We start from the raw sequence: 56,071 nt of genomic DNA, 5'->3' as shown, positions 1-56,071 counted from the left end.
TAAGCACCCTGGAAGTGCTGGTATTCTTTTATTTATTGGGGGCCCAGGGTGGACAGTGGGCTTAAGTGTAGGTGGAGAGTGGGCTTAAGAGAGGGGGGCCCAGGACAGGTGTGGTAACCAGCATGCTGTGGTGGGGAGCAGGTCTGAGCTTGATGGAAAGTCCTGGGTCCCAGTGGACATGTGGGGGATGCTGGGTGTGTGACCCTAAAGGCCTTGCAGATTCCAGGGACCAAGCCAGGGCCAGATGGAGCTCAGGAAGCAGAAAGTAGGATTTGGCCTGTGTGCTCTGACCCTCCCACCCTGTCCTCCAAAGAGAGGGGAGGGTCTGGCTGTGCCTCAGTTTCCCTGTCTGTAAAATGGAGGGAAATTCTCTAGTTGGGAGAGGTCTGGGGGAACCTTCAGTTCAGAGCAAGTGCACGATTAACACTGTCTATATGAAGGGTGATTACACTAGGCCCTGCACCAAATGGGGGCATTTCACACACACTCTGCTGCCTCCAACAGCTAGGACTTTGGAACCAGTGGAGGCAGGGCCCATGCCTTGCAGGCCTTCAGCTCCTCAGCTGCAAGTTCTTAGTCCACATTCGCCCAATGAGCCCTGCGCTTCCCCGAGCTCATAGGCCCCGTAAAGAAGCTAGAATCAAACGTCTGAGCCTGTGGGATTACCCCCTCCACCCACGTCTGTGCAGATGTGCCTGTGTGAGTGCGCGCATGCGCAGTGGCTTTGAGCCTTCCAAGACGCTCCCTTTGCTGGTCCCGTGTGGCTGAGGGGCTAGGGTTCATAGTCCATGCTGTGGGCTACAGTGTGGGGAAACATTGTTTGCCACGGCTCCGAGCATTATCTGGGGTTGAGTTCTGGCCCGTCTGATAAGAGACAGGAAAACGGCACCTCCCAGTGCCTTTCATTTGCCTTTTTTTTTTTTAATGTTTATTTATTCGGTTCCATTTCCTCTCTTTCGGTCACAAGTGAGGCTGGGCAACCTTTAAAACACAGACAGTATTTCTGGGTGCAGCCTCTTAAGTGCCCGGACATCCAGAGCTGGTGTCATGTGTGCCCACCTGGGAGGGTGAGTCCTGGGAGGGTGAGTCCCGAGAGGGACGTGGGATCCCCGTTTAACTGGCCAACCCCAGGCAGGTGGGCTGTCATTTGGCGGTTTACAATGCGCTGGTCTCCTACACCTGGGAGGCCCCAAAACCTCAGTTTGGGGCACAAAGCAATCAGGTGACCAGCCAGGGGCACCCCCCCAGTCGGTGAATGGCCTGAGAATTTTTTAATTGAGGTGACATTCACATAACAGAACATTAATGATGTGAAGTAAACAACTCAGCGGCATCTATAGCACAATCCCAATGTTGTCAACCGTCCCCTCTGTCTAGTTCCAGAACATTCCCATCACCCCACAAGGAAACCCATCCCCATTAGCTGTCACTCACCATCCCCTAGCTCCCTCCAGCCGCTGGTACCCACTCATCTGCTTTCCGTCTCTAGGGATTTGCCTGTTCTGGTCATTTCATAGAAATGGGATCATACACAATGTGGTCTTTCTAGTCTGGCTTCTCTCAGCATATTGTTGAGGTTCCTTCTCGTTGGGGCGTGTGTCAGTGCTTCATTCCTTGCTATGGTTCAGTGATATCCCACGTTTTGTTCTCCACTCATCTATTGATAGACACCTGGGTTATTTCCATCTTTGGGTGATTGCGACTAGCGTTGCTATAAACATGGTATACACCCATTTGAACACCTGTTTGATTCTTTGGGGTGGATACCTAGGAGTGGAATTCCTGGGTCATATGATAATTCTAGTGTGTATTTGAACCCAGGCCCTCCAGCACCAGACTCTGTCCTGAACGCTTTTGAAGCTACCCTGGTGGTATAGGACAGCTGTCCCCAACCTTTTGGGCACCAGGGACCGCTTTAGTGGAAGTCAATTTTTCCACGGATGGGGGAGGGGACGATTTCAAGATGATTCAAGCGCATTACATTTACTGTGCATTTTATTTCTATTATTATTACATTGTGATATATAATGACATAATTATACAACTCCCCATAACGCTGACCGGAGGCTGAGCTCAGACGGTAATGCGAGCAACGGAGGGTGGCTTCCGCTCGCTCACCCGCTGCTCACCTCCTGCTGAGCGGCCGGTTCCTAAGAGGCCACGGCCTGGTACCCGGTATGGGTCAGTGGCCCCAGGATTGGGGATCCCTGGTATAGGAGACTTGAACTTCTGAGCGGGCAGACCTCAGTTTCCACGTGGCCAGCAGGGCTGGGTGTGACCCAGCTGCTTTCTCCACGAATGGTCAGCTCCAGGGGTTTCCGGGGGAGATGACACAGGAAGTAGCGCTTGACTGATGTGGAGGGGGATGGGAGGAGCCACGCCCACCAGATCGGGCTTCTGAGCTGGGGCTCATGAACGCAGGAAACCCAAGGCGGCCGCATAGGATAGGAGAGGAACTGAGCCCAGGAAACCTCAATGGTTTGCTACCGCAAGAAAAAGTATGTAAGCCGGAGCCTCTGAGGCCTGAAGTGCCCCGAGTTTATGCAGACGTTTACTATAACCGCCCTTCAACACCCGTAGGTGTAGATTATGCAGTGGCTCTGGGCTAACCTTGTTCCCCAGACCAGCTAGAGGAGCGGGGGTTTAGTTCCTCCACTTTACAGACGAGGAAACTGAGGCACAGGCAGGACCTGTCCCTTTTCCTCCTCGGGAAGAAATCGCGATGGGGGAGGAAGCAGGGGATAACTTGAACCATCACCTGGCTCACACCTGTGGACCTGAATCTCCCCCGACCCCAGAGCTCCCGACTCTAACGTGTCAACACCAGAAACTTCTAGAGACTCAGACGCTTGCCCAGGCAGGATTCGAATATTCGCCAGCCCCAATTCCAAGAATCTTCCAATCTGACTTCTGAAAATGCCAGCCCACGGCATCCGGACGTCTGGCAGCTCAGGATAGGTTATCGGGTTCTGAAATATTCTAACCCCTTGAAGAGCCACTGGGCTCACCTTGCCTCCCCGCCCCTCTTAATCATTCATTGAACACACCTTGGACCGACCCTGCGCGAGGACCCCGTGCCACCGATAAGAAGACGCTGCTTGCACACCTCCAGCCGCAGGGAGCTGACTCCCTGACTGTGGGCGGGACCCAAGTGGGGTCGTGAGCCGGGATACGGGTGCGGGATGCTAGAAGCAGCCGATGGCGCGATCTGGCCGGTGAAGGGAAAGGGGCGGGGCCAGGGAAGGAAAAGGGAGGGGCCGGCGGGAGAATTAAGACTGGGCGCTCCAGAAACTCGGCCCAGCTGGGAGTGGGGGTGGTCTGGAGGGAGGCGGGCAGGAAGGAGAGAAGCCGGGAAAGGCGGGGGTTCGCGCTCAGGCGAAACTCTTCCTCCTGATCGCGAGCCAAGAGGAGCAGGGATAAGGGGTCCGAGGCTGGACGGTTGTCTGGGGGTGAGTATTTGGGGCCCCTGAGGATCTAGCGGGACCCTGGTGGGGGCGGAGTCGGGGCTTTAGGGAAGCCTGGCAGGTCCCTGGGGTCGGGCGTCTGCCGCGTTTACCCTGAAGAGGCAGGGAGATCCTGGAGCCCCGGGTCTCAATAACCCCGTTGCCCTCACCCATCGGTAATAGTAGTCGCCAGCGTCCCAAGGCCGGCTCAGTCCTGACCGGGAAGGAAGCTTCACCTACGCCTGCGGAATCGGGGGACACCAAGGCCACGTGGAGCTGTGGCATCCCCAGTCCTGGGCAGTGTCCCGTGGCAGTCGTGGACACAGTGAAGCGACCCTGGGCCCCCACCTCCCACCTTCCTCCTAGGATTGGGCGAGGAGTGGGGGGCGCTTTGTAAGCGCTGGCCATTCCTGTTACTGCCTTCGTTGTTGTTGAGAGTGTTAGCATGCTGATTGGGAGGGTCTGGGCAGGAACAGCACCCGGGTTCCCAGGTTGGGTTTATTATTGTTTCTTGAGGGAACCACCGCTGACCCCCAGCCCTGCCAGGCGCTGGACCAGGCTCCAGGGACCCCCAGCTTACAGATTCCTCTGGGGTTCCCTCAGGTCCCCGCTCAGCCAGTGCCTGGCTGTGTGGCTTCCTTCTAGTTGCTCCTGGTCTCTGAATGCACCTCAGTGTCCCTCTGTGCAGTAGCAAAATGACCCCTCTTCCATGAGGATGCCTGAGGTGTTAGGCCGTGGAAGCTTTGCGATGGGGGCGCTGAAAGACGTCAAGCAGTGATTGTAGGTCTCTGAGCCTCGGTTTCATTATGTGTCAAGCGGCGCTTATGATACGGAACTCTGGTGAAGGTGAAATGTCAGTAAGCGCAGCGGCCACTCAGTGGGGTCTGCAGAATGTCAGCCATCACCATAAGTATGTTAATAACTATTATTATTACTAATAATAAATATGATTACAGTTACATCATTAGTCACCTTTCCAGGTTCTCAACCAACTTTCCCTCTGGGTCAGATTTTTTTTTTCAGATGGGGAAGCAGACGACCTGTCCCCCTCCCCCCAAACCCTCTACCCCTACCCTCCCTTCCCCCTCTCCCTCCCCATACCCTCACCTCCCAGCCCCTGGGGCCAGGGCCTCCTTGTTGTCCAGATCTGAAATTCAGGGCCCAGGGGAAGGTCACTGGATTTGGGGCCGGGCCTGGGGTTTATCCCACTGGCCTTTCGGTTCCCACGGTGGCCACCACGCCAGACGGAACTGAAGAGTCCAGAGGAAGAGGTATGGCCCCTGTGTCAGACCAGTGGGCCCCCACCTCTTAGCTGCCTAGGGGAGCAGCTCATGTTTGCCCAGCCCAACGTAGCCTCCCTCCCTTCCCCTCTCCCGCATCCCAGGGTGTGGAGGTTGATTCCTGCCAGGTACTCTAGGTGTGGGTGAACTGAGAAGGGGCCTTGGAGCTTCCCTGCTCCAGGCCAGAGCTTGGGGAATCCAGATTAGCCGGCTTGGCCCAGGGACCCTGGGGCTGGGCTGGGTTAGCCCAGGAGGAGGAGATAAGGCGTCACTGAGCTGCTTCTCTTCCTGCCAATGACCTCTTGAGGCCCAGAGTGGGGAAATAACTTGCCCCCCCACCCCGCATGAGCCAGGGAGAATGCCTATTGTGGTCCCTCCGCTTGATGGGAGTCTGGCTCAGCTTGATTGCCCCCCATGATAGGGGAACTCACTACCAAGATAGCAAACTAAAGGAGGTCCCAGCAGATGGTGGTTAAGGCAGGGATCGGGCTACCACATGACCTCCCTTGACTGGGTTCCTTGACCTCTCTGTGTCAGGGTTTCCTTATCGATAAAAACGAGGCTAACAGAGGCCTCCCTCCCAGTGCGAGTGTGGAGTATAGACAAGCTGATAGCGGAAAGGCTGCGTGCAGGATCCAGCGTGTTAACTCTAATCCCAATCATGTGGGTCAGTGGTGATATTTATATTTGCATGAAAAGAATTATGTCAGACAAAGCCTGGATGAGGGCCCTGACCAGGTGTGGGGCTCCTCCAGAAGGTTCCCAGAGGTTCAATTTGCACATCAGCCCTGGATCATGGAAAGAGTCTGAGGTTAAACTGCAGTGCACCGCCTGCCGCCCCCAGCTTCCATTTCTCCATCTAGGAAATGAGCCTGGAGATGCCCTTTGAGGCTTGGCTAAGGGCAGGGCTGGCATTTAATCAGGGGCCTGTGTTCAGCCCCAGAATCCTTCCTGGACCCATCCTCTGCAGTGGGGGAGGGCCAGCTCATCCAATGAGTCATCCATTAGGAGCCCTAGGACCTGGAAACAGAGGACTAGGGGTCTAAAGGGCATGTGTCACCCTGCCCCCTCCCACACTTTCTTCCATGCCCAGGGGTTCACTAGAGTAAATGTTGGGCGTATAATTTGCATAAAACCCACCTGCACACTTGGTAAGCAGAGTCGGCCCTTAATGAGCCTCTCTTAGAAATTATCCTTACTGGGCTTTCTCTTTCTTTTCCTTCCCCCTCCCCTCCCTGGTTATAAAATCAACTCATGGTCCTTGTAAAAAGGGACCAGCCCATCGTTACTGCAAGGTCACGCTGGTATGAACCGGTGAGGGATCACACACCAGTCTAGCTGCTCAGTGTTCAAATTCCAGCAACCTGGCCTTGGGTAGGTGGGTGCCCTCTCTGTGCTCCCCTTGCCGCCTCTCCCCTCCCCCACCCCCACTGGGAGCTGGAACCGAGGACCTCCTTGGGAGGCTCAGTGAGAGCCGCACAGGCCAATGGTTCACACCCTCTCCTCCCGCCTCCCAGTCTTGTGTCGTCATCCCTGGAACTTGCCCTTTTCTGGAAAATTGTCTCATTTGCAGCCTCCATTCCCCATTAGCCCATCGGCTCCCCGAATACCGTGGTTTGTCTCCGGCAACTTTGCTGGCTGCCCAGAACCTAGACCAGGGCATGGTAGCCACTGGGTGTTCAGCTCAGAGCAGTGACCAGTGTGCAAGTGATGGAGATGCTGTTACTGATACACTAATATCGTCATTGTTGGCGCTTCGTAAATGTGTGACTTGGAGAAAATGTCACTGCTTGGTCCCCTAGGCTTTCCCAGAGCTCAGGGGGTTATACACACAAATGGGGTTCTCCTGTCACCCCCCCACACACCCCTCACCTCACCTTTTGGCAGCCCCAGAATGTTCCAGGCCCCCAGCCCCGTCCAGATCCCAGCTGAGGGTTGGTGGGGAGTGGACGAGCAATGAGGAGCACAGTGGAGCTGATGTGTAGCACCTGCGGGGGGAGAACCGTGAGTGGGCCGCTGGCACCAGGCAGCTTTGCAGGTGAGGATGCGGAGACCCAGAGCGGGGAGGGGCAGCTACTTGCCCCAAGCCCGCAGATGGCCAGGAGCGGGGTCAGGCTTTCCTTCCTCGGGGGCCACGGTGGCGGCCCCAGGAACATCAGCTGTCTGGGTCCTCATGGCTGCTGGGTGAGGGGGAAACAAGCCCTCACGTTCCTGATTCAAAAACTGAGCCCCAGCGGATGGGCTGTTTGGGAGCACCCAGACCCATGGGTCCCCAGAGCTGGGTAAGGAGAGGGTCGGGTGGGTGTGTCTGACAGGCCTGAAGAGGGATGCAGGAGTCACCCTCTCTAAGCCTCAGTTTCCTCATCTGGAAATTGGGAGCGTCGTGTGGGAATCACCTTGATGTAATGGAGGCCCCCACCATCTGTGAAATAGTACAAGGTGGGAATGGGGGGCTGGTCCAGGCCCCCCAAAGATGCTAATGGGTAGGGCCTTGCCACCCAATTGTGTGACATTCTCATTCCTCCTGTGTGTTTGCCTGCCTTCCTGGCCTCCCAAGGGACAGTGACAAGGACAAGGTAAGGAGGACAGAGGTGCCTGGAGCCACACATGCCTGGGGCCTTGCCAGACCCTGGCTGTCACTTGGGGATGTGGGCAGAGGATGGGGGACTAGAGCACTGTCATCAGCGGGGGTCCCTAATTAATTCTGCCGAGTGCTCAGCCCCTTCTATACAACTGGTGTCTCATTAATATTCAATGAGTTGTTAATATTTAGTGCTGTGTGTATATATGCAATGAATTATGCCTTGCAACTATTCATCGTTGCCTTAGAACCATTTCATATATTATATATACTGGGTGTCTCCTGCATATTCAGCGGGTCATTAATATTCAGCACCTCTTCCTCGTTAAATACATCATGAATATTTCAGTGCCATGAATATTTGTCCCTTTAGCACATTAGGAATGTTTGGAGTCAGGACCACTCGGCGCCTCTTGGTCCTGCCCCCTTGGCTCCACTTATCAGGATTGAATCACCTTGCTGACTTATCAGGACAGAATCACCTGCATCCTCTAAGGTCCTGGGTAGGGGACAGTGACAGCTGTCGCCTGCGATGGGGCTGGGCTGAAATGAGGCAAAAGGAAATCACCAATACGTGACTCTTTGTTAGTATTTTCCTCGTGCAACAAACAGCATCACCTGGGAACACAGCTGTGAGGGCCAAAATACTGGGTCCCACTTCTGGGGCTCCAGGCTGGCTGGGGAGGTGGGCAGGAGAGAAAGTGAATAGATTTGTCCAGTGGTGGTGAGAGCAACAAAGGAAAGCAGAGCCAGGGTGGGGCATTTTAGCTGGGAGGTTGGGGCCTCGATAAAGGAGACAAGGTTTTTTGGGCGGAAGTCTAAAGAGCAAGGAGAACCAGGGGGAAGAGCAGGAGGGAGGGGCGTCTGAGGTGGAAGGAATGGCAGGTGCAAATGTCCTGTGGCAGGGCTGAGCCCGGAAGTTTGAAGGAGCTGTGAAGAGGCTGGTGTGGCTGGAATGGAGGAATGGGGCAGAGGTCATGGGGTGAGAGGAGAAAGGGCTTGAGAGCACCCCAGGGTGAGGCTTCTGGGTCTCAGCCAGCTAAAGCAAGCAGCTTTTCTGTGTAAGCTGGAGGAAGCAGGCTGTGGGTGATGGTGAAGTTACAACAGTGCATGGAGGGCAAACAGCCTCCTGGAGCAGGATTGGCTGGTATTGCAGTGGGGGGCTGGGCGACCGCCCTGAGAGTCAGCTGACACATCACTGCTGTGACTCTGTACACAGTAGCCCTATCATCTGTAGGGAGCAGCACGGAGGAGGCCTTCCACACGCAAGCAATATACGGATGCGTTCATCGATCAAATGCCTGATGGACCTTCCTGGTTGCTGTGCCATCGTGTCCCAAGGGCTGCCGCCCAGACACCACATCCGGGTCACCTGCTGCCCCATCACGTCCCCCCGTGAAAGGCTCAGAGACCTCTCCCATCTTGTTCTCCCGGATCCATCCTTCCCTGTCCCCCACATCCAGGCACTCAATTTTTTTTCTTTTTTTTTTCTTTCTTTTTGGCCATGCCACGCTGCATGAGGGATCTTAGTTCCCCATCCGGGGATCGAACCCTCACCCCCCTGCAGTGGCAGCACGGAGTCTTAACCACTGGATCACCAGGGAAGCCCCAGGCTCTAAACATTGATGACTCCCTTCATTCTACTTGCTGAACTCGCCCGCGTTCCTGTACCCCGCCTGTACGCTGCTAGCCAGCCCCTATCCAAGTCCCCAGGTTCTTCTTCCTGGTTGCTGCCTTGGCCTCTAACTCCTGCCCTGATTGCCTTTTTCCCCTCAGTGGCCACAGGGGTCTTCCCTGCTCACACACCCTCCATGGCTCCCCGTTGCTCTTTACCTGCAACATAAGAGCTGCTTCGTGGTCGGCCCCAGTTCCCACTCCTCCTCCCCCTGCCATCATCGGGCAACCCTGCCTTAATCTCCCTCCTCCTCCTCTGCTCCAGCCACAGCGCCCCCTCTCTTCCCTTCGGTAACCTAAATTTGTCCCCACCTCAGGGCCTTTGCACTTGCTGTGCCCTCTGCCTAGAATGCCCTGCCCCCAGGGCTCTGCCTAGGTGATTTCCCTTCCTCCTTCAGGATGTCCCCAGGCTGGTCAGGTCCCTCTCCCTCCAGGGATCCCTCCTTCTTCAACAGCCGTTTATCCCAGTTGCGACTAAACAAATCACTTCCTCATGTATGGATATCATAAAGAAGGGACTGGCTTAACCATGGCTGCGTTCCCAGCACCCTGCATACAGTAGGTGCTCAGTAAATACTCTATGGCCCACAAGCCAGTGCAACAAGTAAAACAGTTGGATTCGTGCATGTTCATAGATTCACCCACCAGTCTGCACCCCCCCACCCCCCAGCCAGGGATGAACGAGCACTGCAGCGTCGGCCACCCTGGGCCCCAGGTTCTCTGTCCTTCATCAGACATTTAGTATACAGTTCCTTGTGACAGATTCCGGAAGGATGTCCCGGTGGGAACTATGGGGTTTCCACCCATCGGGATTCTGGGTTCCAATCCTGCTTTATGCTAAGCCTCAATATCCCCATCTGTAAGTGGGGGCACTAAAGGATCTGGGACAATGTCAACTTACAAAAAATGCACAACGTGAGAGTTGCGAGTTGAGTGTATCTGGGGCAAAATTTGGACTGCGGCCCCAGAGAGAGCACCCCAGATATCTCTGAGAAACTGTTCCAAAGAGGCAGGGGGGAAGATTAGTATATATGTGTTCTTGGTAAAGAAGGAGTACATGCAATCAAACACTTTTTTGTAGGGGTTTTCTGCTAGTCACGAGGAGCAGACGTCACCAGGTAGGCATTTAGTGCTTTTCTAGATATGAGGAGATGCAAGGGTTGGGCTCATCACATCAGCTCCTGAAAACATCCAACTGTCTGAAGACCTGTTCCGCCCATCCTCCAAAGCACAGAGTGCCTCATCGCTGGTCTGCACCTGGAATTCCCCTCAGGGGATGTGGCAGGTCAACAGCAGTAGCAGCACAATGTGATTTAGTCCTTGTACAGGCAGATGGCAAGTTCCAATGTACAGCTGACAGGGCCCCCTCATGGTCATAAATTCGACCATGCTTTGGGAGACATTTCGTGACCACTTTATCCCACGGTGCTAGGAAGGCTCATTCCTCGGTCTGACGAAGATTCCGCCGATAGGCCCCTCAGTGTGCCAGTACTGGGCTAGGTCTTTGTAACAAAAGTCAGAGCTCTCTGGACCACCTGTATTCCTAACCTGTTATGGTCCAGGAAAAAGTCCCTCTTGTTGTATCTTCCCATATCCACATTTACACTATTACAATTGTTGATCGCATACAGAACTATACATTCAATCAACTGCTTCAAGTTGCCTAGTCATCGGTATTTTTGTTGGTGGTTCAGTCACAATAATCTTGTGAAACAGGCAGAATACAATATAGCTAATAACCTTAATAGAGTTATAAGTAAATATTTAAGCCAAGAGCTTCGCACGCCAAACCAGTTTTTGAAGGGGTCAAGACTGGGGAACGGGTGGCTTAAGGCAGAAACCTGGTTTTTCATATGCTTCATTAAATGTGTTACATTAGAGGATTCATCAAGTGTGAAAACACAGCATTCAGTTTGAATTACGGCACAGGTGCCTCCCTAAGATGCTGTAAGGATGTCAGGGGCCATGCGGTTTCATAGCACCACTTTCCTCTTCATAGCTCAGAATTCAACAGGCTGATAGCCTGGTTATTATCATTTAAGGCCTGTTGAGTGAATTTTGTTAAGGTTTGGATATGGCTAGATATAGCAAAAATAGCTGCTAATGGTCATACCGGCAGAATACAGATCTCTTGACCCATCAGCTCGTGCCAATGGTCTCTAATTTGTTACATATGTGACCATGAGAGTCCATAGGACTCCTAGGGTACATCTTCCTACCCATCCCAGTGGAAGCCAAGGCCATAAATTAGTACCACAAATCCAACGAGTTCCGTTAGGTGCAACCCAGTGAACCTCTGGTCATCTGACTCAGTCCCACACCAATCACTGTCTCTAAGGGTAATATCCTGTAGGCATTGTTCATAAGGCACCCAGCCCAATTTCCTGATGTTACCAGGCTGATCATCCTTAGTATGTTTTAATCGTTCCCAACATAGAGGTGTTTTTAAACTTAAATGATCAGAGCCTGGTGTTAACCACATAAATCCATCCCATGATTGTGGGAAGTTTCCCTTTAATAGACGAGAGGTAATAGTTTTTGTTTGAGACTTGGCTGCCATTCTGATTGAGCCTGAATGTCCTTTAAAAAAATTTGAATTTATGGCCAGGGTCAGAGCAGGTATTATTAATTGGCCAGGTGAAAAGGACTATAATTTTTTTTTCCTCTTTCTCTAGAGTAAATTTCCTAAGGGCCATCCAGTTAGAGCCTTGGAGGGGAGAAATCCACCAAGGCAACCCCAAAGTACTTGTCATTGGTAATTGGCCACAAACCCAACTATTGGATTGATTTTTTTAATTAGCATAGGATTGTGCCCACGATAGAAAAACATTTGATTTATCTGTAAAGGTCCAAGGACTCAAGAAAACATTTGTAAATCCTCATACGAGTCAGGTCCAGCATCTTGGGCTAGCTGTCTACTTCTGATGTCGGCTTCTTCTCGTCCTGGTGAGAGTGTAGTTTCTCCTCTGATAAGTGTCCTTCCACCTAGGTTGGAGATTGTCCTTTAAATTATGTCCTTTTTAGGATGCGTAATCCCCTGGTTGCAGGTTGTGGGGCATCTGATTTTCTTTTTTTTTTTGGCGCACGGGCTTAGTTGCTCCGCAGCATGTGGCATCTTCCTGGAGCTGGGATCGAACCCGTGACCTCTGCATTGGCAGGCGGATTCTTAACCACTGCGCCACCTAGGAAGCCCCATCTGATTTTCATCCAAAAATAGATTACTGAGATAAGCTTCAGAAACAAACTTAGAGTGTCCTTTTAAAAACTCAGTTGAACTTTATATTAGTATAGCATAACAGCAAGGGACTATCCAGGGAGTGAATCTTAGTAAATACAGACCTCCATCAGCAAATCTGGCACTTAATATTCATTGAAACAATCTTTTTCTTTCTAAAATTACCCTCATTTTTACCAAATATAACCAAATTGAGACTAATATGTTTGCAAAATAAGTCTGGTCCCAAAAGAAACTTGGCCTGATAATTTATGTAACTATAATTGATCTTACAGGCTTTTGCTTTGCTGAAATTTTTATAAGGAGTCTCAGACTGGACTTTTTTGAAAGATCTCTCAGGGCTAGGAAAGCCACGTCAAGGGCTTTTCCCTAACAGATGTAGGTGAATTCTTCCCTTTTCAAGGTTCCCAAAATACCTTGAGTTTTCTATACCTGCTAGTGAGGTAGCCTTTCTAATTTATCTGATAAAGCTGCTGGGAAACTCTGATAAAGAGTTTCCAGTGTCTGGAGGGAACAGATAGAGAGAAAAATGTTTCAATCCTGCTTTACAAAAGTATAATTTACCAAGTTATTGTAAATCATAATTAGTTTGAGGGGAAGGTTTTCCTTACACCTGGAAAACACAGATTTCAACCAGTAATTTTTCAGATAGAAACCATAAAATGTATAACCATATTCACCAGTTTACTCAGTCCTATGTTACTTATCCTTTTTCTTAGCAGCTTATGGAGCCATCTGGTTTCTCACTAGGATTCTTCAGTTTCTTACCCTGTTCAGCATTATGGTCTGAAAGTCAGAAACTTGTATTTATCCAAAAGTCCTTTTCATAAATCTTCTTGAAGAGGAAGCATTTTTGCAGAGGCATCAGAATAAAGCCAGAACCGTCTATAATGACATAGGCTTAAGAAGGCGTGTTTGAAATCTGATTGCAATGTCAATGGAAAAATTTGGTTACTGTTGTGACATACAACACTTTAAGATAATAACTAGAATTGTGACTGATAACATTTTACCAGGACATATCAGAATTTTAGGAACTCCATATAATTTCTAGAATATCTATATTAATAACAATTACCATACACTAAAATCCAAGATTTATTATTCATTTGACAATACTTCCCATGTAACTTAATGTACCAAATGAACCTAGTTTATATCTCTCTTTGGGATGTTTCAGGGGCCCTTTGAAGCATCCCAAAGTTAGCTAGAGGTCAAAAGGACTTCATCAGAATTGGTTTTAGGAAGTTTTGTCAAAAATACCAAAAAGGGTTTAGAACACTCAGTCAGATAGGTTCACAGGTCACTGTGAAACAATAGTTATTCACTTAGCCAAAGTAACAAGAACAGATCACTTAAAAGATAAGGAAACTTAAAATCTGTTATCAAAAGGCAGTTCAAAAAGAAAAAAAAAAGGCAGTTCAACATTTTAAGAAAACTTGTCCGCTTAACAGAAAAGCCAAATTCAAGTTTTGTACCAGCTGACTTTTAAAATTAACTTACTTGACTAAGTTTCAATCCTGATCATGCATCAAACTCTTTCTTCTCAGGGTCCACTTTCCACAAACCTTGTTACCACTTTCTGTAACATTACTTTATTTCCCATTCAGAAAGTCACCAGTAAGTCAGACCTTCTTTCTTTTCCCTTAATAAAATGTAATTGCATTCTTCAGGCCTTCCTTACTGAAAACACACATCCTACTTTCCTTAAGCAACCACCAACTGTCCTTTATTATAGCATTCTGTAGATTGGTGAACATACACACCAGGGATATTTTCTAAAAACATTTGCTTTCTTTACAGAACGTGGCAACAAACATATTCCTCAATAGTCCTAAATACCCTTTTGTTTCTCTGTAAAAGGAAGCCAATGTTCAGTAATTAATGTTTCAGTATCTTATTTGGGAATGATCTAGCTAATCAGTAAGCTTTCATCACTTAATTTAGGGCAACTCCAGAATTTCAAGTTACCAGGATCTGGAGAGACTTATTTTAGGTAGATATTCCTAAAGCATAATTCTTCTTGACAGAGTTTATCTAAAAGCTCTTCTCATTTACATTTTCTTTTCTTAGAAGTTTCTTCACATCAAGTTACTTTCCCTGCTGACAAATCTGTAACAGATATGGCAAAATTTTATTTAGCTTATATTACACCCAGGCACAATAGAAATTTATATAAAAATTATGCTTAATGTTGATGACTCTAAAACATGTCTATATTAATCAAAACAAGCTTAAGCCATCTTCAATACCAGATGTCAGTTTAGTACTGAATTTTCCAGATGTCATGAACGTGAAATTCATTCTGGCCAGATTATTTTCTGAGTATTTGTATAAGCACTTGATTTTTTTAAGCCCTCTTTTATGAATTTGTTTTTGGCAATACCATACACCTACAACGAACATATAAATACATATGAACACACAAACAAACACAGAGGCCTCATAATTCTAATTCCAAAATTTCAGCACTGAGTCAGGTACGACACAAAACCCATCAGTCACAACAGGTTGGATTCAGATTGGCTTCTAGCAGATGGGACAAATCGAGGTCACCTATCTAGAGGTCACCTATCTAGATGGCTAAACCCTTTTACTGTTTACAGAAAAGACACTTAGGAGTTCTATTTGTCCTTGACAAGTCAAGTTTTAAATTACCTCTTTTTTTTTCAAATTTGCATTTAAAAGGATAGCAGAAATAATGGTTCCTTAAATGACCAGATAAGACATTTACCTCTCAAAGGTACAACCAAGTTCCTCCCAAGATGACTTTGTTTCCCCTTTAATACTTAACAAGCCTCTTAAGATAAATAGGGAAGGTTTGGGGAGTGATAAAATTGGTGGACTTTGGATTATTTTTGGAGCCACAATTAGGTCAACAAACATGAATACTAGTTATTAATTTGATACTAAATATTTCCCCTTTGGGGCTTCCTAGGTGGCACAGTGGTTAAGAATCCGCCTGCCAATGCAGAGGTCACAGGTTCGATCCCAGCTCCAGGAAGATCCCACATGCTGCAGAGCATCTAAGCCCGTGTGCCAAAAAAAATATATATATATTTCCCCTTTCACATGAACCTGAAATTTATTTAGCTTAATTTCTCTTGTACTTAGAATTGTTCGATTTGTAAGCATCTATTTTTCCTTAAGCCAATCAAATAGAGTTCATTTGCAAATTAACCTCAACAATTAATATCCAAAGACAAAGGCACACTAAGACACATATATCCAGACACAAGGAGAGACCTCAAAGCTTTATTTCCCAAACTTAGTCATGAATTAGATATCACAATATAAAAACTTACTAGTTTATAAACAGAAAAAGAAAAATTATGAAGTGCTTCTTCTAGTTTTTTTTTTTTTTTCCTTTTCAATCTCAAGAATTAGAGATAGTTTAGATAAGATATTTGTTCCTGAGAGCTCTGGTCTCAAGGCAGAGGGAGAAAAGTCAGGCTCTCCTCAGTAGGGCTTATATTCCCTTAGGGTCAGAATTCTGCAGAGATTTTTTTTTTTCTTCAAGCTAGCTTTTTCTACTGGTTGGGAATTAAATGGGGGTCAATTAAACCTTCTACTGGCATTGTGTACTTAACTGACACAATTGAAGTTTCATAATTTTCATGGATACGCCCCCTTTTTTTAATGGTTTGAAAAGCTGGTCGGATATAGTTTCAAGTAATTAATTGTTGGCTTTCCTGCAAAGAAGTTACTCTATGGTTTCCTCTTTTAGAAGCTTCCAGGTAATAAACAATCAAAGTAAGCATTCCATTCAGTCTGTTCTTATGCCAGCTTTTTCTTTTTTTTTTTCCTTTCTAACTGTGCACGCAAAAATCTTTTTTTGGAATATCAAAAGAACCCCAATTTGGTCATTTTAGGTTGAGATCTCCCTTAGCATTAACTTTCCCAATTAAGTAGGTACTTGCAAGTATAAGTTTTTGTACGTACATAAACCTGGCTGGGGTGTTAGAAAGAGGTTGGCCTTTTGCCCATGTTTCTGTGAGAGGCTCTATTTCCCATTTTAAAGTCGAATTTGTCTGGGATAAAAAACACTAGTGAAATTGCGTGGTGGGCCAGTGTGATGCTTGTGAGCTTAGCTCCTCTAGGCATCACTCCAGAGTCGTTTCAGCTCTTATGTGCCTCAGTCCTCCCTTCGGTAGTCTAAGACCACCGCAGGTGCTCAGATTGCTGAATGGCCAATTCTTATTTTGTGACCCCCGGAGAGCAAGTGTTTTAATTAATGAGTGGGTTTCCCTAGAGGACCACTGCACAGTAGGAGGACTGTGCCTCCACCACTCCTGTAAATCACGCAGTCGCCTGAGAGAGCCGTACTGGCAGGGAGGAGTCTTGTCCCTTATCGTCGGAGCAAAGCTCTCACGTAATATCTTCACTTTTATCCCAACAAATTCAATTAAGGCAGCAGAACTGAGGAAAGGCATCAGATCAGCCTCTTATCTAACCACTCAGTCAAGACCACTCAGTCTCCTACAACTGAGCAAACCCTGGCTTCTTTCAACCAGGCCCCCCCACCAGGATCTTTCACCTGAGTTCAAGGGGTCTCTGCTGGTACCAAGGCTCTGGCTCTTCATAGAGTTCAGGTGAAGCAGAGAAGTCCACTCTGGGTCCCTTATTCGTGGTCGCCAGAACTGTCAACGTACAAAAAATGCACAGCGTGAGAGTTGCGAGCTGAGTTTATTTGGGGCAAAATTTGAACTGCAGCCCCAGAGACAGCACCTCAGCTAGCTCCAAGAAACTGTTCCAAAGAGACAGGGGGGAAGGTTAGTATATATATATTCTTGGTAAAGAAGGAGTACATGCAATCAAACACATTTTTTGTAGGGGGTTTCTGCTGGTCACAAAGCGCAGATGTCACCTTGTAGGGATTTAGTGCTTTTCTAGATATGAGGGGATGCAAGGGTTGGGCTCATCAAATCAGCTCCTGAAAACATCTAACTATCTAGAGACATGTTCCACCCATCCTCCAAAGCACAGAGTGCCTCATTGCTGGTCTCCACCCAGAATTCCCTTCGGGGATGTGGAAGGTCAGCAGCACCATGTGATTTACTCCTTGTACAGGCAGATGGCAAGTTCCAATTTATAGTTGACAACAGGGAGCCAAGGTCATTGAGGTTGTCACGTAGTCAGAGTAGGCCAAGTCATTTGATAATGGAAAGTGACCCATTGTGTGTTTTTGTAGGGCGTGTTGTCAGCACTTCTATGTGCTAATGAGGAAATAGACTCCCAAGGGGAAGTTAGTCGCCAAGGTCAACTCAGGGACCCTTCGACAAGGAATCAGACCTCTTTGCTCTCCATGGCTCCCCCATGGCCCCAGGAAACAGTCCCACTACTCAGCCTGGCATTCAAGGTCTTTACAGGGTCTGGCCCCACCTCTTAGCCTCAGAAATCACCCCCTCTCCAAATTCTACTTTTTAGCAAAGTAAACTACACATGATTCCTTGAATAGGCTTTGTTTTCTTTCCCTTTTTTGCTTTTGCATTTGCTCACTTGGCTACCTGAACTCCCCCTTGGTGAACTTGTACGCATCCTTCAAAACCTCAGCATCAATATCCTGATCCATTCTTCTGGCTCAGGAGGTGTCTGAATTTGTATCCCCCAGACTGTGGGCTCCTGGGGGTCCAGACCCAGGGTTGTGGCTTCTCAGTTCCTCCAGAACCTATTTGTTGAATGAATGAATGAATGGTTTTCATATATGTGTTTTGAGATAAGAGCCACTGAGGCTTTTCTCAGGACTGAAGGACTTGGAGACAATGTGGATTTCTGTGGTAATGCGAGTCACCCACTGGGCCACCTTGCGATAACTCTCTTGAGCTTCACTACCCCAGCTATGACGTGGGGGTGGGGATTCCCCCAGAGTTACTCAGCCACCACAAACTTCAGAGTGAGCAGCTGTTTGGGTTTCCACAAGCCCAGCCCTTCTGGAACTGGAGAGGGGAGACAGCAGAATCTTGTATGGGGGTTAGGGAATTGAAAGCAGGCCTAAGAGGAACTTCTCACCGACTACACAGAACCACCAGTAAAGGCCACAGGGTTGCTTCACAGTTGCTCCGAGGAAGTAAAACCAACAGGCTTCCTGTCCTTGGCGAAATGGAAGCCCTGAGCCCCAGCCTTTCCCACAGTAGGCCTGAGGTCCCGGCCCCTTTAGAAAGTGAGGCCTATAAGGAGAGGTTGGGGACTACCTGGGGTACAGCCCCCTGAGACACCCAGCAAGGTATCCTGGACCAGGAAATCCCCAGCACTCTTAGCCTGGCTGAAAGGCAGGGCCTGGAGGTTCTTGTTTATGCCAGTCCGGATGTGGGATGTGGTGACTTTGGAAACACTTGCTACTTGAAGTTTTAAGGGGCCATTAGTTAGGGGTGGGAGTGGCCTTGGTGGATGGAAAAGGAAAGGGGATCTGGGATGCATTAATAGAGGTCTGGGGGTGGGGGGGGCACATGAGCTCTCAGACCCCAATCAAGAGCCTCATGGGGGCTGGGAGGGTGGAGTCCCTGTAAAATCCCTCCACTTAAAGAAACCAGAGACCTGGAAAGAAAAAATTGCGAATGAAGGTAGCCAACAAAGAGTAAGTGTTTCATACGCAAAGAGCTCTTACAAATAAACAGGAAAGCAAATGCAAGGAAAAGAACAAGCCCTAATGGAATTAATTAAAACCAAATGGCCACCCGCAAGAGGTTCTGTTTTGCCCAAATACCCTGATCCCAGTAATATGACCCATTTTGTCTTTTTACCTCTTCTCACGCGTTCCCTTCCCCGATGCCCAGGTTTGGCTGACTTGTAAATATTCCTATGTGTTTAGGTATCTTTCTTCGTTTTGGAGCTCTTGTTTGGAACTAAACACATTCCCACCTAAGGAGTCCTTGGCCAGTTAGGTTTGTTTTCTATTTAAATAGAAATCAACAATAGTAACTCACACAAATACTCCATCTAATGAATTTTTTTTTTTTCCCTGTGCGCGGGCTTTCCTTTTAGTTGTGATGAGTGGGGGCTACTCTTCATTGTGGTGCGCAGGCTCCTCATTGCGGTGCCTTCTCTTGTTGCTGAGCATGGGCTCTAGGCATGTGGGCTTCAGTAGTTGCAGCACATGGGCTCAGTAGTTGTGGCTCACGGGCTCTAAAGCGCAGGCTCAATAGTTGTGGCACATGGGCTTAGTTGCTCCATAGCATGTGGGATCTTCCTGGAGCAGGGCTCGAACCCATGTCCCCTGCATTGGCAGGGGGATTCTCAACCACTGCACCACCTAGGAAGCCCTCCATCTGGTGAATTTATCTAAACCTATGTCAAGGTTCTTCGTTCAGTCCCTCATTCTCCTCTTTGGATGCTTCCTCCTTTTGAGTTCTCTCTTCCGGTTTCTGTGTTTATTTAGAGCAGGATTTCTCAACCTTGACAATGTTGACATTCGGGGATGGATCACCTTCTGTCCTCCTGTGCCCTGGACAATGTCAATTTAAACAGTGTCTCTGTCCTCTACCCACTTAATACCATTATCAGTCCCATATCTCCACCCTGCCCCAATCATGACAACCAGAAATGTCTCCAGACATTGCCCAGTAAGGTCCCCTGGGAGCAGAATAACCCCTGGTTGAAAACTGATTTAGACTCTAAACTGCAGATGGGGAAGGGGATGAATCACCCTCTAAATTTTCATAGGATTTTTTTTTAAGAGGTAAATTATTTATGTATTTATTTATTTATTTATCGGCTGCGTTGGGTCTTCATTGCTGCACGTGGGCTTTCTCTAGTTGTGGTGAGCGGGGGCTACTCTTTGTTGCAGTGCGCGGGCTTCTCGTTGTGGTGGCTTCCTTTACTGCAGAGCACAGGCCCCAGGCATGCGGGCTTCAGTAGTTGTGGCATGTGGGCTCAGTAGTTGTGGCTCACGGGCTCTAGAACGCAGGCTCGGTAGTTGTGGGACACGGGCTTAGTTGCTCCGAGGCATGTGGGATCTTCCTGGAGCAGAGATTGAACCTGTATCCCTGCATTGGCAGGCGGATTTCCAACCACTGCGCCACCAGGGAAGTCCCTTCATGGGATTCTGAATGAGGGTGTCTCTTGGCTAGAAGTTTGGGTCCCAGGCATACCCTTGTCTTCCAGCATCTGTGGGTCTCTGGCCACCTGTGTTGCCAAAGAGGACGTGGTGACACCTCTGGTCTGATTTTTGGTGACTTGGGCCTTCTACTGCAGCTCATGAGTTTTTTCCCATCCTCAGAGCTCAGGGACTTGCCAGGTTCACCTGGGAACGCTCCTTTCTTGTGGTCCACTCTGGACTTGGGCCCCTCTTCAGCTCAAGAAAATGTCCTTCTAGGATTCTGTTCATTCTTGCATCATTTGTCAGTTCACAGTCTCCTCTCAGGATTTTGTGATTTGCTTTCTTTTTAAATAAATTTATTTATTTATTTATTGGCTGTGTTGGGTCTTCGTTGCTGCACGCAGGCTTTCTCTACTTGCAGCGAGCAGGGGCTACTCTTTGTTGTGGTGCGCGGGCTCCTCATTGCTGTGGCTTCTCTTGTTGTGGAGCACTGGCTCTAGGCGCATGGGCTTCAGCAGTTGCAGCACATGGGCTCAGTAGTTGTGGCTCATGGGCTCTAAAGCACAGGCTCAATAGTTGTGGCACATGGGCTTAGTTGCTCCGTGGCATGTGGGATCTTCCTGGAGCAGGGATCGAACCTGTGTCCCCTGCATTGGCAGGTGGATCCCTAACCAATGTGCAGCCTAGGAAGCCCTGTGATTTGCTTTTTTGGGTCTCCCAGACCTGCCCTCAAGATGGGGGCCTCACCCCCAAGACTGGCAGCCAAGCCGGGGACGCCACAGCAACAAGACAGGCTCTGTGCCACCCGCAGATAGGGTCCCTAGCGGCTCAGACTCCAGCTCATTCCCACCTCAACGTCTTTGCACCGCTGTTCCCTCCCTGGGGATCTTAATCCCACAACCTCAGCCACACTGGCTCCTCTGTGTCATTCACATCTCAGTTTAAATGTCCTCCAGACCTCAAAATCCACATCTACAATGTGACCCCATTTCCTCCCGTAGCGTTCATCCCCTTCTATCATTTCATTGAGGTTTCTTTCTTCTTCAGATCTCTATTGGAGCATAATGGCTTTACAATGTTGTGTTAGTTTCTGCTGTATGACAAAGTGAATCAGCTATATGTATAGATATATCCCCATGTCCCCTCCCTCTTGAGCCTCCCTCCCACCCTCCCCATCCCACCTCTCTAGGTCATCACCAAGTATCGAGTTGATCTCCCTGTGTTATGCAGCAGCTTCCCACTAGCCATCTATTTTGTATTTGGTAGTGTATATATGTCAATGCTACTCTCTCACTACATCCCAGCTTCCCCTTTCCACCCTGCGTCCTCAAGTCCGTTCTCTGCATTTGAGTCTCTATTCCTGCCCTGCCGCTAGGTTCATCAGTACCATTTTTCTAGATTCCATATAAATGCATTAGCATATAGTATTTGTTTTTCTCTTTCTTTCTTCACTCTGTATGATAGATTCCAAGCCCATCCACCTCACTACAAATAACTCAATTTCGTTCCTTTTTATGGCTGAGTAATATTCCATGGTACATATTCCATTGAGGTTTTTATTTAGTGTTTGTTCCCCCTCAAAAGTGTGGGTCCCAGAGTGGCAGAGACGGTGAGCCATCCCGTACCTGTTCACCATTGTGTCCTCAGTTCCTGGGAGGTGCCTGGAACACAGGAGAAGCACAATAAATACTGGCTTGAATGAATGAATGTATAAATTCATTCTGAGTCAATATATACATGTGTGTGTTTTGGCCACACCGTGTGACTTCCAGGATCTTAGTTCCCTGACCAGGGATCAAACTTGTGCTCGCTGCAGTGGAAGCACGGAGTCCTAACCACTGGACTGCCAGGGAAGTCCCAAGAGTCAACATTTTTTTCCAGATCTTTATTGGAGTATAATTGCTTTACACTGTTGTGCTTTGTGTGTTGTACAAAGTGAATCAGCTGCATTTATACATATATCCGTATATCCCCTCCCTCTTGAGCCTCCATCCTATCCTCCCTATCCCACCCCTCTAGGTCATCACCAGTCATCGAGTTGATCTCCATGTGTTATGCAGCTGCTTCCCATGAGCCATCTGTTTTACATTTGGTCGTGTATATATGTCAGTACTACTCTCTCACTTTGTTCCAGCTTCTCCTTCCCCCCTCCCCGTGTCCTCAATATTTTTTCAGATGCTGTGGCATCCCAGCATTCATTTGTTCATTCATTCATTCAACACACACTTACTGAGCACCTACTATGCACCAAGCACAGTTCTGGGGGCTGGGGATAAAATGGTGAACAAGACTTCAAAGTTTTTATCACATAGTTTCAGAGATGAAAAGTGCTGTGGAAGAAAGAAAAAGTAGGCTAGGATGGTAGATCAGAGCTGCCAGTGAGATGGTATGTCCTGAGGAGGTGTTCCTGAGAAGGGAACATCTGAGCAAAGACGGGAAGTGGGGGAAAGGAGGGAGTTCCATGGAAATCTGGAAGATCAGACAGAGGAAACAACCTGTGCAAAGGTTCTGAGGCAGGACCATGCTCAGCATGTGTGACGTTAAAGTCCCAACCATGCTCTTACATGAGCTTAATTCCCATTTTACTTTGAAGCTCAGAAAGGTCAAGCTTCTTTCCCGAGATCACAGAGCAGAACCTGTGGAGTGAGATCTGAACCCCATTTTGGGGAGACACCTGGCTGGAGAGGCCTTGGCCAGGCAGTGTGCAGAGAAAGTGACAGGCACCTTGGGGAAATGGCCCCATAGATCAGGGAAGGAGGCCCTGTCCATAGCACCAGCATCCATTAGTGGCTCTAGATAAAATAGAAAAACTGCTCTCTTCTTGCTCCTAGGTAATAGCTGGGTGGAGTTGCTTGGAGCTGGAGGAGCCTACCAGAATTCACTGACTGCCCCGTGGTGTGTTTCAGGTGCCAGAGGGGAGAACAGGGGGACCCCAGACCAATATATACTTCCTGAGACAGTCTGAGGTAAGTGCTGAGGTTCACACATTCATTCAACAAACACTCATCGAATGCCCACTAGGTACGAGGTGCTGGGAACTGCCTTCACACCTGCACAACCCAGTGCATTGGGATTGCTCAGGTGCCCCCTTTGGAGCTGAAGAAATCGAGGCCCTAGATATGGAGGGCACACAGTCGGGGAGTGAAGGAGTTGGGATTTAAGCCCAGGAGTTGGGCTCCGGAGGGCACCTCTCTGAGGTGAGTCAATAAGTGTTTACTGAATTGGTAAGTCCCGCCTTGGGTCTAATCTGGCACTTTCAGGTGGCGCTGGAAAATAGATCTTCAAATTTAGGGCTGAAACACAGCACCTATACCACCTTTCCAGACAAAAGGATATCGAGGGGGTCCAGGGACGCCTGGGAAAGGGATCTGGACAGGAGACCAAGGGCTCTACCTGGATATGGAAAAGGAAATCTTCTAGGAGGGGTGGTTTTGACAGATAAATAAGAGAGTGCCAAGCTGCTCTTGCTTTCTGAGATGGCCCACACTCTGTCGAGTGTGTTTCTCTATAAATAAATCCACTTCTTACCTATCACTTTGTCTCTCACTGAATTCTTTTTTTTTTTCTTAAAGAACTTTTATTGAGATACAGTTAACAGACAATAAACAGCATATATTTAGAGTGTACAACCTGGTATCCCAATTTGCCAATTCATTGCCCCCCAACCCTCCCTGCTTTCCCCACTTGGTGTCCATATGTTTGTTCTCTACATCTGTGTCTCTATTTCTGCCTTGCAAACCGGTTGATTTGTACCATTTTTCTATAGTCCACATACATGTGTTAATATACAACATTTGTTTTCTCTTTGACTCATTGCACTCTGTTTGACAGTCTCTAGGTCCATCCATGTCTCTACAAATGTCCCAGTTTGTCTACTAACTTTGGGTTTTGTTTGCTCTTCTTTCTCAAGTTTCTTTAGGTGTAAGGTTAGATTGTTTATTTGGGATTTTTCTTGTTTCTTAAGGTAGGATTGTATTGCTATAAACTTCCCTCTTAGAACTGCCTTTGCTGCATCCCATAGGTTTTGGATCATTGTGTTTTCATTGTCATTTGTCTCTAGGTATTTTTTGACTTCCTCTTTGATTTCTTCAGTGATCTCTTGGTTATTTAGTACCATATTGTTTAACCTCCATGTGTTTGTGTTTTTTACAGTTTTTTTCCAGTAATTGATTTCTAATCTCTTAACGTTTTGGTCGAAAAGATGCTTGATATGATTTCAATTTTCTTGAATTTACCAATGCTTGATTTATGACCCAAAATGTGATCTACCCTGGAGAATGTTCCATGTGCACTTGAGAAGAACGTGTAATCTGCTGTTTTTGGATGTAATGTCCTATAGATATCTATTAAATCAAGCTGATTTATTGTGTCATTTAAAGCTTGTGTTTCCTTATTAATTTTCCGTGTGGATGATCTGTCCATTGGTGTAAGTGGGGTGTTAAAGTCCCCCACTATGATTGTGTTCCTGTCGATTTCCTCTTTCATAGTTGTTAGTATTTGCCTTATGTATTGAGGTGCTCCTATATTGGGTGCACATTTATATTTATAATTGTTATCTCCTCTTCTTGGATTGATCCCTTGATCTTTATGTAGTGTCCTTTCTTGTCTCTTATAACATTTTTTATTTTAAAGTCTATTTTATTTGATATAAGTATTGCTACTCCAGCTTTTTTTTGATTTCCATTTGCATGGGATATCTTTTTCCATCCCCTCACCTTCACTCTGCATGTGTCCCTAGGTCTGAAGTGGGTCTCTTGTAGACAGCATGTATATGGGTCTGTTTTTGTATCCATTCAGCCAGTCTGTGTCTTTTGGTTGGTGCATTTAGTCCATTTACATTCAAGATGATTATCAATATGTATGTTCCTATTACCATTTTCTTAATTGTTTTGTTGTTGTTTTTATAGGTCCTTTTCTTCTCTTATGTTTCCACTTAGAGAAGTTTCTTTAGCATTTGTTGTAGGGCTGGTTTGGTGGTGCTGAATTCTCTTAGCTGTTGTTTGTCTGTAAAGCTTTTGATTTCTCCATCGAATCTGAATGAGATTCTTGCTGGGTAGAGTATTCTCGGTTGTAGGTTCTTCCCTTTCATCACTTTAAATAATCATGCCACTCCCTTTGGGCTTGCAGAGTTTCTGCTGAGAAATCGGCCGTTAACCTTATGGGAGTTCCCTTGTATGTTATTTGTCGTTTTTTGCTGGTTGCTTTTAATAACTTTTCTCTGTCTTTAATTTTTGTCAAATTGACTACTATATGTCTTGGCGTGTTTCTCCTTGGGTTTATCCTGCCTGGGACTCTCTCCTCTTCCTGGACTTGGGTAGCTATTTCCTTTCCCATATTAGGGAAGTTTTCAACTAGAATCTCTTCCAATATTTTCTCGGGTCCTTCCTCTCTCTCTTCTCCTTCTGGGACCCCTATAATGCGAATGTTGGCACGTTTAACATTGTCCCAGAGGTCTCTTAGGCTGTCTTTTCTTTTCATTCTTTTTTGTTTATTCTTTTCCGCATCAGTGATTATCACCATTCTGTCTTCCAGCTCACTTATTCGCCCTTCTGCCTCAGTTAATCTGCTATTGGTTCCTTCTAGTGTATTTTTCATTTCAGTTATTGTGTTGCATATCTCTGTTTGTTTGCTCTTTAATTCTTCTAGGTCTTTGGTAAACTTTTCAATCTTTGCATCCAGTCTTTTTTCAAAGTCCTGGATCATCTTCACCATCATTATTCTGAATTCTTTTTCTGGAAGGGTGCCTATCTCCTCTTCATTTAGTTGTTTTTCTGGGGTTTTATCCTGTCCCTTCATCTGGTACAAAGTCCTCTGCTTTTTCATTTTCTCTGTCTTTCTGTGGCTGTGGTTTTCAGTTCCACAAGACAAAATACTGCTGATACTGCTTGATACTGCTGTCTGCCCTCTTGTGGAGGAAGCTATCTAGGAGGTTTGTGGGTGCTTCCTGATGGGAGGGACTGATAGTGGGTTGGGTTGGGTGGGTGGAGCTCAGTAAGACTTTAATCTGCTTGTCTGCCAATGGGTGGGGCTGTGTTCCCACCCTGTTGGTTGATTGGCCTGAGGCCACTTAACACTGGCGCTTACAGGCTCTTTGGTGGGGCTAATGGCAGACTCTGGGAAGGCTCACACCAATGAGCATCTCCCAGAACCCCTGCCACCAGTGCGCCGTCTCCTTGGTGAGCTACAGCCACCCCCCGACCTCCACAGGCAACCCTCCAACACTAGCAGGTAGGTCTGGTTCAGTCTCCTATGGGGTCACTGCTCCTTCCCCCTGGGTCCTGGTGAGCACACTTTTTTTGTGTGCCCTCCAAGAGTGGAGTCTCTCTTTCCCTCAGTCCTGTGGAGGTCCTGCAATCAAATCCTGCTGGCTTTCAGAGTCTGATTCTCTGGGGATTCCTCCTCCTGTTGCTGGACTCCCAGGTTGGGAAGCCTGACATGGGGCTCAGAACCCTCACTTTAGTGGGTGGACTTCTGTGGTATAACTGTTCTCCAGTTTGTGAGTCACCCACCCAGCATTTATGGGATTTGATTTTAACGAGATTGTGGCCCTACTACCGTCTCATTGTGGCTTCTCCTTTGTCTTTGGATGTGGGGTGTCTTTTTTTGGTGAGTTCCAGTGTCTTTCTGTCAATGATTGTTCAGCAGTTAGTTGTAATTCTGGTGCTCTTGCAAGAGGGAGTGAGCGCACGTCCTCCTACTCTGCCATCTTGATCCTATCTCCTCTCACTGAACTCTTTCTGTGATCAAGAACCTGAGCTTCATTAAGTCCTGAGACCAGAACTAAAACCCCCAATAAATGGAAGATGTTAGCATTCTTCACTCCAGAAAAGACCACCTGAGGCCAGATTAAAGGAACCAGAGAAGCTTATCGAGAGACTACCTGAGACCAGGGGACTTCCCTGGTGGCTCAGTGGTTAAGAATCCGCCTGCCAATGCAGGGGACACGAGTTCAAGCCCTGGTCCGGGAAGATCCCACATGCAGTGGAGCAACTAAGCCTGTGTGCCACAACTCCTGAGCCTGCGTGCTGCATCTACTGAAGCCTGCGCACCTAGAGCCCGTGCCCCATGACAAGAGAAGCCACCACAATGAGAAGCCTGAGCATTGCAACAAAGAGTAGCACCCCCCTTGCCACAACTAGAGAAAGCTTGCACACAGCAAGACCCAACGCAGCCAATGAATAAATTAAAAAGAGAGAGAGAGAGACTACCTGCGACCAGATTAAAGGACTGCAGGCTGTGCACACACCCTAATCCTTATCAGCAACCCTGCTCTTGAACCATCGCCAAATCCTCCCAGATTGGGACACAGTTTTGAGGGGCTTAAGCTTCCTGTTTCCCCCTCTTCCTTGGGAAAGCAATAAAGCTCTTCTTTTCTACTTCACCTCTCCCCACCCCACCCCCCCCCAAAAAAAGTGTGCCAGAGAGAAACTTAATTAATTTACTTTTATTCACAAATTCATTCATTCAGACACTCTCTGCTTCCCCCATTTGTCTACTTCATGCTGGGCAATGCCAGGACCCTCAAGAAGTCCCCAGTCTTGGGAAGAAAAAGGCAGACACAGACACCCCCATGAGATCATGACTGAGCCAGGGAGGGAGACAGGGCTAAATAGAGAACCACGGGCTTCCTAGGTGGCGCAGTGGTTGAGAATCTGCCTGCCAATGCAGGGGACATGGGTTCGATCCCTGCCCCAGGAAGATCCCACATGCTGCAGAGCAACTAAGCCCGTGAGCCACAACTCTTGAGCTCGTGTGCCGCAACTATGGAAGCCCATGTGCCTAGAGCCCGTGCTCTGCAACAAGAGAAGCCACAGCAATGAGGAGCCCATGCACTACAATGAAGAGTAGCCTCTGCTCGCTGCAACTAGAAAAAGCCCGTGTGCAGCAATGAAGACCCAACACAGCCAATAAATAAATAAATTTATGGAAAAAAAAATAGGGAACCAGGACTCTTTCTGAGGGGTCCAAGAGGGCTTCCCAGAGAATGGATCATTTGAGATGGGTTTTAAAGGAGGAATAGAAGTTTGCCAAGGAAGATAGCTTTGTTTGAGACATGCTGGGCCTGAGGGGTCTGTGAAGAGCCAGGGCCCATGCTCAGCTCACAGGACCATTAAAAATAGTCAAGAAGAATGAGTGATGGTTATATCAGAATCCTGGAAGTTCAGAGCTTTCTGGAAGAGCAAGTGAAAAGGGAAGCAGGAAGGACCCTAGCAGCTATCAACTACTAAAGAGGGAGTTGTCTGTCTCTCTCAAGGAGGCTCCTGGGCCATCTCTGAGGCAGGGTCATAAAAGAGGACTAGGTTGGATGGGGGGTGGATTCTGGGCACAATGAATATGGGAGGCTCACCTTGGCATCTCCATGCCTTTTTTCTCTGTAAATATTGATCCCTGGTAGGGCCTGGGCAACAGTCAGAGCCAACACAGGGTACTGGAGAAGGTGTGTGTGTGTGGGTGGGTGGGGGGAATCTCTGGGGATGAATTTCAGTATTTTTCCAACTTGAGAACTGTAGGGCTGCCACCAGGTGTTGGGGTCCACAGGTAGTTCAGGAAAAGTGCTTGGCCCATCCTGCATCTTCAGGCATCTTCAGTGCATGTTATTGTCAGCAGGAGCTGCCCAGGGGTCTCCTTGGACTAATCCCACACTCGGGCGAACCAGAATGAGGTGTTCCCGGCCTCTGAAGACACAGGTGGGCCTGGCTGTGACTCTGGGCGCCTTCATCCTCCTCCTCCTCTTGAATATGCACATGTCACCATCTACCACCCCTGGCCTGAAGGAGCCGCCGGCCACCCCCAGGGCTCGAGTCTGGCCCAAGCTGCCCTCCCGCCCACCGCCCGCCCCCTGCCTGGCCAACACCTCCATGGCCAGCCTGCCGGACTTCGCGGGGCAGCCGCAACACATTCGCAACTTCCTGCTGTACAAACACTGCCGCGACTTTGTGCTACTCCAGGACGTGCCGCCTGACAAGTGCGCGGAGCCAGTCTTTCTGCTGCTGGTGATCAAGTCCTCACCCAGCAATTACGAGCGGCGGGAGCTGGTGCGGCGCACGTGGGGCCGTGAGCGCCAGGTGCACGGTGTCCAGTTGCGCCGCCTCTTCCTGGTGGGCACCAACTCCGACCCTTTGGAGGCACGCAAAGTCAACCGGCTGTTGGCCATGGAGGCGCAGACGCACAGTGACATCCTGCAGTGGGATTTCCACGACTCATTCTTCAACCTCACGCTCAAACAGGTGGGCTGGGGGAGGGACAGTGTCACCTGATTGGGGCCACCTCTCCTTCCTGCCCAAAGTTGCTACCACCTCCTCTGAGGGGCTGTGGGGACCGGAAGCCCCCGTCAACCTCATCCCACTCCTCTACTGTCCTCATGGTGATCGGAAGTTTTCTTTGTCCAGGGGAGGCAGGGAGAAAGGACAGGGTGGTGTGAGCTTACAAGCCTGCCTCTCCAAGCCTTGATGACCTGGGTTCAAATCCAGGCTCCGCTTCTTATCTGCTGTTTGCCCTGGATGATCATTTTAACCTCTCTGTGCCTCAGTTTCCTCATCAGGGAAATGGGATATTAATTGAACTCACCTACCTCTGAGGGCTGCTGTGAGGATTACATGAGATGATGTTTATAAGGCACCTGACCAGTGCCAGGTGCTCAAATAACATTGGCAGTGGTGCATGGGCAGCACTGGACAGAACACATCTTGTTTCTTTGCTCTGATTCTGTCTGCCCATGAGGCCTAGGTCTGTGTGGTAGATACTCAACAAAGACCTTTCTGGTGGGAAAGAAACCATGAGAGGTAGCGAGAATCTTGCCCATGCTTAGAGGAAGAATTGAAGGCTCCAAGGACCCAACCAGGTTGGGTGGAGGGTTGGGTGGGTGGCAAGCTGAGTTGAGACCCAAGTTGAAAGGGGCCCAGTGCACATTCCTGCTCATAGTAAGTACAGACAAGTCTGAGTTTAAGACCTTGAACAACAAACCTTCTCTATGGATGCGCTTGCTCAAGGCATTTTCTCTGGACAGCCTCTATTTCCTCATCTGTAAGTAGGATTGAAGACCACACCTGCCTCCTAAAATTGTCTTAGGGATTCAAGGTAGGGCAGGCACTGAGTACAATGCCCAGCATGCAGTAAAAGTTATTACGGAGGTAACTGAAGCCCAGGCAGGTAGAGGGCCCAGAACCTCTTAATGTGCCATGTTCTTAATGCAAAACACAAAAGCATGTGATAAACGTCAACCTGACAAACATGAACCCAGTACCCACAAAGTGTTGACCCCATACTGGATGTGGAAGAGATGGTACATAGGAGAGACACAGCTCCCCCCCAGGGGGACCCCAGAGTCTGATGGAGGAGGTAGATGTTATATAACAATCATGTGAGTAATTATTTAACGGCAGTGCTTGGCAGGGCAGAGTCAGAAGGAATAGCAATAAATGTAAATGTGACAGTTTTCAAGCACTTCTTGGTGCTTTACAGAGCATCATCTCTATAGATCCCCAGCATTCCTGAAGACTGGCCCTATGATGAGTCCTGTCTGGGAGATTGGAAACTGAGGCACAGAGGGGGGCAGTTGGTTGCAAAGGACCACAGAGTGAGTCCTGAACCCAGATTAGCCTGACCAGGGGACACATCTTTACCTGGCCTCACTGGGCTGGGGTGGCCAACAGGGACCCAAAGCTGATGGCCCCAGGCATCAAGCCCATTTGCCCTGTCCACCTCCCTTGCAGGTGCTCTTCCTACAGTGGCAGGAGACATGGTGCACCAATGCCAGCTTTATTCTCAACGGGGACGATGACGTCTTTGCCCACACAGACAACATGGTCACCTACCTGCAGGGCCACAACCCTGAGCACCACCTCTTTGTGGGGCAGCTGATCTACAATGTGGGCCCCATCCGGATTCCCTGGAGCAAGTACTATGTGCCGAAGGTGGTGACAGAGCAGGAACACTACCCGCCCTACTGCGGAGGTGGCGGCTTCCTACTGTCCCGCTTCACAGCCACCGCCCTGCGCCGTGCTGCCCCCACCCTGGACCTCTTCCCCATTGATGATGTCTTCCTAGGCATGTGCCTGCATCAGGAGGGCCTGAAGCCCGCCTCACACAGTGGTATCCGCACGGCCGGTGTTCACACCCCCTCCAGCCGCCTGTCCTCCTTTGACCCCTGCTTCTACCGAGAGCTGCTGCTGGTGCACCGCTTCTTGCCCTACGAGATGCTGCTCATGTGGGATGCGTTGAACCAGCCCAACCTCACCTGTGGCAAGCAGACACAGATCTATTGAGGTGGTGTCGGAGCCCCCAGCCTCAAGGCTACTGTCTCCATCCCCTTAGAAAGGGCAACAGCTTCCTTCTGGGAAGCTGAGACCTGTGTCCTCCTAAGTGGGTGGAGCCTAGGAGAGTACGGGGAAGGTTGGATGAGTGAATCATCTGGCTGCTGAATTCCTACACATCCTTCAAAACCCACCTGGTACTGCCTAGACCCTAGACTCTAAGGAGGATATTCCATCATCCTCCCTAGACTCTCAGCTGAAGAGACCATCTCTTTCTATGGCAGCTAACGGCAGAAGCACTTCTGCTAGGGTCCCACCTGCTGCTGCTGCATCCATCCCTTTTCAATGTTCCACTTCCTACCCCTGACCTGGATAATGGGCTGAACCCTAAGCAGTGGCCAGCCTCTCCTTGGTCATGAAACTACAGTGGTGGGTGAGTTCTGGCCATGGTTCAAGGTTAATTGAGAACTCCTGGGTCCACATGCAGCTGCAGTGAGAAGGATTTTTCAGCTGGGGAAAGAGGGTTTCTTTTCTCCATCTCTCCCTGAATCTTGGACCCCTCAGATGGTGGGAGGGGCCAGAGAGGCTGTGAAAGGGACTGTCCCCTCCCTGCTTGTGGCAGCAAGTGCTCTAATGGTGGAAACATTGGGCAGGGGAGGAAGGCAGCTATCTGTCTCAGGCTGTGGGAGCTCAGAGTTTCTAGAGTCCCAGGCAGTACCCAGCCCCTACACCTGTGCTCCCCAAGAACGCAGGGAAGAGTATTGGGGCCAGAGGGGTCTTCACTGGGCCCAAGGCCAGCCCACACACTCATCTTAGTGCCCAGAGAAGGGGGATATTCAGGTCCATGGGGGGCTCTGAGTTCTTGAGACCCAGAACTGGCACTCACCCCTGTGTGTCTCTCAGATTGGGGAGAGCCAAGTGAACTGGTGACCCCCAGCCCTGCTACCCTTGGACAGGCTTCACAGGGACTGGGGCGATGGCAAGGGGGGCCTCACACAGCAGAGTGAGGACTGGAGACCAGGTTCTCAGGAAATAAAATGTTTTGAGAAGACTTAGTGGTCTTTTTTTTTTTTTAATTGACTTACAAGTTTTAACTCAGATCAGTCTACATTCATCCTTAAAATCTTATTTCCAGAAGAAAATATGGCATGGATGAAGTAGGGGCTATAGAAGTTTCTATCAGGCAGATCTTACATCATCCCCGCTCCCCCCCCCCCCCCACCTCCCGCACACTCACACACCCTCCATGGCTCCCTATTGCCCTCAGCTTCTATTCCCTGCCCTAGACTGATACTCACTTCCGGCTTGATGGCAGGCTCAGGAGAGAGGGGCACGGGGTGTGGCTGCTCCTGGCTGTGTGGGACGCTGGGCCCACCTGCTTCTGGCAAGGCTCCTTCTGACTCCCACCCTGCCACCACGCAGCTTCCCCTCCCTTCCCCAGGCTCGCCTCCTCCCACTGGGACTACAGCTCTACTGTCCTCTGTCCCCCTCCTTGTATCCCTTCTTTAAGTATTTATTGTGCACCTACTGTGTGCTGCACACCTTGCCCTGTACTCCTCCTCCCATCCCCATGGAAAAGGTCAGTGGGCATTGACCCACCTTATAGTGAGTAAACAAACCTATGAACAATGAAACAGGAAGCTACCAGAAGTGGTAAGAACTTTGAGGAGAATTACAATGAGGTGATTGGACACACAGTGATGGAGTTAAGTACTAGCCAGGAAGTCAGCGGGGCTGGGACTGCAGAGATGAGGCCTGAAGGAGGAGGTTATGGCCTTGGGGAGAATTGAGAGGAGGATGTTCCAGGCAGAGGGCACAGCATATGCAAAGGTCCTGAAGTGAGATGATCTAGGAGCATTTAAATTTCAGCCAGGAAGCTCTGGCTGGAGCTGGGTAAGGAGGAGATGGAGGGAGAGGGGACAGGATATCACAGGGACTAATCATATAGGGCCTTGTGGGCTGGGGTGAGGAGAGACGGTGTTATTTTGAGGGGTGTGGCATCTTTGGAGCAAGAAAATGACATGATTAGTTTTTAAGTTTTAAGAAGCCCTGCGGCTGCCATGGAGACTGTTGGAAAGTAAGATGGAGGCTGAGGCAGCATCCAAGCCAGAGGAGACAGGGGTTGCAGGGGTTTCTACCAGGTAGATCTGACCTCATCCTGCCCTTGTTCAAACACCCTCTGTGGCTCCCCATTGCCCTTGGGAAAGAGTGCTGCTCCCCTACTGCACTGGATTGAATAGTGTCTCACAAAAGTTCCCATCCACCTGGACCTCAGAATATTGGCCTTATTTGGAAACAGAGTCTTTGCAGATGTAATGAAGGTCAGGATCAAGATAAGATCATCCTGGATTAGGGTGGGCTCTGAATCAAATGAGAGTGCTTTTATAAGAGACAGAAGCGAACACACAGAGAGACACAGAAAAGAAGACGATGAGGAGAAGGAGGCAGAGCTTGGAGTGATGCAAGACTTGCCATTAACCCCCCAAAGTTGAGAGAGGCAGGGGGACAGAATCTTCCTCAGAGCCTTTCAAAAAGAACCAACCCTGCCAACACCTTGATTTCTGATGTCTGGCTTCTAGAACTGGGACGGACTAAGTTTCTACTATTTTAAGCCACCCAGTCTGTGGCTGTTATAGTAGCCTTAGGAAACTAATACACATGTGAACAGATCACATAGTCAAATGCCTGATCATTTTTTCAAGAGAGTCATATCAGAAAATTCCTATCTCGGGATGAAGGGAGGATGCAAGTGCAAGCTAAAAGTTGGATCAATAAATATCCTCTGTGGCTCGTTCAGGTGTTCCTGCGTTGTGTCCACTGATAAGTGGATGTTAAGTGAGGTTAAGACCCCCCATGAGTCATGACAAAGACCTGGATGCAAATCCTGAACTTGGCCATTCCCTCCCTGTCTACCCTTGGCAAACAGCCAGCTCCCTTGGCCTCAGTTTCCCCACTTTGTGTTGTGATGACTCTCCAATTGTTATTAAGTTTCTGGAAGTGTGGTTGGGTCCACGGCTGCCAGAGGACAATTCCACACAAAGGTTGACCCAGGCTTGTCCCTTTTGCTTAAGAAAATGCAAAAAGTTGCTTCAGATTTTGCAGGCATCTTATTTATTTACTATTGAGGAGACAACAAGAGGGGTGTCAAATGCAGGGAGCGAGGCACCTAGGGCTCCTCTGAGGTGAGAACATTTGAGAACAGGTGTCCTCCAAGCCAGGTTTGGGGTCTGGTGTTTTCCCCAGTTGGCTGACAGGTGGCCTGGGTGAGGTGGTGAGCTCCTTGTTCTAGGAGGTAATCAACAATGTCCCCCGGATGTGTGGCTTCATGGTGCTGTGTGGCACCAGGAGCTCACCAGAGCAGACGCCTGTGAGTCTCAGGCTCCCCCATGCCACACTCCGGGAGGGTTCAGTGGGGACAGAGGGTCAGCAGGTCTTGCCGGGTGCAACCACTGAGGCAGCAGTGACGGGCAGGGTTGATGGCAGCTGCCCGGCGGCGGCGGTGGTGGTGGTGATGGCCAGAGGCCTGGCGCAGGGGCTCTGGGGCGAGTACCAGCACGGGGTCCTCACTGGCCATCAGCCCATGGAGGAAATGTTGTCCTTCCAGCCACCGTAGCAGCTCACCTGGGGACAGGGAGGAATTCAGCATAGAGGGGGGACCCCAGAGGACCCCACCCACACTACACACACGGCCACCAAACACTCACCATGCACACAAATAGAAAGTGAGCATTTATTAAGTGCCTACTGTATACCAGGCACAGATCGAATCCCCCATCCAGACGTGCACACTCGACCCACACCCACACTCAAGTCCCCAGCTGTGCACACTCCCACCTATCATAAGAAGGCACAAACGCTTCACAGAGCAAAGCCAGCAGGGGTGAGGTGACATACATGTACACACGGACAAAGGCACACACCCTCATAAGCCCTCCCAGTTCCCCGACCCCACCACACGCACCTCTGCACACCCATCTGTACCTGTGTCACACAGACTTACACACATAGGAGACATACGCGTGTGACAGAGGTTGTACACAAAGCTGTTTTACAACCCCCTGCACCAGGGCCAGGGACTAGGGTGAAGAGAGCGAGGCCCTGGTCTGGAGCGCGCAATTTAACGGAGCGCAAAAAAAACAAAAAGCAAAAAAAACCTCAACGATCAAGATCAATCCTATTGTAACGGAATATTTTAAAGTTAAAATTAATGCCAAAATTCCTGAAGATCAAAATATTGAAATTGTAAATAAAGACAGGATCTGATTTAATCGAGCACTTTGTTAAGATTCTGCCTCGCTCGCCTCGCACTGATTCCCGCGCCGGACTGGGCGCGCATCCCCGCGGACTTGCACACACCCGCTCGGCCGGCAGGTGGACCCCAGAACATGCATGCAAATCCGTCGGCATGCACCTGCCCAAAGACCCCAGAGCACAGTCCTCGCCCGCCGCCACTCACGGTCGCCGCCAGCCACAGGTCGCCCCTCCTCGGGGGACCAGCGCGGGCCCCCGCACAGCCGCACCAGCGCGCGCACGAAGTGGTGGCCACACAGCTTCTCCGGCGTCTCCTGGGCGGGGGCAGGGCCTAGGGCGAGCGCCAGGGCCGGGCCCAGCAGCACCAGAGTCCAGGTGAGCCGACGGGGGTCCATGGCTGCGGAACGCACCGCGCCCCGGTAGAGATCTCCCCCTTATAGGCGCCCGGTCCGCCCCAGCTGGGAGCCTTGGAGGAGGAACAGAGCATTCCCGCAGGATGGTCCAGGGAGAAGGTCAAGAGCAGGGTCAGGGCAAACATAGTGGAACCCCTGATAGTTGGGTTTTCTCTTTTTTATGACCTGAGTGCCTGACAAGCTTTGATTGCTGAGGCATCTGGATTCATAGATGGCTCTCCAATAAATGTGACTAGATAAAGGGCCAGGCCATCTCCCCCCACTGACGCACTTTTGTTTTAGACATCTTGGCTGATTTCAGTAACTTACCATTTGGGCCACTGGGTTGTTTTTTGGTGGGTTGTTTTGTTTTTCTCTTCTTGTGCTTTAAATTCCAACCCATGTTAAATTCACCAATAAAGAGTGAGCCCGTGGGACTTGCCTGGTGACTCAGTGGTTTAGAATCCACCTGCCAATGCAGGGGACACAGGTTCGATCCCTGCCCCGGGGAGGATCCCACATGCTGTGGAGCAACTAAGCCTGTGCGCCACAACTACTGAGGCTTCGCTCTAGAGCCCACGAGCCACAACTACTGAAGCCCATGCGCCCTAGAGCCCATGCTCTGCAACACGAGAAGTCACCACAATGAGAAACCCGTGCACCACAATGAAGAGTAGCTCCCGCTCACCACTAGAGAAAACCCACATGCAGCAAGGAAGACCCAATAAATTAATTAATTAATTAATTAATTTGAAAAAGAGTGAGCGCATGAACCCTTAGGCTCTACCCTTTACCCTGACAAAAGCAGGACCCCAGATGCACACTGCTCCCTCTACCCAGGACCTGCTCTGTGGCTCCCAGTGTGCTGTGTAATTTCCAGGTGTGCTGTATAATTTACGTCATAAACCTTTATTTTCTCAAAGTTTCCTGAGGGTTATTGCTGAAAGGCATCTTGCAATCATTGTAAGAACTCCGAGGGCCAACCACAGCATTGGTTATTGATAGGCTGAAATCCACACAGAACAGCCATGGTCTCTCTCCCTGGGCTGAGGAGTCTTTATTTTTTAATGCTTTTAAAGAAGAAAAATAAACTGAGAAATAATAATTCCACGGGATGGTGGTGGTGAGACCAGGGCCATTCAGAATCTTGTTGTCCTTATTACTGGACAAATAAGGAAACTGAGGCTCAGAGAGGGGACCCCCGCCCCCCACTTGCCCAGTGTCACAAGAGGCTGGGCCCTGGGGCTGGGAGTATTGGTTGGTTCTGCCTCTCCCAAATCAGGATCTCCTTGGGTTGGGCAGGGGCTAGAGGTGCCAATCTGGGTGCCAGTTTTACCAAGGAGGGAAGCTAAGCAGAAAGAGAGGTTACTCAACTCAACACGGGGGAGACCCTGAGCTGAAAACCCTGTCTTGCAGTCCCCTCCCCCTTTTCACCAAAGCAGGCTACGACAGTAGGCACAGAGATCTCTGTCTGTGTCTCTCCAATGCTCCCTCCATCTTTCTCTGAGTCTCTCCTGGCCTTTCTCTCTCTCTCGGTCTCTGTCTGTCTCTGTCACTCTCCAAATCTTTCCAGCAGTCCTGAGAAGGAAACGAAGGACTGACTCAGCCCTGGCTAATGCTGGACCCCTCCCCACAGCCTAACCCTCTCAACCCAGCCTTGCCCTCTGCCCCCCGCCCCCTCCCTAGAGCAGCCTGTTCCCTCCACCCACCAAGAGCCTGTAATCAGCTCCCCAGGACAGAGCCAAGGCCAACAGCTGGGGCTGGGGGGGAGGGCTTCTGTCCTCGAGAGCCCCATCCTCCTGTCCCTCCTCCCCCAGCCTGCCCTGAGGCTCCCTTGTGGCCCCCAGGGATCTCTATCCCCCAGCCCTAAGCACATCCCTCCCCGGCTCACACATCCCCAAGTATCCCCATTGCCCAAGTCTAGAAACAAACCATCCTTTCCACTGAACTTCTTTATTCATTCAACAAACACTCCCAGAGTCCCCTCTGTGCCCACCCCAGCCCAGCCCAGCCCCCAAGGAGCCTGCAGGTCAGAGGAGACAGAGCTGAATGCAGACACCACCCCAGTCCTAGGGTCAGAAGTACAGGGCTGACTGGGAGTGATGGGAGAACCCTAGGGAAGGCTGCAGGGAGGTGATAGTTGGGGTTTTGAGAGATGAATAAGAGTTTTCCAGGGAGGCAAAGTGGCAGAAAAACCTTGCAGGAAGGTGTGAAGGAGTGGTGGGGGCTTAACCTGCACAAGATGCCTTCTCACAGCCTCCAGAAGTTGCCTCCGTCCAGCCAAAGGACCAACACTATTGTCTATTATACAGAAGATGGAACGGAGGCCCAGAGAGAGGAAGCAACTCGCCCACCATCACACAGCAAATAAGTGGCAGAACTGTAGGCTCTAACACCTGTGCTTTTTTTTTAAACACCTGCACTCTTAACCTCTGAACTCTGAGCCTCCTCCTCTCGCCATACTGTTCCCCCTGCCAAGAATGCCTTTCCTTCCTTCAACTGCTGAAAAGCTCCTGTTAGGCTCCATTGTCATCAATTGTGTGATCCTCTGGTCCAGATAGAAAGGGCCCCAGTGTACAGGCAGGAAAACTGAAGCCCTGCGACACTCAGACTCAGGGTGGACTGGGACCTCAGCTTCTCCTGGTCTCTTACACAGTTCCAAACAGTCACACGGGCTTCCCCCAAAAGGTGAATTTTCAGCCAGGACAGCTGTTCTTGTCCTTGGCTTCCTCTAGCTAAAGGGGGAGGGGGAACAGAAGCCTGAGATCGCATATTTAAAGTTACACAATGTTTCCTCTGGAAATGAGACAGGAAGTTCCAGGCCAAGTCCTGACAGTTTAGGAAGATGGGAGGGGCTTAAATTTGGTCCCTCGATTCAGGGGCAGGACTCAGTAGATCGCACCATTGTATCTGTCTTGAATCTTTCCAAGTTCCTCCATGAGGCTGCTGTTGCTCTACAAGCCAGGGGTTCTCCCCCAAGTGCAATGTCATTTGCCCCAAGAGGGGTCTCTGTGAAGCAGGAGGCCCAGAGAGGGGCAGGTCCCTGCTCAAGGTCACACAGCCAGTCCATGGAGACCAGAACCCAGAGGTCTGTGTGCAGGAGATATAAAAATGACAGAGAATGGGGTTCTCCCCCTAGGCAAGCAGGGCAGGTGAGAGGCTCGCGCCTCTGGACACTATCCCCGGCTTCCATTCCACAGTGCATCCAGCTGGGGACCCAGGGTGCTGAATGGTGGCCGGTCTTGCGGGTTAGGTGCCCAGCACAGCTTCATGAGCTCATGAACCTGAGAGGGTGGGAAGAGACAACAGGGTCACATGTGACTCCTGTTCACAGTTTTAAAATATAAGTTAGACCCCATCCCTCCCTTGCTCCAAAGCCTCCCATGGCTCCCTATGGATCTTAGAACAAAATTTCATCCTCTCCCCATCTCCCTCCCTCTACCATCCCCTCCATCACCTCCTCTCTTGTTCCATCCAGACACATCTGCCCCCATCTCAGTTTTAAATACACCAAACTCATTCCCACCTCAGGGCCTTTGCACCTGCTGTGTGCTCCACTGAGAATGCCCTGTCCCAGCTTTCCCCATGGGTGGATCCTCTTCCTCCTTCAGGCATCACCCCCTCTAAGAGGCCATCCCTGACCACACCTCCCCCATCTCTTTCCAGACATTGGTCACCACCAGAATGTTCTTCTTAGCTTCTGCTGGTTAGAAGGAGGAGGGATAGTCTCTCTCCTGTCCCCTGCTGGGTCCCCAGCACCCAGCACAGAGCCAGCACTCAGTGAGCGCTCAATAAATGTTTGTGGCCTGAACTAATTAATTTGTGAATGACCAACCACATATCAGACACTTCCACAAAAACTATGATGAGAAACCGTAAGAGTCACCATCATTTATTGAGCACCGACTGTATGCTAGGCTCAGAGCTGTGCGATGGAGATGTGTTAGCTAATCTGATCCTCCCCCACCCTATAAAGCATTGTTATTCCCATTTTGGAGACAGGTAAACTGAGGCTCTGAAAGTGCTTGTGACTTGCCATACACCGAGAGAGCAGCAACGTAGAGGCCAGAAATCCCCTTCAGCCTCATGTCCTGGTCCCTGCTCTCAAGCAAGAGATATGTGTGGTGGAGAGACCCAGAGGGACCATCAGGCTTGCCCAAGGCCCCCTGGTGAATCTACAGAGTGGGAAACTGAGGCAAGCCCTCCATCGCTCACCTCAGCAGGACAGGCAGGTGGTGCGGGCAGCCTCTGGCCCTCGGCCAGCAGCTCCAGGAGGCGGCAGAGGGCTGGGACATCTCTCTCACATCCCATCATCCGCAGGAACTCCTGGAGCCAAGGGGGAGGGCCCCAAATAAGGGAGGAGCCATCGTCAGGGATGCGAGAGGGGCCGCCCGTGATCGAGGGGGTCAGCCGCAGTAAAGGGAGGAAGGGGATCACCCACCCGTGGTGGGCGAAGGGGCCCTCCTTAATGAAGGAGGAGGAGGAGTTGTCTGTGAAGGATCGGGGAGGGGGCTGCCGGTGGTGAGGGGAGAGGGGCTGCCATAGTGAAAAGAGGTCCCATTGGAGCCTCTAATGCTGGGACCAGGTGACCCTGAGCAAGAGAGGGACGCGGGCACAAACAGGGCGGGGTGGGCGAGGAAGGGGCTCCGGGGGAGGAGGGTATGGGGGATTCAGAGGTGCCGACTCACGGCTGAGGGGCTACAGCTCTTGTCACTGTAGGTGAAGAGCTCGTACAGGACGACCCCGAAGCTCCAGACATCCGACTGGCGCGAGAAGATGTTGTCCGAGAGAGACTCTGGAGCGTACCTGGAGGGGGACAGGGAGGTCTTGGGATGCGACAGTAAGGCAGAGGAAGGGAAAGGGCGCAGCCGTGGACTGGGGTAGCTGGTCACGGTAGGTGGGGGCTAAGAGAAAGTCCCAGCCAGCTCCGAGGTCTCCGTTTCCCTGACTGTGGGGTGGGAGGATTCTCCAACCCTGAGGGGCGTCAGGGCGGGGTCTGGGCGGGGTCAGGAGGAGCCGTGGCTGGGCTGGAAGGAACGGGGCTAGCGCGAGGCGAGGAGCAGGGCGGGACCAGGGGGCGTGGCCAGAGCAAGAATAGGCGGGGCCAGGGCGGGCCCAGCTCCCGAGGCGGAGGGGCGGGGCCAGGAAAGTGGGAGCAGGGGAGGGGCCGGTAGTGGGGAGGAAGGGTGTGGCCGGGGCGAGGTCTGTACCAGAAGATGGGGCTCTGGCCCGGCTCGCGGACCACGTAGTAGTCTTTGTCGAGCGGCAGCAGCTTCGCGAGGCCGAAGTCGGCGATCTTTACATGCGTCTCGCTCTCCACCAGGATGTTACGGGCTGCCAGGTCGCGGTGCACGCAGCGGCGGGAGCCCAGGTACTCCATGCCCTGCAGGCGGGCATGGGGTATAGACCCCAGGATGACTCCGCAGGGGCCCCCAAGTCTGACCTGGAATCCAACACCAGCCCCAACCCAGACCCCAAGCCTAACCCTACCCCTGACCCATCCTGCACTCCAGTCCTGACCTTAGGCCTAATTCAACCCTACTTCCAACCTGACCTAGACCCCAAACTTCAACCCTCAGCCTTCCTGGCGAATCCACGCAGACCCCGGCTAGGTGGAGCCCGGTCAGTCCCCGCAGGTCCACGGGCGCCCCGTCCTCTTCCGACCCGCACCTTGCAGATCTGCGAGGCGTAGAGGAGCAGGCGGCCAGCGTCGAGGCGCGCGCGGTGCCGCTGCAGGAAGTCGCGCAGGCAGCCGCTGGGCAGGTACTCCATGACCAGCCGCAGGCTCTGGCGGCCTAGGGGAGGCGGGGGAGGCAGGAGGAGTCACCACATGGCCTAACTTTTTCTACTTCCCCTCCGCATTCTTCTTCCCCGTTCAGAGTAAGGCCTTGTGACCCTCCCGGCCTCAATATTGCCTTCTATAAAATGGGAATGGCAACAGTGGCACTTATCACTAATGTCTTTTTGAGTACTTTCCACAAGATACATTGATTCTTTTAAACCTCATAATGACCCATTTTTTTCAGGTGGGGAAATTGATGATCCCAAGGCAGTCTAGATCTGGATAAACAAGACCAGCCAGTAGTGCCCCTGCTGGCGTTCTCAGACCACCCTAAAATGGTACTGTGGGAGGATGAGGATGTGTGATTTAAAGAGCATCCTCTTGGGAGGTGGCTCACCTGGACCATAGCTGACACCCCGGTACTTGACAATGAAGTCGCTGTGGAGGGCTTTGAGGATCTGAATCTCCCGCTGGAAGTCCCTCTGCTGTTCTGGCCCGCTGTGCTGCAGCTGCTTCACGGCCACCAGGGCACCCGTGTTGTCGCCCAGCGGGTCATAGCGGCACAGTTCCACGCTGCCAAAGTTGCCCTGGGGGACAGCGGGGCTGGTGTCCACGTGCATGGGTGCTATCCCACCCACCCCAGCCGAACCCACCTCACCTTGCCCAGCTGTGAGATGTACTTGAGGTGTCTCTCCTCAAAGATGGTAGGGTCCTGGCAGGCGTAGAGCTGGGCACCATTCCAAAGCCCATCACGGGGTGTCAGGGCACCTGGTGTGGGGTCTGAGAGGAGCTCATAATCTGGGGGGTACAGGCAGTGAGTGAGTAGTGCATTGGACCCTGGGCCCCTGCTCCTAAGCTGACTTGCTGTGTGACCTCCATCTGAATTCTTACCCTCTCTGCGCACTATGGCAGGGCCACTGCAAGCCAAGAGGTACTTTGTGGGTCTGGAAAAAGGTGGCCCTGGGCAAAGGCAGCCCTCTTATGCAGTCTACGGCTGTACACAGACAGAAGGGCATTTCCTAGACTCCACTGCCATGGGGTATGGTCACATGACTGAGCTCAAGCTGATAGGGGAGAGAGACATGCTGAATGCCCCTTCAGGCCTGGGCCACAGAAACCTAGAGTGGGACCCTCTATGCTCTCTCTCTTGTTTGCAGAGGATTCAACAGGGACCTGAGGCCATGGGATTGGTTGAGCCACAAAAGGAGAGTTTCTTGTTGACCTAGAAACCCTCATCGAATGAGAACTAAACATCCATCATGTTCAACCTTGAACTGAGGGGCCTGTTTGTCACAGCAGCTCTTGAAGCTCATGCTGACTGTTACAGTAACCAACCATTCCAACCTTGCCAGGCACCCGGGGCAGGCTCTACATGCAAACAAACCTTGCTTTTCTCCTACTGGGCCCAATGTGACATGACGGCCCTGCCCACCCTGCCTGGCCCAGTGGGCACCTGAAGTGATGAGGCTGTTCAGGTCACGGATGACAGCACGGAAAGAGGGCCTCTGGCCTGGCTCGTAGGCCATGCACTGTTGGATCAGCAGGGCCAGCTCCATCCACTTCGGGGCAGGCAGCTGCTGCCGTTCCTGGTAAAACTGGAGCTTCTGAGGGCAGGAGGAGGGGCTGGTCACCCCCAGTGCACCCTCAGAAGGCACCCCCAGACCTACCCATCCTCCCCAAGCTGGACTTCAGTCTACCCTTCTGTCAAATGAGAGCTCTAGAAGCCAATGCTGGTGCTCTAACCTTGGCAGGATCCAGGGTGCTGATGGGCACTTTGACACCGCTGAACACCTCCCAGACTGTGGCACCAAAGCCCCATTTGTCAGCTTCCAAGCCAAGTGTTCGGGCCTCCTGGAGACACTCAGGGGCCACCCAAGGGATCCTGTCAGTGAGCACTGGTAGCGGGAGCAAGGATGGGATCAGGGATCTGCTTCCTTGTCCCACTAGGCCCCTCCCTCCTCCACCCCTCAGCACTTACTCTCCAGGCTTAGCACAGTGGGGCTGACACCAGGGTCACTCAGCTTGATGAAAGGCAGGTTCCCATCAGCCCCCTCCCGAGCCAGGAGCACCTTCCGGGCTGAGACATTGCCATGAGGGAGACCTTTGTCTTCCTAAGTGGACCAAGCATAAGGAAATGCGAAGAATGATGAATGAACATTCTTGCTGGCAAACTCCTACACATCCTTCAAAGCCCACCTGGTACTGCTCAGATCATACTTCAGCATCTTCCCTAGACTATTGGCAGTCCACCCCCATGTCCCTCCTCTTCTCAAGCACTGCTCCCCCATCCCATGGCTCCCCATTCCCTTCAGGATAAAGACAAAAGTCCTCAGCCTGGCACTCAAGGCCCTTTGAGATCCAGATCTTGTCCACTCTTCCCAAGAGCTTCTCTCCCATATCTCCATACTGGTCTCCTGCCAGGTGAACTGCCTGGTGCACGCCAGGACAGACAACCTTCCAAGCTGCAGCCTTTGCCCAGGCTGTTCCCTCAGCCTGACATGCCCTCCTTCCTTTCTTCTTTTAATGAACTTCTATTCAGTCTTCAAGGTTGCAACTCTAAAGTTCTTTCTTCTGCAGAAGCCTTCCCCCCCACCAGCCTCATTGCTCACTACGCCCTTCAATTTCCATGAACGACCAACTGTTCCCTTCTGCTCTTACACCTCTGAACCTGTACACTTGCTGTTCCCTCAGTCTAAAATGCCCTCTCCTTGCACCCTTGCCAAACTCCTATGCATATGACAGAGCCCACTCTCAAAGCCCCGTCCACTCTGTGAATGGAGGGTGGAGCAGGCAGAGGACCACTCACCAGATAGTTGAGGGCATAAGCCAGCTGTTTCATCACCTGTAGTTTCCAGCTGGCCGGCACCAGGTGGCCACACTTGTGTAGATACGTGTCCAGTGCTCCCAGGTGTACAAATTCCTGCACCATGATGCCTGGTGGCAGTAGGGAGGGGCAGGGGTGGGAGGTAAGAGTGTACTTGTGTTCAACAGACTCTGCCCCAACCCCACCTTCAAGGGTCCCTTGAACTCAGACTTTTCCCTCCCCTATTCCTCCATCCTTATCCTACTCACCTCTCTTCCTCCCCACTTCCCATCTCAGAATGTCTGAAATTCCTGGAAGGTGCCGAGCTCTCTCCATGACTTTCTTCCAGCCCTTTGCATGTTCTGTGTTTCTGCCTGGAACATCCCTCTTCCTTCACTTCCCTAATACCTATTGATCCTTGCCTTTCCAGCTTAGAACCTATCCTAGCCTACCCAGAATCATTGCTTGACCTCCAAGCTGTGGTAGCAGCCTCTGATCACCCACAATGCCCTGCGCTGCCCCCATCACACACAGTCATTTATCATTCTGCCCAGCCCTGTCATGTTCTACGTTCCTGCTCCCTGTGCCAGCTTCTAGCACATACTGGGCTCCCCATAAATAGCTGCTGAGCTGAACAGATAGAACCAAGGCTTGGAGAGGTAGCATGGACCTCGCAAAGCTGCAGAGAGGGTACACAGCAGAGTGAGACTGGAACTCAGGTCTGCCTGACTTGAGATAATTCGGGGAGGCTAGGTGTTAGTGGGAGCCTGGAGCTGCTCGCCCAGGAACTGATGATTCAGGAAGATGAGTGCAGGGTGATGGACCCTGGTGAAACAGAGCCTCAGCTAGGGCAGGCTCTGAATAAGTGCTGCTATCACTGCTGTAGATGGGCTCAGTGAGGCAGGGCAGGGGTGGGGACGGGGAATGTCTCTCACTGTCTCCAGCCATGCACACGCCGTGGAGCAACACGAGATGCTGGTAGGACACTTGACTCATCAAGCTCGCTGCTTCCAGGAATGACTGGGGAGGAAAGATGAGAGAGAAGATGCATGGCTTTCTTCCACTCCAGGGTCAGACCTAGGATCCCAGACTTGCTGCTCTTGAACCTGCCTTAGAAGACCTGGCCGCCAGCCTCCTTGGGCCCTGGAGTCCACCATTAGTGCACACGACACTCTGTATCATGATTTTCTGATGGAGGCAGGAAGTCCCCACTGTCGTCTACCTTGAGTCTCTCACGCAAGTGGGATATTTGGGGTTTGAGAAGGGCTCAAACTTTCCTCTGTGTTGCCCAGCCCCTGCCAATGCCTCCATCCACCTCATTCCTCTCTTCTTCTTTGCTTGTCCCTCTCTGACCCTCTGGCCTCCTTGCTGTTCCTTAAACATGCCAGGCATGGCCCTACCTCAGGACCTTTGCACTGGCCGTTCCCTCTGTCTGGTGTACTCTTTCAGTTTGCATCTAAATTCCCCGACCCCTCTATATTTCATGGAGATGCTGTGGCTACATTTCTGTTGTTTTAAGATCCTGTGTGTTTTCAAAGTTCTCCGAATCCGCGACCCTCTCTCCAGCCAGGCCCTACCCTGGTCCCACCCTGCTCACCTCCATGCAGTTCTTGTGCTTGGCATCCATCACTTTGAGCAGCACCTCTGTCTCTCGTGCCTCCCCATCCACAACCTCATGGCGACAGCCCCGGTAAATCTTGGTAAAGGAGCCATGACCCAGGTTCTCATGCTAGAGAGAGCGGGGGCAACGTGAGAGACCAGTAAGGGGGCTCCCGTGAGATCCAGTACCCTAGCCCTGGCCCAAGCAAGGCACAGGTAACAGACTCATTTTACAGATGATGAAACAGAGGCACAGGGAGATTACGTCACAGGCCTGAGGCCACACAGCAGAGACGGATGTAGACCTGGTCTTTGGATCCCAACTGAGGTATCCCCCTGCCATTTCCTGGGGCTCCTTACCCACTCCAGGCTGTCCGCAGGGATCTTGTGAAATGTCATCTGACTCAGCTGGCATTGGAATTGGGGCTGAACAGGGGATGATGTGGGTGGGTTGCAACCTCTCCGGACCACAATCAGATTGGACTTTTCTATGGGGAGTGGATGGAGGAAGAAAACCAGAGGTCAGAGGTGAAAGGTCCTCAAAGGTTTGCTCACTCCCTGCCTCAGTGTGGGGGCTTCCGCAGAAGCCAATACTAAGATGAGGACTCCAGCAGGGCACATAGTTTATTTGAAAGGAGACTCCAGGAAGTCCCATTGAGGGGTGGGAGAGTGAGACAGAGAGGGAAGGAACATTGCAGGGGGGGTGCAAATGAGCAGGTGATGCCCACAGGCAGCCTGGTCTCAGTCTTGCTAGGGATACTGAGACACTCTGGAGAGACTCTGGGAGACTCACACCTCAAAGCAGTCCCATCCGAGGGGGTTTGTCTGAGAGCAAAATTCACCCAGAGGAAGAGGCAAGAGATGGACAGAGGCTAAGTGCTAGTGACATTACTCAGATCCAGCTGTGCCTGGATCTAGCCATGCCTGAAAGCAGCCTTTATCCCACTAGCCCCAAATCACCTTTTTTTTTTCCCTCCTAAACTACCTCGACCTGCAGTCTCTGCCACTTTCCACCAAAAAGCTGGAACAGACAAAAGAAAGGCAGGGTCCCAGACTGGTCACTCAGCTCAGGGGAGAAGGCAGGCTCACCTTTGGGTCTGGGGGTGCAGCAGAAGGTGAGGTTCAGCTCAACCCCATCCACGTGCAACCCACCATCCCAACAGGCTGCCAGGAGCTCTCGAAGACTGCTGTGGGGACGGCCAAGGCCAGCCAGGGAGAAGGTTCCTGTGGGGTCGCATCGGATGAGGCAGCCCTTGTAATCAGGACCCAGGGGGGTCTGCAAAGAGGAGTGGTCCCTGAATGGGAGTGGGTGTCACCCTCCCCCTCAGATCTCCAAGCCTTTGCATATGCTGTTCCCTCCACTAGGAATGCCTTTTCCCTCCCCTTCTTCAGGAAGCAATGCTGACTCATCTTTTAGTTCTCAGCTCAAATATCATCTCCTCCAGGAAGCCCTCCTTGCCCTCCTGGCCCCTAGTGGTATACTGACCAGGACACAGATAGTTAGGAGGTAGCTGTCGAAATCCTGGGGACTGCGGCGGAGAACGTAGGAGCCAGGAAGTGAGCCCCCAGTCTTGAGTTTGTTGATGGCAAAATCCAGGCTGTGGGGAAAGGTGGAAGGGCACTGAGAGTCGAAGATGGAGAGGAACGGAGAGAAGGAGGCAGAGAAACCAAACTAAACCCGAGTTCTGATCTTGCTCTCTCTGAAGCCCTGGGAACTTCATCAGGTAACAGTCCCTCACTCCCACCCATTTATGAAATGAGCCAGAAGTTGGGCTTCTGCCTAGGGGATTGAAGAGGAGGCTGCAGGTGAAGCTGAGCACCGCCAGCATCCCCAGGAAATGGTTCTGGGCCCTCGAGGAGTCAAAGGGAGGCAAGAGGCTGCCCTGGCAGCATAAGGGAGACCCCAGCCTCGCTGAGCACCAACTATGCACCTCGTGCTGTTCAAGCACTTGACCCCTTGTCCAAGGCTCCTGGGAGGCGAGGACACTCAGAGGCGCTGAGAAGGGGAGTGACAGAGATTCGGTCCCCGTGAGTCTGGCCACATGGGGGGCGGGTCCTTACGTGATGGGGCCATGGCACTGCTCAGCCACCTCCTCCAGTACCCGCGGCGGCGCCACCTCCTTGCAGAAGTAGTGCCGGGAGTCCGTGGTCAGCCGGAAGTACCCATCCACGAGCGCCACGAAGGACAACGCTGAGGGCAGCCCCGGGAACTCGGCCTCCTGGGAGGATCCTCATCAGCGCACGCTGCGGCCCGAGGGTGACAGTCCCGGGTCCCTGCCCTCGGGTAAGGCAGGAAGGGAAGGAGGTCCAGCACCTACCAGGATCTGATTGTCTGTCCTAGTGATGGTCACCAGGCGGTGCTCCCCGGCCGGGCCAACGCGCGGGGCCTGCTTGATGCTGATATCCACGATTTCTGGAAAGTCGCAGAAGGGTTGGAGGACCTGGGAAGAAGAGAGAGGACTGAGGCTGGGGGTCCCGCCCCTTCCGACCCCCCAGCTCCTTTGGGAAGCCTGGACCCCACCAACCCATACTCCTGAGACCCGCCCCTCTCAGCCTCACCCAGTCCCACCCCTCTCCCACCACGCCCCCGCCAAGCCCCGCCCCTTCTGTCAATCCCACCCCTCTCAACCCCTCCGCTGCTCATCCCCAAATATCTGCCACCCACCCCCGCCAAGCCCCGCCTTCTCCTCTCAGCCGTACCCCGCCCAGCCCCTCCCTCACTCAGCTCCGCTTTATCTCGCAGTGTCTCTTAGGCCAGCCCGGAGCCCCACCTACCCTCAGTCCTGCCTCTTCCCTCCACCGGCTGTTAGCCCCGCCCACCCAACTGGCCCCTCCCTCTGCGCCCCGCCCATTTCATTCCCGCCTCCTCGCTCAGCCCCACACCTCACTCAGCCGGCTCCCCTCCCCCACAAGCCCTCTCACAGTCCCGCCTCTCCTTTGGCCCCGCCCCTCAAGCCCCTCCCACGACCCTGCCCCTCCCCTTGGCCCCGCCCCCGTCGTTGGCCCTGTGGGGGGGCCGCAACCCCCACACCCCGCACCTCTTGTTCTCCCGGGCTCCAGGCGATGCCACTGCCACCAGCCACGCGGAGCAGCCCCGGCGCATCCTGACCACCAGCAGCCCCGGGGAGGCCCGCCCGGAAGGTCTCGGCGGCCCTGTTTGGGTCCAGCCGCTCGAGGTCCATGATGTATTTGGCCATGAGCGAGTGCCTGTCAGCCTGGCAGGCGGCCACGCGGCGCAAGGCCCGGCCCACTGTCCTTCGGATACGCTTCCGCGTCACGAAGCTCAGGCCCTGGATCAGGTCGCGCAGGCCGGGGGGCAGGCAGACCTTGTAGCTGCGAGTGGGGGGAGTGGAGCCCTCAGTGTGGGGAGGGGTCTCCGCAGGGAGGACGCGGACGCACATCCACGCAGGCTTTAGTTGCGGGGCTGGAGTGTGGCCTCAGGAGGGGGGCACAGAGACACACTCAGGGACGGGCATGGGGGTAGGGCCTCTATGGGAAGGGCCACTGGGGCGCATAAGACAGACAGGGGCACACACAGTCCTCTTAGCCTTTTAGCGGCCTGAAGCCTGGCGATGGAGTCTCAGAGGGGCTGGCCTGGGGCGCGGGGGGAGGGGGGGGGAAGGGGGAGGCTGGGTCACATGAACACACTGCAGGCTTGTAGGTGGGGAGCCCCAAGGCGGGCCTGGACTCTGGTGTTGCCCTGGCGGAGACTCGTTGGCTCACTCCCAGGTACAGGCTGGGCGCCACAGCCTGGAAGCCCTCACCTGACGGTCTTCAGCAGCTCCTCGGGCCGCTGAGCCTGCTCGAGGGCCATCCGGGCCAGGTCCAGCACAGCCAAGCTGAGACACTCACCCTGCTCCTTGAGGCTGAGGCCCACCGGGAGGCGGCCGCTCAACAGGTCATTGCGGTGCTGGGGGCCGGTCACAGCCCAACCGTGAGCCCTGAGGTTGCTCCGTAGACCCCCGCCCCTGGGCTGACGTCCACCCCTGCACTGCCACAGGGAGGGTCAGCCAAGGCTGCCCAACCATGAGTCCTGATATTGCCCTGCGGACCCCCACCCCTGAGCTGGGCCCCATGCAGACCCCTACCTGGGCAAAGAGGTGCTCCAGGACCGGCAGGTCAAGGATGGCGCTGGCTAAGTCCTTTCGTAGCCCAAAGCGGTGGCACTTCTCTAGCCCAAACCAGTTGGGGAAGTAAAAGCTGTAGGAGAGAGGAGAACCCTGGAGTGGGGATATGATGGGGGGGGGGAGGCAGACTGTGCCAAGACCTCACAAAGCCCAGCTTATGCCACTGACTTGCTGTGTGACCTTGAACAAGTGACCCACCCTCTCTGGCATTAGTTTCCTCACCTGTGAAATGAGCAGTGATCACGCCCTCCCTGGGGCACCCGCCAGGAGGTACACAGAGATGATGATAATAGGGCCACTGTTATTTTAAACTCCCATTTCTGAAGCCCTCAGGAAAAGGCATGCCCTCTTGGTAACATTTAACCGACACCTGTGAGGGGGTGAGGGAACACTACTTACCGGAGCCTGTAGACGAGGACCTGGGTGCCCGCGTCCTCCACAGAGAAGATGTGGCTCGGGGGGAACCAACAGGAAAGGTCCTCCAAGGCCAGAGCAAAGAGGGAGTGGTACACGGGCAGGATGCCTGAAGGGACACCCCCATCAGTTACCTCCCAAATCTCCCCATCTGTCCCCTGCAGGGCTGCCATGTTATCCCCATGCAGCCCCACAGGCTCTTTCTCACCTTCAGCTCTAACATCATGTCCCACCCCTGCCTGCACCCATTCCAGGGCTCCCCATTGCCCTTAGGAGAGAAGCCATGTACTCAGCCTGCTTCTCAGGGCTCTCTGTCCCTCTCCCCAGAGCATCTCTTTCCACCATACAGTTTACCTTGAGGGATGACCAGCTGTTTCCCCTAATATACCATCATGCCTCTGAATCTTTGCACATGCCATTTCCTGTGCACCCTCCTCCCTTTCCACACTCCTACTCATCCCTCAGAGCCCCAGCTCCAATGCTGACTCCATTTGGCAGCTGTTCCAGCTCCCAATCTGTGTTCCACACAGCCCTACCCCTCCCTCTGGCCAAGCCTGCTAGGGAGCCACTCACCACTGGCCTTAGCCGCCCGAACACACAGCTCTTCAGCTGAGTGGTCCCCAAAGGAGAAGGACAGGCACTGTGGAGGTCCAGGGCCCCGAGGGGGCAGCAGCACGTGCAAGGCACCAGCCTCTGAAGAGGAGAGGCTGCAGGAGCGCTGAGGGATCAGGGGCGTCTCCTCACTTGGAGGCGCCATGAGTGAAGCCTGCCTGGACACAGAAAGAGGCAGCCTCTCAGTTGTGATCAGGGGACAACGCTACAAAGCTTCCGGGGTGGGGTGGGGGCCAGAGATGCTGCTGGGTGAGGTACGAATGAAGCCGGAGAAAGAGGTAGGAGAGAGGGACAGAGAGAAAGGCAGAGATGGAGACAGAGAGAGGGAGTTTAGTGTGCAAGATGGGTGAGGAGGCATAACCCCCGAGGTGAGGACTGTGCTGGGAGGCTGGAAGATATTCACACAACTTTGTGTGAACGCACTCTCCAGACTCTTGTTGGTGCCCAGGGCAGACATCTCTAGTCGATCTCCAGCCTCCACACATACCCCCTCTGCAACCCTTCTCCAGACAGGCATGGCCAATCAATCACAGATATAGGGATTTGCTAACCAGAAAGCAGATAGATACTGGCCTGTGCACATGGGTGGGATAGAAGTGGCCATCCCTCCCTGTGAAGCTGGAGGATTCAAGCACTTCTGAGGCTGGGGCTAGAAGCTTTTGCAACTGGTGTGACGCATGCCTTGGGGGTAGATCCAGACTGATGACTCAGTCAACAGAGATCTCTATCTGTCTCCCCTGCTCCCTGCATCTCCATTCCTTTCATCACTCCCCCATTAGGTCCCCATAGTAGGAAGCCCTCCCTGTGATAAACCCAGGAGGAAACCACCCACCTTATTCCCAGGCATTTTACACCAGCCAACTTCCAGATCTCTGTCACCTTGGGGGACCCAGAGCTCAGGACCCATGGCTGGGTACAGGGAGGGGTTGGGTTTCAAACCCAATGAGGAAAAGGGGAGAGACAGAGAAGATCCACTTAAATTGACCCTAATGAAGAAGATACCAAAAGAGAATGTTGGATAAAAACTATGTTTCACAATAATAGCGGGAGGGAGGCAGAGAGTATTAATGAGATTTTAACACACCCAGAATATAAGCCTGGGACTGGGGATAGGTAGAAACTCCAGGCTCTGGGTTCAAACCCCAGCCCCACCATTTCCTGGCTTTGTGACCCCAGCAGGACTCCCACTGCTGGGACGCATCTTTCTCAGCTGTGAGATGTGCTGATTGCCACCTGCTTCAGTGAGGTATTCCGCTGCACCCAGCATGAGCTGTCAACATGTTGAATCCACACTAAGTGACACAAATCCCTGGTGACATGCCCAGCAAGCACTTGACGAATGCCAGCTAAACCAGATAGGAAAGTTTGGGGGTTACCGTCAGGGAGGCAGGGCATGGGGGCAGAGAGAACTCTCCCATAAGGACACTCTGGTGTCACCAGCTCCCAGACCAGGAACCGGACTGTCCTGGTCCCAGCAGCTCTGACCCTCCCCACCCCAACCCTGTCATGTCACTCCCCACAGAGGTTTTCACTGTTTTATTTTTTACCAGTCGCTCAGATCTTGCCTATCTTTGCACCTTTATGTAAATAGAGTCACAAAGCATGTCTTTTGTTTAAAATAAATCTTAAAGAAACATGATGTTTTAAATATAGAAAGTAAAAAAAGAAAGTCTGTCTGGGGCCCAGAAAAATGCCCCTGTTTTAACACCAAAAGTCCCACATGCTGGGAAGGTTGGTTGGTCACCCAGCGCTCGGGCCTGGGACCTGGGAGGGTGGGGGCTGCGAGCTGTCTCCGTGAGGACCGGAAGCCTTGGGCGCATGCGCAATGATTCTTTCAGGTCCAGGAGGCTGGGAATTCGAGGCTTCCCATGCAGGACAAAGCTGAGGCCCAGAGAGGGGAGCGCTTTGCCAGAGGCCACACAGCCGGCCGTCCCAGCTCACATCTGGCAGCTTTCCTCAGAGGCCTGGAAGGCCAACGCCTTTGTCCCCAGCTGCGACACAGTCTCCCCCCACCTCCGCCCCAAACCAGAGCCATGTGGCACGGCAACACCAGCGCTTACCTGGAGGTGAAGACCCTGGGCCAGTGACGGGAGGGCAGAGGAGGGCAGCAGCAGGAGGAAAGTCCCACTTGCTCCTTCCTGTGTGGGCCCCTCGGCTTCCTGAGCTGCTGTCACTTACCGAAAGTCATGGCCATGTGGGGGACGGGGGCGGGGAGGGGCAGAAAGTTCCGGAAGCCTCTACAGCAGCAGTCCTGCTCAGACAGGCTGCTGGAGACCCCAGATCTAATGGAAGGGGTGACAGCACAGAGAAGGGCCCAGGTCACACAGAGGTGCCTCAGCAGGCTCCAGGACTCACTCTCTGCGGGGCCCTGGCAGCCCCCCGGCTTCTCCAGCCTCAGTTTACCTCTCTGGGGCGTGTGTGTGTTGGGCACCCAGAGGAACTAATTTCCTGCCTAAGGAGGGGAACTGGGCTGGATCTGCCCAGGAAGGAGGCAAGGAGTTTGCCCCAGACAAAAGTCAAGTTCTCCTTCAAGGTATTTCTCCCATGGGACCCTGGGAGGGCTAATGGACCTCTTTTGTGCTCTATGCCCTAAACCCAGCTCTAGAAACTGTGAAAACCAGGCAGACCGGGCCTGCCCTCAGGCTCGCCTCCCTATCTGGTCCAGCAGGGATGAAATTAATGATAATGGATAACAAAGAAAACCCAGGTGACAGGACAGGGACAGGCTGGGGCTCCGGTGGCGGGGGGGGGGGGGGGGGGGGGAGGGGGGCTCTGTTTAGAGGCCACGATGGATCCCCAGGAATCTGAAGCAGAACAAAGAGGGCTCCTGGCAGAGGACACCACAAGGGCAAAGGCCCAGAGGTGGGAGTGAGTCAAACTGTTAAAGGCCCAGAGGGCATGGCTGGATGAGGTGAGGAGGGAGGGGGATGGCAGGGCAGTCCGCAGGGGCCAGATCACAGGGGATCCGATGCTTTTTAACACCCCTGAGGCTGTCATGAGTGGAGAAGGCAGGAGGCTGGGGCAGTGTCCAGGTCAGAACGGGGCCAGTGTCCTTCGTAAGATACAAACCCTACAAAGTAGAGCTTTGGGGGTAGATTTTAGAGGACCCTTTCATCTCTGTAATCCCGTCACCAGCCCTGGCACAAAAATGGCTGTGGTATTATTTTATTGACTTTAATCAATCACCCACAGATACTTACTGGGCACTTTCTGTGTGCAAGGCATTGGGGACACAGCAGGGGACAGGGCAGATCCAGTCTCTGCCTGGTGGAGCCAACAGGGAAAATGACGATAAACAAACTATTATCCAATCCGTGTGCAGTGACCCTCGGTGCCAGGCTACTAGGAGAGACGCTGAGTCTGGGAGGGGTTCCTGGAGGAAGTGATTTTGATGCTGAAATCCAAGGACAAGTAGAATTAATCAGAAAGTGATCTGGAGGCGTGGGAAGTTCTAGCAGAGGAACAGCGCAGGCAAAGTCTAAGAAGCTGGGCAAGGTCACAGTGTTCCTGAGAAGGACAGGGTGGCAGGAAAAAAAATGTGCTGAGACTTGTTTGGAGGCATCTGTGGGGACTTGTGGGTGGAGAGAAGGGGTATGACGTGTCCTCAGCGCAGTGGGAGCCAGAGCAGACTGGTGGCAGGAAGTGCTGCGTGGGGGCTTGGCCATAGTATTTTTCTTTCACTTCCTGGGTGGCTTCAGCAGAGAAGAAGGCAAATGTGCACTCCCATCCCTGGCTCTGAGGGGGAGAATCCTGCCCTCCAGCAAGAACAGTGAGTTTCTAGGCACCTGACAACTCTAGTGGGATGGTCACTGTGGTATGTTGAGAATGCGTAGAAGGGGAACAGAGTCAGGGCAAAGACGGCAGGATCAGTCACCGGCTGGGGGTGGAGGTGGGGAGCTCTGTGTAGAGGCCACAGTGGATCAAGCAGGAATCTGAAGCAGGACAAAGAGGACTGCTGGTGGAGACAGTCACAAGGGCTCCCAGAGGTGGGAGTGCGTCAACAGTCATGTGACGTCTCCATGAGGACATTCCAGGAGGCAGAGCCCAGAATTTGCCCAAGAATAAGTTGGAAACACTAGTGATGCAAACATTCCAAATCTCCTCCTGGCAAAAAGTCCATAAATACAAACAATAAATAAATGGAAACAAAGGTAAACTCATGTCATGGATAAAATATCTTCATAATATAAACAACTCCTAGAAGACAATAAGAAAATGCCCAATGACTTAGCAGGGTATGAATCCAGAAATCACAGAAAATGAAACAGAGATGGCTCTTAACCCCAGAAAAAGATCCTCAGCCTCACTCACAATAGGAGAAATGCAAATTAAAAGTAGGATTGACCCTTGAAAAACATGGGGTTGAACTGTGGGGGTCCACTGATACCCAGATTTTTTTCAGTAAATATGTACTGCAGTACTACACATTCTGCAGTTGGTTGAATCAGTCCGTCCTCAGACATGGAGGACTGAATATAAAGTTATCCATGAATTTTTTTTTACTGCACCTAGCCCCCCGAATTGTTCAAGGATCAACTGTACAGTGAAACCATATGATTATTTTAATGGATGCAGGAAATGATGAAATTCA

At 51.6% G+C, this 56,071-nt stretch overlaps 3 protein-coding genes across 5 annotated transcripts; 1 reads left to right on the top strand and 2 right to left on the bottom strand.

The window, feature by feature from the left end:
• Positions 1-3,316: 3,316 nt before the first annotated feature.
• Positions 3,317-32,541, top strand: B3GNT3 (UDP-GlcNAc:betaGal beta-1,3-N-acetylglucosaminyltransferase 3). Of its 3 annotated transcripts, none has more exons than XM_057709275.1 (4): positions 3,317-3,449; positions 23,155-23,214; positions 28,856-29,475; positions 30,961-32,541. In XM_057709275.1, the coding sequence occupies exons 3-4, from the start codon at positions 28,906-28,908 to the stop codon at positions 31,510-31,512; spliced, it is 1,122 nt and encodes a 373-aa protein (XP_057565258.1). In that variant the 5' UTR covers positions 3,317-3,449; positions 23,155-23,214; positions 28,856-28,905; the 3' UTR covers positions 31,513-32,541. The 3 variants fall into 3 exon arrangements, with proteins under 3 accessions (XP_057565258.1, XP_057565259.1, XP_057565257.1); XM_057709276.1 differs by having other exon boundaries at positions 3,319-3,449; positions 23,080-23,214; XM_057709274.1 differs by lacking the exons at positions 3,317-3,449; positions 23,155-23,214 and having other exon boundaries at positions 28,804-29,475.
• Positions 32,542-34,594: 2,053 nt separating this feature from the next.
• On the bottom strand, positions 34,595-36,148 carry INSL3 (insulin like 3). The gene is made up of 2 exons (XM_057709834.1): positions 35,957-36,148; positions 34,595-35,121 (listed from the first exon to the last, which is right to left on the bottom strand). Exons 1-2 carry the CDS (start codon positions 36,144-36,146, stop codon positions 34,907-34,909), a joined length of 405 nt encoding a protein of 134 aa, XP_057565817.1. The 5' UTR covers positions 36,147-36,148; the 3' UTR covers positions 34,595-34,906.
• Positions 36,149-38,091: 1,943 nt separating this feature from the next.
• Positions 38,092-51,625, bottom strand: JAK3 (Janus kinase 3). Its single transcript, XM_057709111.1, has 23 exons — positions 51,442-51,625; positions 50,854-50,977; positions 50,416-50,527; positions 50,092-50,237; positions 49,366-49,660; positions 48,646-48,768; positions 48,389-48,546; positions 47,814-47,925; positions 47,417-47,603; positions 46,688-46,815; positions 46,326-46,457; positions 45,664-45,748; positions 44,732-44,859; positions 43,904-44,036; positions 43,669-43,820; positions 43,379-43,529; positions 42,584-42,723; positions 42,323-42,512; positions 41,814-41,938; positions 41,354-41,526; positions 40,832-40,949; positions 40,359-40,469; positions 38,092-39,427 (listed from the first exon to the last, which is right to left on the bottom strand). Exons 1-23 carry the CDS (start codon positions 51,623-51,625, stop codon positions 39,320-39,322), a joined length of 3,315 nt encoding a protein of 1,104 aa, XP_057565094.1. The 3' UTR covers positions 38,092-39,319.
• Between the last annotated feature and the right edge of the window lie 4,446 nt (positions 51,626-56,071).

This window comes from Hippopotamus amphibius, chromosome 15 (assembly GCF_030028045.1).
Source record: "Hippopotamus amphibius kiboko isolate mHipAmp2 chromosome 15, mHipAmp2.hap2, whole genome shotgun sequence".
In the NCBI taxonomy this organism is placed as follows: Eukaryota; Metazoa; Chordata; class Mammalia; order Artiodactyla; family Hippopotamidae; genus Hippopotamus; species Hippopotamus amphibius.
The sequence above is the reverse complement of the archived record's forward strand: the minus strand, read 5'-3'. Positions and strand labels throughout refer to the sequence as shown.

Coding starts and splice junctions, on each gene's coding strand:
- B3GNT3 (XM_057709274.1), top strand. CDS start 28,840: ATGTTATTGTCAGCAGGAGCTGCCCAGGGGTCTCCTTGGACTAATCCC. Junction 29,476..30,960: donor TCAACCTCACGCTCAAACAG/GTGGGCTGGGGG, acceptor CCTCCCTTGCAG/GTGCTCTTCCTACAGTGGCA.
- INSL3 (XM_057709834.1), bottom strand. CDS start 36,146: ATGGACCCCCGTCGGCTCACCTGGACTCTGGTGCTGCTGGGCCCGGCC. Junction 35,122..35,956: donor ACCTGTGGCTGGCGGCGACC/GTGAGTGGCGGC, acceptor CCCTGTCCCCAG/GTGAGCTGCTACGGTGGCTG.
- JAK3 (XM_057709111.1), bottom strand. CDS start 51,625: ATGGCGCCTCCAAGTGAGGAGACGCCCCTGATCCCTCAGCGCTCCTGC. Junction 50,238..50,415: donor TGGAGCACCTCTTTGCCCAG/GTAGGGGTCTGC, acceptor ACCGGCCCCCAG/CACCGCAATGACCTGTTGAG. Junction 41,939..42,322: donor GGGTGTCAGCTATGGTCCAG/GTGAGCCACCTC, acceptor CGCCTCCCCTAG/GCCGCCAGAGCCTGCGGCTG.